Source organism: Ruditapes philippinarum, unplaced genomic scaffold (assembly GCF_026571515.1).
Source record: "Ruditapes philippinarum isolate M1 unplaced genomic scaffold, ASM2657151v2 ctg745_1_1_1_1, whole genome shotgun sequence".
In the NCBI taxonomy this organism is placed as follows: domain Eukaryota; kingdom Metazoa; phylum Mollusca; class Bivalvia; order Venerida; family Veneridae; genus Ruditapes; species Ruditapes philippinarum.
The window spans coordinates 150,999-223,087 of NW_026852306.1; the positions used below are offsets into that span (position 1 = coordinate 150,999).

A 72,089-nucleotide genomic window follows, 5' to 3' on the forward strand; every position below is an offset into this window, starting at 1 on the left:
ACATTTAAAAGAGAATATTTAATTGCTTTGAATCTTGAAAAAATATTTAAGTGCCCAAGATACTAACTGCAATCAAAAGTTTATAGCGTTGTTTAGAAACTGACAACACAGCCCATGTTTTGCCGTGAACGATGTTGATAGGTTGTGACGCAATGCATGTTTCCTCTTTTCCGTGCCGTCTCCTACAACATTTACATAATGACTAAAAAGAATTGGTTTATAGAAAAACAGAGAGACACGAAATAGCAGATATAATATTTGCATAGATGTAACAGTTTTCTTAAGAATAAACGTCTTGCATAACTAGCAGATTTTGTAAAGAATAAAAAGAACATGTTGAAAAATAATATGTCTTCTTGAAGAAAATTCTAGAAGATTAGACCATGATTGCACATCATCTCAAATACGGGCATCTTCCCATATTAATTATATGGCAATACTCGTACATAGACTAGTAATTTGTTCTTGACGTTATGTCCACAACAAGAAACAAGAAAATCAATAGTACTAGATGCGACGAAGGAAGCAGATCTTAAAGTATATATATATAATGAAATAATAAACCGTAAATTAATTTCAGTTATATTCAATTGAAGGTTGCATTCTAGTGTAAAACAGTTTCAAATATGCTTCACAAGTGATGCGTTTGGTAATTATTACAATTAGTAAATGGATGCTGGGTTTGGTCTTATAATACAGAAAGGGCTACAAGACAAAGCTTCAGAAAACAAGATATGTTTGTAAAACATGTATGCCCCCTATCGACAGCCAATTAGTCATGTGATCAGTTTATTATTACTGACTTTTGACCTAGTGACAAAAAAAATAATAAGGGTTAATTACTGGTCATGACAAGTCACTTGGTAATCGTGACCGCAAAGGTTGTGTGCTGTAATTTTATGACAAATTTATTTCAATGTTACCAAATAAAATATGCATAAATTTTATTAATTATGTAGGCCTAATTAATGACAGCCAAGTTGTTATATTACATAAGACCTTGGAATGTGTATATCAAAAGGAATTTTAGTTTAATAAAAAATATCAACCAAGGCATCTTGAGCTGTTAAGTTAGTGGTCAGAAACAGTCTTTACATACAAGGTCAATTTATCATTGACCTTTGACCCTAAATCAATAGGGGTTATCTACTGCCCAAGACCAATGCACTTGTAAAGTTTGAAGGTAAAGGGCCCATGTGTTGGGATATTAACCAGAAAGCGTGGTTACCTATAAGGTCAATGTGATCTTGACCTTTGACCCCTTAACGCCAAGAAATCCATTGAGGTCATCTTCTGACCAAAAGCAATGCATCTGTAAAGCTTGAAGGTCAATGGTCCATGGGTTGTCCAGTTATTGACAGAAAACCATCTTGAAATACAAGGTCAATGCAACCTTGACCTTTGTTTCCCTGACCTCAAAATCATAAGGGGTCATCTACAGGCCAAGACCAATGCACCTTCAAAATTTGAGGGCGAAAAGCCTATAGCTTGTCAAGTTATTGATAGGAAACTTTTTTTACTTCAAGGTCATTGCAACCTTCATCTTTGACCCCTTGACCCCAAAATCGAAAGGGGTCATCTACTGGTCAAGTCCAATGCACCTGCCAATTTTGAGGGCCAACAGCCCATGGGTTGTCAAGTTATTGATCGGAATCCGTTTTTACCTACTAGGTCAATGTGACCTTGACCTTTGACCCCTTGACCCCAAAATCTATAGTGGTCATCAGCTGGTCATTAACAATCATCATACCAAGTTTGAAATTCCTAGGCCTAAGTATGCTTTTGTTATTGATCCGAAACCGTTTTAATCGACAAGGTTAATGTGACCTTGACATTAACTCTGACCACAAAATCAATAGGGGTCATCTGCTGGTCATGAACATTCATCATACCAAGTTTGAAGTTCCTAGGCCTAAGCGTTCTTTAGTTATTGATCGGACACCGTTTTTACCTACAAGGTAAATGTGACTTTGACCTTTGACCCCTTAACCCCAAAATCAATAGGGCTTATCTGCTGGTCATGAACAATCACCAAACCAAGTTTGAAGTTCCTAGGCCTAAGCGTTCTTTAGTTATTGATCGGAAACCTTTTCTACCAACAAGGTAAATGTAACCTTGACCTTTAACCCCTTGACCCCAAAGTCAATAGGGGTCATCTGCTGGTCATGAACAATCATCAATCTAAGTTTGAAGTTCCTAGGCCTAAGTGTTCTTTAATTATTAATCGGAAACGGCTTTTACCAACAAGGTCCATGTGACCTTGACCTTTGACCATTAACCCCAAAATCAATAGGGGTCATCTGCTGGTCAGGAACAATCATCATACCACGTTTGAAGATTCTAGGCCTAAGGGTTCTTTAGTTATTTATCGGAAACCGTTTTTACCAAAAGGTCCATGTGACCTTGACATTTGACCATTGACCCCAAAATCAATAGGGGTCATTTGCTAGTCATGAACAATCATCATACCAAGTTTGAAGTTCCTAGGCCTAAGCGTTCTTCAGTTATCACTCGGAAACCGTTTTTACCTACAAGGTCAATGTGACCTTGACCTTTGACCCTTTGACTCCAAAATCAATAGGGATCATCTACTGGTCATGAACAATCATCATTCTAAGTTTGAAGTTCCTAGGTCTAAGCGTTCTTTAGTTAACACTCGGAAACCATTTGGTATACGGACCGACGGAACGACGGACCGACAGACAAATTCAAAGCAATATACCCCAACTTCTTTGAAGGGGGCATAATTACCTGAAAATGTCAGACAAGCTAGTGATCCAGACCTACATCAATAAGTGCACAAATTTCTGATCCCGTCATCTCAAAAACTTGATGGATTTCTTAAAAACAGTTTTTGCCTCAACATTGAGGTTTCGGATATGCTTGCCATAAAGTATTATTCGCCTATTCTCATACTCTACCTGTTTCCCTTAAAACAAATTATCTATAAGTTGCGAATAAATATAGGAAATTGTTTACACAAATTATCACTTCTTTAATGATTAATTCATCACTTCGTGCTAGTAAGGCAGGCTGATAAATCAAGAACTTCGGAGAGAACACATTTGTTTGCCATAAGATACAGAAGATAACATTAATTCAAAATACTTCATACAACTAACAACATGTTTATGTTTTAAAATTGTACTTTAAATTAATAACATTTGTTTTTACTGATAAATATAAATTCAACAGTGTAACCACACCTATATTCAAGTACATTTAATAGCAAAATATTCTTGCATTTAATCATTTGTATATGTAGTATCGTTTGGTTGATATCGTTTGTATTTTCATGCATTGATTGTCTTAGACAATAGTACTAACTTATCTGAAAGCAATTTATCATACAATACCACAGTTGATTTGTATTACATTGTGACATATTTTGAATGATTAATATACATTTCTTCTTATCAGCGTGTGATTGTAGGAGTTTGTAACTGATTGCATATATAACGCTTATGTCTGTTACAAGCTGTTGATTAATTGTGGTTAGGAACGATTAAATTTAGTAAAAAATGAATAGTATTAAGATTTACTTAAATGTCACTTTAGGTGTCGAGAACCGCTCAATCCAGTGCTCGGGGCGCGAGAGATTTTTACCCTTTGATATTAATACTACAAATTGGCACCGAAATCTGGAATAATTAACTTAAAAGTACCAGTAAAGTGCAATATCCTCGCTACTAAGCTTTTTATCCATATATCAAATTTAGATGTTGATTTAAAAAAATAGCACGGTGAATAATACTGTCTCATGTTTTTCTTTGAAATTAACAAACCCAGATTATTCCGTATGCGCTTAAATGAAATATATGCACTACAAGTTATTCATGTATGGTAAAAATATCTCAAGATTAGTTGTGTCTCATTCAGCTGCGATGCATCATCCATCACAAAAGTATTTTGAGCTTTATGAATTTGATTTGAATTTCATTAATACGCCTACGTATCTCTTAGACAAAAGTTCATTGGCGACGAAATGTGGTATTTAGCTTTACCATGCGTTAAAATATTTTTTTTTCGTCTTGCAAATTGATTATTATTGTGTAAATTGAAAGATTTACAAGTATTCATGCCTGTCAGGAAAGTTTTCATTAATACAAATTCAACATGCCAATTGAAAACAGTAACCTTCGCAATGGCATTAATTTATGCATCTTGCTTTTTTCCTTTGCGAGATATGATGGCTACGAGAGATAATGGCTCTTACTTTGTTTAGCCTATCTGATCTTGTGGGCATACACAACGGAATACTCATTAAATTTTGATGACTTGGGGGAGTGGAAGGGAGTTTGATTAAGATTATTTGGTTGTCGTAAAAAGCATATATGTTGAGTCACAGATTAAGAAGCCAAGGTTTTGAAAAGTTTCAAACACTGAAAAATGGTACGTAAACATACACAGAAACACCCGAAGATATGATCAATGAATATTCCCTATTTCTCATGTACCTCACTATTAAAAGATGTCCAATATATGTTTCATTTTTCTACTATATGACAAATTAATCTAATACAATATCAATCACGACTCTTCTACGCTTAATCAGTTGACAAATAATTGAACTTTGTGTTCGTGATTGTCAGACTAATTGATCAATTCAGGATGTGAAGAATATATACATTTTGCAAAATGAGACAGGAATGAATGGCTCGATTCAGAATGTAATAAACAACGACTTGATATTTAAATACCTCTACCCGATGCTTTGATGTTTAAATACAAATTATAGGATCTTACTAGAATGTGGAAAATAGCTTTAACATCAAATGTCTATTAGCTAAAAGAAAACAATAACAGATAATAGCTATTAATATAAGGATTCCCTTTTTGCTCTTGAAAACCATCAATAAATACCAAAATATAATAAACCTTTTTCGGAGGTTATCTTATTGAGGTAGGATTATAATTTAATACACGTGATAAATTATGTAATTACCTATGTAGTCTATGGTGGCTATTAAGGGGTGTAGCAGGGTTTGGTATATGTAGCTAATTAATTTCATACATGTATAAGCAGGCAATTTCTGTACCTTGCTTGAGGTTAGTTTTGTCCCAATATTTTACAACCTTTGTATTATTTGATGACTGTAAAGATATGTTTCAGGGTCAGTAAATGTAAATTATTACTAACATATAACAAGTAGAGATTTTGATGCTAAAGCATCAAGTCGCCGGATAGAAATATGATTGTATTATCATAAATAAAAGAAAATATCAGTTTAATGGTTCGAGTATACACTAAATCCCTAAACATGTTTTCATGTACTTGCCACAATCATATCTTTCTTGCTATAAACTTTGTAAAAGAGTTATATGCAATAAATTTATGTTATGTTATAATCAAATATTTAATATTTGAAGCAAACTTGCTTAGCAAATTTGTCAAGAAACTGTTGTCATTATTAAATAAGCAAGTATTGTTTTGCAATATTTACCCGAGACTCAATAATTTTGGGGAGCTGTTTCGTTAGCTTACATAACTTATTATGATTAATGTTAACGATTTTATTGTAAGTATAATTACATGTATAATTATATCAATTAATACTGCTCGATGACCTAGTGGTAAGTATGACGAAGTTGTAGCCTGCATGTAGTAGGCGCAAGTTCGAATCTTGGATAAATCCTGTGTGTAGTTTTCATAAATTGATTTTTATTATATCTTTTAACTTTATGAAACTTAAGTTGATAAATCGTGTGTTTCATTTCCAGCACTTTTTTTATTTCATAATTTTGATAAATGGTCAAGTTTTGCAAAATACAAAAAGTATTATATAAAAGCAGGTACGTATATTAACGTACCTGATAAAAGAAAACATAAAAAAAACACTTTATCGAACCTACAGTCTTCAATTTTCAAAACTAACTTAACACCTTGTCATTGAGGCTTGTAAAGCAAGTGATATGATTACATGTATAATTCTACTTGTAATTCTACTTTATACATAAACCGTTGTACCATACATTTGAACTCCGTATGGTTTTTTACTGGTTTACTTCAGAATTCGATAATTACCGACAAATTATTACCGATCATCGAATATTTGCAAAGTGACTATGAAAATATATATGCTTAATTATTGCATAAAACAATGCAATTCTGCTGTAAAAGTGGTGTCTGCATAAAAAAATTATTCTTATGCACTATCGAAAAAATATATTATTTAGCTGAAATCAATATTCCTGTCGTTACATACGATATAGTTAACGTTTAATTGCCTTTCAGTGCAATAAACTATCAAATTAGTTTCCTCTGTGTACTCAATACGATTCCGGCCCCTACTGTCATACCGAGATTTTTCATACAAAATTACTTTGATTTGCACTTTATCAGCTGCCAACCATTCACAAGTTACCTGTATGTCTGTCTTATCAGCCATTTGTTACTATTAATAGATTTTATAACAGTGTAGTCACGTGATTCTGGGAGAAACTGTTTATAATAAATAAGATAAAAAAAAATAGAATAGGTCTCATAAGATATAAACAACCAGATAATTTAAAAGTGTCATTTCAAATATCATGCATGATTTATTCATCATAAAATAGCAACGCTTGACACTTTGAAAAAAGTAAAAACATCCCTAAATTCAATTACTTATCCATAGGGATACGTCATTAATTCATTTTATAAAAATGGTAATGTTGCTTTTTACGATGTCAATATTTGAATATTTCAATTCATTTAGCAACATTATTGTATGTTTGAATTTTTGAGATTACTGAAAACAATTGCAGTCTTTAATTGTTCAGTAATTGATATTCTATTATTTACAGAAATTAATGCCTTCTCCTACCATTAGGTATAATATTAAACTGTTACAAATATAGTCGCCGGTTTCTACCGGCGACTTATAAAGCAATCTATGTACATTGCTTGAGGATGTTTTGTCATATTTTATGAAACATTGCAAATTGAATTTTCTTCGCTTACTGATAGGGAGACTGACATTATTTATTGCGCCTTTTAAACCTTGTTTATCTTATAAAGAATCTCATCTCATGGTTAATGTGGCAATATCAATAAAAATGAACTTTATATTATTTTACAATCTAATTACATGACTTGAGATTTTTGCCAGATTTCATTTTGTGGTTAATGCAAATCGAAATTTTCTTTGGCCTTCAGAGAGAAGTACTAAAATCCAAATGGTAAAAGTAGGTTATCAAGAATATACTGCTCTTTCACAACAGATCAAAATATTGGTTACCTTTACTAAACTTTCATATTTGAATGAAACATATGTAAATATTATATATCATGATACTCATTAATGCATTCCTTTTCTATGACAGTATCACACCTTTAAGGGCCTAAAATCTCGTTTTACTTTATTTCCAAATATTATAACAAATTGAGCAGAAGGCAATATTTGTTACCTAGTAGGTAATATGTTTAATCATATCTTGAACATGGTATTAGCACAACTAAAATTGAAAAGATCACCGTTAAACCTTTCATGATGAATGTTAAAAGTAAATGATCATGGCATTTCAAATGGTGAAAGTGTTGGTGTTGATGATTATGATGATGATGATGACGATGATGATTATGCCTTTGAAATTTGAAGGTGAATAAAGAATATAGTTGGTCGTTGCCCTTTTGGACAGGAAGTTAACGCCTATCAATTGACAAGGTATGTATAGGTAGATGCTCCATTCTGTTAGGCCTTTACAGGCAATGTTAGTAATAAAATGATCACATCTGGCTGTTACAATAATCAGATCTGTCGCCGTTGAAGCACGGCGACAATCAATAAGACTTTGTATTTTGTAAATAGATATAAAATTTGTATTTGATAGTTTCTGTTGGTTATTAATTAAAAGCCTTATAACATTAACCGTTAGGATTCGATTTCCACGCGAGCTACATTACACCACGTGTCACACACTCTTTGCATGCTTATGAAATAATTATTATTTACTTGAGACTTCGAGTTATGTTTATTTATTTCTTGTTTTACCTTGAGTTTTAATATTTTATATCAGGTGATTACATTTAAAAAAAAAATCTTCTAAAACAAAAAAGGCCACACAACAAAACATCAAGATTATCATACACTACCTTTACCATTACTCTTCTGTCACGCAATATTTTTGATTTATGAACGTTTTCATTTTTTTATTCCATAATTCAGCCCACATGTTTTATTTTGATGCCATAAGCGACAGAAGAATTCACTCAGCGTTAAGTTGCTTCGGAAAGTATTTATGAATTAATTTCAGGTTATATTCATTAATTTTTAAATTTATTATCCTAGAAAATGCAGACTTAATTAGAAGATTAAATTTGTTCACGCCATAGTAGCGTGCTAGACACAAAATGTAGAATGTCTTAATTAAATAAATGTTGTTTTTGTGTCGTGTTAATCTTGTGATAACTTTTTGGCAAACCTTTTTTAGCCAACTGTGTTATTATTATGATACTGTTTTAGCGATAAAATGCTTATTTATTCAATTGAAAAACAAACACGTAAACAATTTTTTATGTTAACGTTGCTTTATTTTACACATATTTTATATGAGGGAGATTCTACCGGTAAGGTAGAAAAAAGTTTTTGATATATCAGTGTTTCTAACAGATGTCTTTTTCTCATCGTCATTAAAATCAAACCAACATATTAGTTTCCTTAAGTCCGTAACTTTGTGATATTGAATGTCGTTATAATGTGTATATTGAATTTCAGATGATATCTGTTTCATTTTTTTCATAGGACACATTTCCCTCTAATGTTTACAAAGTAAGCATATCTCCTACTTCTATTGACAATGCGACGTGTCCTTGGAATATTCTCTTCAATCGTTTCCCCAAGGACGATAAAACACGTTGAAAGCACCGATATTATTACATTAAAATGACAACATATTTAGGTTGTATAAACACATTTTCTTGAAATGTGTTTTGTTTCCAGTTCAAGATGATTTCTACAGTAAGATTGGTGTTTAAAACGTTTGTCTTGTTTCACATACATGTAGTTCACAGCATTTTCGGTTTTCTGTAAACTTGGTGGTAGAATATTTCCAACACTTTATTACTAATGGCAAGTTTTAAAATTCCATTTTATTTAGTTCCGCCCATTTTTTTCTCGTTTAGGGCACACGCATTTTTTTACTTGGGGATCATATGCCGCTTTTCATGGAATGGCACTAACGTGTCACATTGAAGGTTCCATGATAACCGCCATATGAATACATCTGCGGATGTTTCAAATTTCCAAATTGTACCAGTTCATAGTAAATGTTGAATTCTGCTTAAGCCGGTGCTAGGGGGCGTGGACGGTAGTTTGCACTTAACAGTACCGTCCATGAACAGGCTCAATCGAACCGAGCCTGCAACATTTTCAATTATGCCGTGTTTGGCTTTTTTTAGGGATTCTTATTTTCTCTATTCCGCAATGACGATATTCACAACTGATAAAATCTAAGCTTCTTGTTCGTAATATACTGAATAATCATAGTTTTGAAGAATATTTCCTCCTCATATAAGAAAGATCAATGTAAATTAAAATCGCTCTGCTATTAAGATTAAAACTTCTATTCGAAACGTTGCTTTTATGATTTAGGCTATTAATCTGGTCTGTTTTTCTTTGTTATCAATTTGACCGACATTTTCTGTAACAAATAAGTCATTTATTATTCCGTGCCCGCAGATTGTTTTGAAAATTAGTTTTCCAGTTTGAGGTTGCATTAATTTTTTTTACGAAACTATTCATTCTTTTGCATATAATGATTGATATCTCATTTGATGACATCCTTAAAAACCGGAGACATGAAACAGCACGTCTATTTATTGTAAGTGTTTGGTTGTAAATCTAGAGCAATCTCTTTAGGGGAAATGATAAAAAGTATAATTATTTTACTCAATAGTTTTGGGTTAATTAAATACCCAGGAAATGGTTCTTAATCAGAAACTTTGTAACTTTGTAAAAACTTCAGATAATGCAATGTAATATAATAAACAATCATTCATTCGTTGTTGCTACTTTTGTTGATCTTACAACATAAGTGTATAATAACGTTCATGCACCAAAATCCGAGTGCATTATAATTGATTGTTTTCAGAAGTTAGGGTGATTTACGTGCACTGTTCTAATTCCGTCTGAATGCCATACTGTTTCCATTTAAAATCAATATGTCAAGTGTATTGAATTGATAGATTAACTGGAACAACTATGAATAAGCCTGAGAAATTATGAAACATTAAATACTTACCATTCAATGGAACGCAGTCAGAAGTCAGTAAATTAATGATCGGTTTGATTGCATTAGAGTTTTAAGTGGCACGCATAATACATTGGATTAATAGCTTAACAGCACAGCTTCGGAAGTTAATTTACGAATTATTCTAGTGCAAAAAGTTAAGTTCTGAAAGTAAAAAAACAACTCTATTTGCGGCTCTATTCGATATCCTAGCAACACAGTGGAATTCAAAACAATTTATCCATATTTGCTTGTATGAAACACCAGTAAACTTGCTAAATACGTTTTGGCAGAAATACATTAAACAAAACAAATTTTGAATCATAAAGACCTTATTTTGTAGAAAATGAGACAAAAAATGTCAAACCGTCTCGGCAAAAAGTTACATTTGTTCCAAAGGCGCTTAGTAATTGCAGTCTCAAAGATAGTTTGTTGCTTGGAATTGTGACAATATGTAGCTCAATATTATGAAATATTTACGAATCTATGTGTTATTTACAATTCCGTAACAAATTCATTTTTGATATTTCGAGAACATTGATGTTTGTCTGTAAAGCAGATATTGATCTTGAGTATAAAAGATAAGTAACTATATACAAAATGTATAATGCAATTGTTATCACTTTCAAAAAATCTTAAAACTTGACAGAGCTTTTGACTGGGTATGACAAATGCAACAGTTTTTGAATCCCGTTGCACCTGCTTAAGCACTAATAATCTTCGAACAATTAAACAATCAAAGAATTGATCCCGGAGAATCAGAAAAAAATACTGCAATTCTGATGTTGAAGTTGGTGGTATCAGTGTCGTGCTATATTATAAAAGGATAATGGATTCGTGGCAATATAAAATTCATATTGTAAAACATATGGAAACCATTTTCGTTGCTTGTACAAATTGTCCGCACCATCACGATTGTTGACTGTTTAAACTATTAACAGAATATCGTCTAGAAAATATTGTATTTAATATAAGACGAAGAAAAATCGCAATTCATTCTTTGCATAATTCTACAGTATTTGATAATAATTGTTTGATAAATGTTCCCTTGAAATATTAATGCATCCTACATAATCTAAAAGACTTTTGTTTCTATTTTGTTTAGGAATTACCACATCAAAGTAAATACTTGAATTAATATTCCAGTACTAAAATAACGTCTTTCAATTATTTCACATAATAACATTTCTAGAAACATATGTCAATTGTCAATAATTGCATTGACAAACGTTTCTCCCAGTTAACAAATTAAACATTTATTAATCATTTTCCTGCAGATGTTATTGATGGTTTTATCCTCAAGGACACGGTTACAGTTAACACTATGTTTGTAACTATATTTGGACTGTAACATGATTATCAATGCCTTTATAAATCTCAAGAAACAAGAATCTTTGATAAGCAAATGGAATACAAATTTTATGGTTTATGTCTTTTTAGAATACTTGATGAGATCTGTAACTAAGCATCTTGGCGTTTATTTGAACATTGTATGATAAGGTAAATGACAAAATATCTCGAATTACAGGAGCTAATTATAGTTGTTGTATTTCAAGTTATTTATTCCGGTACTTCAAGAATGGCGGGTTTTTGGGGGGGATTTTCTTTCTGTTGTTGTTTTTAATTTGGAAGATTGTTATTTTTTAAAAACAGAGACAAATACTTTCTCTTGTAAAGAACAAATTCCTTAGGGGAAAACAGATCAGCTTGAAATAAAACATCATTCTGACCAAAATATTAAAGGGAATATGTCAAACTACACTACTGTAATAATCAGTGGAATAAATTGCTCATAATTACTGGCTAGAAAAAGGATTTGTGCGCGCGTTGAAATAAACATAATTTGCACCAGTCCTTGAACAAGGCATGCATTGAATATTGTAATTTTAAATCTTTATTTCATTCAGTTATTTCATTTTATAACTGGTTGCGTTCTGCTCACATGCGTCAAATATGTATTTGTCAGCATTGTTATTAAATTCAGTACAAATGAATGGAAAAGATTATCGTTTGATCTGATTAAGTTGTCAACAAAGCCAATAGAAACAGTTTGATTGAATCGGATGTGCAGAAATGTAATAAACTTTTCCAATCCCTCATAGCATCTTTTAACTACGAAAAGTAGCTTTATCAAAATAAGATTATATTGCGTGAATTCAAAAAGATACCTCCAGTGGTATATTTTGCAGAATTGTGCAGAATTTGCTGTAATCCACCTTGTACCATTTTCAGATTAATTTACAATTTGCAAAACATGTCTTTTTACTATGTCACCAACATTACAATATCAAATTGAATGTGCAAAATGCAAACTGACAATGTTATTGATATATATAGAAGATGCGCAAATATTATCAAATTATCTGAATGCAATTGAATTTGCTCGAAAGTTGATTGAAAATTTCTGTCATAACTGTTAGATATTAGTTTGAAGCGAGGCAACGAGAAACGTTTGTCCTATATTGAACGTTCTTAATATGTTTTATTGCGGTTCCCAATATGTGTGTTTTGGCTCGAGGTGAAAACAGGACCTTTTTGTTAGAAAAAAATAACATATTATATTAAGTTATTAACATATAACAAATATAAATATTGCCAAATGAAAAGCAAATTTTCTCGTTACAGCTAAATAATCGTTTGCTTTATGTCTATGAAAAAGGTTTTGAAAATTAAGTATTTTGCATTGAATATAAAGCCCCTTTGGTTAAAGTGTTGCTTCTTTATGATTATGTATTTTTAACATTCAGGGCCGTTTGCATCACATGATAAGCATGTTTTGAGTACACACAGAGTATATATTTTACGTTACATACATACTCCATACATTATAGGTAAATACAGTATAATACATACTGTCATTAAAAACTGCCAGTTTTTTTTTAAAAAGAAATTACCAACTTATCTTGACCCGTAGAAGGAAATGCAGCTTCCCATACACAGTTTGTGCATTTCCTTATTCAAATGAGATATATAAAGTAAGAATATTCTAGATTTTAACAGATTTCTGCAAAAGAAATATTTTACTAAATGATGAGCATAGTACATCTTTAAATTCTAAGACTAGCTTGCCTTGTGTGAATAAAGATTTTGTTTCATATTTGGAATAAATCTGAAAATCCTGTTTTTATATAAGACTGAGGTATCTTCAAAACACGTGTTTCTTTATTGTTACATCCTCACACTAGACAATTGTGTTTAAAACGATTTAAATATTTGATTTTTTAAGTAAAGTTAAACAAATTAAAGACTGTCAAGCTCTTTAAAACATAAAAAATATGTAAATATATGAAAGTATATTTCAGCTACTTGCATTCACAAAAAAAGGTTTCTGCAAAGGATTTTAATTCAGAAGTACAGAACAAGCTCTGTAAACTTAAAAAGTTATGAGACTCTATGTAATATCTTTAACAACAGAAAATTATATTATTTTTTTTAGGAATATTAAAAAACCTTTTTTGTTTTTTATATACATGTACGAGAAATAAATAACATAGATGATACACTGTTTCCTTATACACTGTATATAATAATATTATAATAGTTATTAACAACAGTAAACTTTATCTTGGAAAAAAATGTAAATAATATTGTTAAAATTGCAAAATCTTTTTCTCATTGTGCGTGTTTTGAAAAGATTTCTTTATACTTTTATAATGTTTTGCAACTTTTTCCGGTACCATTTAGGGAAATTCAATGTTTCCGGCTTTTGATAATAACAAATAACACTTTGACTCGCTTTGCCACTTCGTAGTTATTGACTTAAAGCTATTACTGTTAAGTTCTTAGTAAAAACAATAGACAATAGAATAGACAAATTTTTCACATTGTTTTTTATGTCTATGTTTTTCTTTTGTCTCAAATTTCAAAGTTTTGATAATTATATAGAAATGGTCAGTTGCTATGGATTCACAGTTATTATATTTATTTTAACGAGTATGAAATAAAGACTTAGTTTGCTTTGAAATATTATATGGTTAATAAATAAATAGGGTCTGCATATATATGAATGTAAATGTTTTAGGCATAAACAATAAGGTTTTGTCGTCTATGTGTTGGTCTACTTCGAATACTTTTAAAGTTTCTTTACTTTTGTTATTGTTTGCCTATAGTTTGAGTAAGGAGGACTCTTTGACTCTTTGTTATCATGGCATATTTCTTTCGATATCACGCCACGTATCTTTTTTAATATTCCAGCATGCTTTTATTTCTATAATTTTACACGAATAAACTGCGTTTAGATTTAAGAAACGTAATAAAATTATTCTTTTTATCTATTTCACTTATGTTTGTTTCTACTCTATCTAAGTACTAAGCCCTTCTTGCCATTATATTAAACGGCAATAAGCAAACATTATGTCTTCTGATATAACTCTAAAGAAATGAATTATTGCCTAGAATCTTGCTTTGCCTGGCTCTAATAATAATCAAATACTTCACACAACATGATTATTCCCATTACAGCTTCCTGCTATTTCAAAAATCGATCGTTTACAATAAACTATAAATTCTGCATTATTCATATTGACCTTGTTTTGTAGCAGAAATATTTTCTGTAATATCACCTAAACCATTTGATAATTGGTGCGAATGTGAGCATATGGTACTGTGTAAAATATATAGTGAATATCGTTAATTTTAATGAGGATAAATAAGAAGTGAACACAACTATGTCAAAAAAGGTAAAGGAATTTTAAACATGTTCATAATGGATTTGCTTTGGGAAAACCAGGATTGATTTGTCATAGAAAACATAGTTGGATGAAAACAATGACACAAAATACCACCTGGAGTACAAAAGGTCTGATGGTTTAGATTGTGTTTTATATTTTGTCTTTCGTTTGCAATTTGATTGTTTTTCTTTACTTTTCTTTTTTTTTTTTTGGGGGGGGGGTTGGGTTTTTGTGTGTGTTTTTTGTTGTCAATTTGTTGTTATTGTCGTTGTTTTTATTCGTGCTGTTGTTGTCTTTGTTGATTTTTTTGTTGTCGTTCTTTCTTTTTGTTGTTGTTGTTGTTGTTGTTGTTTTGTCGTTTTTTCGTCTTTCAATAATCATTTTTCATTTTTATTACGAAAATTTAATATATAAATAGATCTGCTAGTTTTGTCAAAAAGACATATTTATGTAAAACGTTCAACTGTTTTAACAGTAGCATTAATCTCTACCGTTCATGAAAAGGTTCAATCAAACCTAGCCTGTATTATTTTCAGTTTCGCTGTTTTCGATGTTCTTCGGACCCTAATTTTTTCCTCTAATTTAAAAAAGAAAAAAACATCATATATCAAGTCATATTACAAGCTCATTCATCAAGCTCATTTTACAAGTGAGGTAATGAATTATTCAAACAAGGATATAAGCTGTGTGAATAAATGTTGAGTTTTCTATTGATTGAGCTACTTAACGCATTTCCTGTCTTGTATGTGTATCAGCTTTTTAAAATACTGCACGATTTAACTTTTGGGAGTTAATGGGGGAGATTTTGTTAACTGTATAACATTTATTTACACCGCAACGATTTTTGCTGTGTTCCATCACTGATTTTATGTTAAGGGCAGATATCTCAAAAACAAGCTTAGTTATCCCTAGTGTTTTGCCCAAATGTTTCTATTTACTTACTGCATACGTTTGTCAATGACAAAGTGTCTATGATAAAACTGTAGAACACCTCTTTTAAAGATGATGGTAGCTCTATGCACTTTCTTGACAATAGACAAAAAACAAAGCAATTGATTTATGAACAGTGCACTAGGATATGTTTGTTATAGTTTAACTTCTTAACGAGGTTTTGACCTGAAACGATAATACTATTAATATTTGGCTGATGCATGTATTTCAACACAATACGTTGCATACAATATTAAATCAAATCAATACTTTAAGTGAATTTGTCTATAGTGGAAGGATTGTAATACCATAAAATTATGTTGATGTAGTATTTAATATCATATCTGACATCAGACCAGTGAAAGTATTATATATGGATGTAAACCGTAGTAAGTAAATGGAAGATACATGATCGGATGTTACATGTTTATAGGTGGCCGATAATAAAGTGTTCTAGAGTAAAATAATATTATTCGTCATATAAAAGTTCATACTAACTCACTTGAAAACCCTTTATCTTTCAAGAAACATTTTAAACGAATATCTAAATGATGCATTCCTAATGTTTTTTGTTCAATATTTGAAATATCTATTGAATGTGTGTACAATGTAGACCAGTCCACTTAAATCATTACAAAAGACAATGTCAAGTAACCAGAATAAAATGAAATCATCAAAAACAAAAACAATAATCAGAATTTCAACTACACTTAAGGATTCGTGATCATAGCAAATTTATGATTCTGGTAACAGTGTAATTTTACATAGTTAATACTGGGAGCATTAAAGTATTTATATGATATTGTCCGGAAATATTTGTGTGATATAACATTCAATCAATGTCTGGAGGCATCATTCCATGATGTCAAATTGTGTCTTGTTTATGGCGATAATATCCAAAGGCATTTAATGTCCATTTCTCCAGGAAACAATCACTCTTTCTGGTAAGACAAATATCCTACAATGTGATGAACAATAGCATGAATTAAACTGTTCTATTTTCAGTAGTTTATTATGAGGTTACAAAAAGAGTTCGTTTTAGGATTTATTTCAGTGAGTATATTAAAGATTAGTAATTTTTGTTTAAACTTTGAAAAGGAATAATTCCGCATCCCCATATGCAAAAAATATTGGTATACTTCGTTAAGAGCAAATGACGATTGTACGAAATCATTGCTAAGCGATTACTTAAAAATCAGCATTATATTTTGTTACGGAATATTTTATTTTATTAACGTGCATTATTCTTTATTAAATAACAACAACATTCTAGGTAACAACACTTTCGAGAATTTGCCTTAAGACTATGAAAACATTATCATTTTATCATTTATAAGATAAACCTTTTAACCCTTGAAGGTAAGGTAATTTGTATGTAAACACAGATATAGTTCCCGACATATATTTTATATTATGCGTGATATATGTACTTCTTGGTACTAATAAAAGGTAAAATATAAATATTGTGGAAGTAAGAGAACGAAACTGTGTTAATTTAATCAACTTTTGTTTGCGTAATCCGTTACCTACTTATTCTGTTTCAATAGATTTTATCGAAAATGTCAGTGGCATTTTGATAGTTAACAACTGGTAAACTAAATTTATCAAATGCACAATCGTTGAACGATATGACAGTAAATTATTAATGAATTGTTACATATGCAATATTTCAGTATATAATTGTTGTGTAAAATGAGTGTTACTAAAGACTGGTAATGAATTAATATCTGATGATAGTATGTGATTAGACATACTACATTTGTGTGGAAATCAGGAGCAAAGACATATTAGTTTTACACATAAATATAAATTGGGTGTTATAAATATGATAAAATATGGCATTTTTGACTCACACCAACAAGTGTTTAGAGCTTTTTAGCAGCTGTAAAAGGTTTACCCATACTTTGTTTTAGCGTAGTTATATTTTTCTGGTCAATCCAGAAAAATGATTCCTATACTTTAATTGTTAAAAATCAAATGCCGCTCATGGCGGTGTTTGGGGGCTTGCATTAGTTTTACAGTTCCCATATTCTCTCATTAGAACACCGAATCAAACCGAGCTTGCAACTTTCAAATTTTTGTTGTGTTATATCACTGAATCTACAATGTTTAGTTTTTTGTTGTTTTTTTTTAATTTTAATCCATTTCTGTGGATATCCTTTTACTGATTTTATTACAAAAAATAATTCCAGCTGTGTTCGATAATATAAATGTAGATACAACATTTATTTTGTTAGATGATTCAATAAATTGCATGCTGAATATTGAGAAGAAATCATCTGCCTTATATCATATAACAATTTGCTCTATCATTCTTTGAGGGTGAACAGAATAATATCTAATCGAATACATGTAGCTCATAATTGTAATTTCTAATTTTCTTTTCATAGTAGATCACTGATGAGAAAGTAAATGAGTGTTATATAATGATATGCATGATACTCTGAGTACGTAAACAAATAATAAAATCAACTCAAAATTTATTTTGAAAAAAAAAAAAACATGACTTTGCAGCTTAATTCGCAAATGTTTCTTTACATCCTTTGCCCATTACAGTAATATTGTCAGGTTTATCATAAGCTTGACACCGAAATCAGATGAATCAGTCAGTCAGGCAATCAATAAGTCATCAGTCAATAAGTCAATCATTCGATCATTCAATCCACAGTCAATCAAAGCATACGACTTCTAATTATGACGTCACAGACTCGAATTCCAAAATGGAATTTGGCTACGATTTCCTACAATCTCTTTTTCGGCTCTAGAATTTATAATCATCAAGAAAGCAAGAAAGTAGTTATTTATAATAGTTTATATTAATAGAAAGCGCATTCTCTAAACCGAGGGGACATTAAGTTTGAACAAAAAGTAGGTTTATCGGTGCATAGGGAGGTATTTAGGCCTTATAAGTGCAAAACATCTTGGTAGCTTTTCGGGCTCACTCGGAAATTTAAATTTAAAGACAGATTTTGTTCAATGTTTCTCACCAATTGATTTTTTTTCGAAAGCTAAAATTTTCCCTTTTATTTAAACGGTAAAATCCAGATTTAACTCACTATGGAAAAAAACAAAGAAAAAGTGTGCTTAAATTTTTGCCATATTTGGGAAAATTTATTTTTTTGTTTTTTGGGAAATGTGGGACAGACCGTTTTTATATTCACTAACATGTTGGTGTTGTTTTAAGCAGCTGCTCTTTACCATTGAAAATATAATCGAAGGTTTCTGTCACAAAAAAATAAAAAGTTGAAATAAAAATTTTTGTTTGAGAAAATAATAATTTTGCTGTTAAAAAAGCAAAGGTCACATTTTCTGCAGCAATAAAAATATCGATTAGAATTGCAGACAACCGATTTTAGATTTTCTATTAAACCACAAATATAGCAGGAATAAATATCAGGGGGAAAGGTAGTGATAATTAATGTTATGAAATAGCAAAGAAATAAATCAGAGTAATTGCAGCTAGAAACATAATATATTTCCTGTGTATTTTTATATATTCCGTCACAAGTAAGCTTAAATGTGAAATAATGTAATGTAGTCTTTGAGAAAAGGTGTACGGCTAGACCAGACACATACCTCTTGTTTGATTTTGTTTGATGATAATTTTTCAATCATTACATGAATCCTCATTCACAAGAAATAGTTTCCATCGAACGGGATTCATTAAAGTACAGTAGCCCGAAAGATAATACATGAAGTTTAAACTAAAACCGACACAATAAGGGATTTAAACTTACGATCGCTGGCTAAACAACAGCACAACTAAACATACCATTCTTAACAACAGAGGTAAAGAATCGATTATCTGACACATTTGTAGCATGATATATTTACAGTTATCGAGGAAGGATTGAACTCAAAGTTTCTAGAGTCCGCTAACACATCTTGCTTCTGAGACAATTGTTCTTTCTAGAGTTTGCCGAGCACATCTGCCACACTTCTAAACTGTGATGAGTGCGCACCCGCAATGTCGCATTTGTCAAAATCTCTACAATTCTTGTATTAGGCTCAGAGTAAATCCGAATCAGCAGTCCTTTTTGCAATATTTATTTTTATCTCCTATATTCAAGTTTTGTTAATTATATAGAAAGGTTGACTGCTTTGGAATTGCTTTTATTATATATGAGTACGAAATTATGTGTTCTTCGTAATGTTATTTCTTATTAATTAATTATTATGGAAGCATCCATTTTCCTAAAGCATTCTGTAGGAAAAACAGTAAGGTTTATGGCCAATACAAACAGATAATATCATTTGAGATGTATTATAGATAGTATCAGCAATATCCAACATTTTGAGCTTTAGAAAAGTATTACTAACTCACACAACTTGAACTAGAACAATACATCATATATCAAAACTTATTACAAGACTGATTCATCAAACATGTCTACCTAAATACTGCTGTGCAAGTGAACTAATGAATTATTCAAACAAGGATATCTGCAGTGTGAACAACCGTTCATTTTTCTATTGATTGAGTTACTTAACGTTTTTTACTCCTATATCAGCTTTTCAAAAGACTGCATGATTTAACTATGAATGCAAAGGAAGAGATCTTTGTAATCTTTACATCTTTTTTATTACAAATGCTGATCATTTGAATGAGCATACCACAGTGTCATGTAGACATATAGGCAGAATAAAAATTGTGTGATAAAATTCATCTTAACTTTGCATATCCTTAGCTTATGATTACATAAATATTATAATAAAATAAATAAAGAGTCACTGAGATCTGATTTGAATGATATGCCCTTAATTTTGAAAGTTTTGTTTATTTCAAGGGCAGATAATTCACAATCAAAGTAAACAAAGCCTTATTTTGTCCTGCTGAGCTGTGTAGCTGACTTCTTTTAGAGTATTTAGATAAACGTTATAAATTGATGAAAGAGATTAGTTTGTGTGTTGCATTTTCTTCATAAGGTTTTTTTTGTGCAATGCATATTGGATACATAATCGTTACTGATCTATTATGATGAAGACAAGATGAAATAAACACAAAAGACAATTTCCCGAACAGCCTATTAATTAATATTTAATTCGGCTTCAATACCCGTAGCATGTTTAAGTAAGCAACTTTTATTTGTCAATTCATGCTCCAGGTAGCAATGTAGTTTTACAGAATTAAAATTGGGAGCATTTAAGTGATGATATGGCCCGAAAATATGTGTGTGATATAACATTCGATCAATATTTGGAGGCATGGTTTCATGATTTCAGTTTGTATCTTGTTTATTGAGATAATATCCAATGACATTTAATGTCCATTACTCTAGGAAACGATCACTCGTTCTATAAAGACAAATATCCAACAATGTGTTGAACAAAAGCACTTACAAAACTGTTCTTATACTTGTAAATACCATTTGCTTTAAAATGGACTTTACAGATAATATCATTAGTATATTGATTTTGTACAATTGTTTTGAATGTCATAGACATTATTTCTAGTGCAAGTCATGAATCATTTAAATGTCAAATTATCAAAAATATTTTTCCTCTCATAAACTTAAAAACAAAATCTCAAACTGGGGATTAAAGCCACGGCGTGAAGATTGTAGTGCAAGACTTTCAGACGATTCCAATTTGCATATTCATTAGGTCTGTAGACAGCAAAATAAAATTTAATGTTTTGAAATTGTTTTTTTATATATATTACCATAAAAGCAGTGATGCACAATACTATTGAGGACTTACTATACTAACTAATGTGGTGTAATCGCCATATTTGACAAAACCGTGGGTTGGTCCAATAATAAAGATTCCGAAAAACTACAAATTGTGGTTCAACCAGCATATTTGATAAAATTAAGTGCAATCGTGGGTTGGTTCAATCTTATTTCTTTGACAATCTAGAAATAGTGGTTTAATCACCATGTTTGATAAAACTTAGTGCAACCGTGGGCTATCCAATTATAAAGTTTTTGAAAATCAAGAATTGTGGTTGAACAAACATATTTGATAAGTACTTTTACTAGTATAAAGAACTGTAATTGAAACTGACGTATAAATGTTTCAAAGGGAGATCTAATTGTGTTGCTCGTTCCATATTGTAGAGTTTTCTTTATTTAGATGTTAAAGTTTTGAAATAGTTTAACTTTACTAAAACATTTAAAAAATGAAAATGTAATGCCCTATATATTGATTATTTAGGTATTATTAAAACATGTTTTAGATGCAAAAAATGGTTGGGTCATACTTTGATCAGCACTTTTAAAAGAACAATAGACTCCAATCGACATTTTTACTTAGTTGAAGATTTGGCAGAAAAAGAAGCTAGAAATAAGAATTGATATATTGTATATGACTCGTAAAGCCATATAAAATAACAATTTTTATGATTTTCAGAGCCTATGTTGTTTTTGACATTTATGTATCAAGTAATAGATACTTGTCGTTTGTTATCGTATATATTATATTAAATGGGCAGTATGTCCATAAAAAAGAGAGCTTTTTCAATGGATTTCAACTTTTGACTCCAGCACCGAAGTGTTAAAACAGAAAGCAAAATGTAAAGAATTGACAAAGCGTTTGAGTGCAATAAATTGTCGCGACCAAAATACAGCAATGTTTGCGACCATATATGACTTTTGTCTTTTTATACATGAATACAATTTTTATATGGCCAGAAACTTCACAAGTTTTGTCAATTTCTCTTTTATTTTCCATACTTCTTTCAATTGCATTTCCTTCAATAGAAAACTTTACATACATTACTTAGTACTGGTTAGTTTCAGAAACAGATTCGAGAGTGTTTCCATAATTATATAGCTTCCAACACAATCGAACTAAAATGAATTCGTATAAACTAAACTAGTTGTAATTGTTTTTTATTGCTAAACAGACAAAAAGGGTGATATTTACGGTTTATCTCTGTTATTTAAACTATTTTTATTGCGAGTTATCTTTCTTACGTTGGGTATCTGTAAGTGATTGGTTTTAGTTGCTGACTTCAAATTACTAGTGGGTTCGAATCCCGTCAGAGTCTTTGAGGTGAATAAGCTGTCTAGCTGTTAACTCGGGCGGCCGTTCGTGCTTGAAACTATGCAAGAAGTAGTAGTATCGGAGATCTTCCACCTCCAGTAAAGATGGATAGTCGCCATATGATACAGAATATGTGCGACTTAAAACCCAATACATAAAAGTTCATTTGAAAACAAACTTTACACTAATTTTATATTTTATTTTCTATTGATCTAGTGAGTTTCATATAGAAAGATCCTGATTTAACTAACTTTATTTTACTAAATCTAATAGAAACTTTTGTCGGTAGTTGCGCATAGTTGAAATAGCTGTTAAGTTGGATATCTCCTTTTCTTATTCAATATCCGTTAATTAGGTTCGAATTTTATTGAGAGAGTGAAAACTATTAGCTAGATCTTTAGACTAGACAATAATTACACGTATAAAGGAAATTATGGAAGTAACTAATTAATTTCACCAGAGCCTTGGCAAAAAACATCGTAATCACGCAAAGTAACGCAGCTGACATTTTCTAACGTGCTAATGAATTGAATGATGAGGTTAACATTTTAAAAGAAATTTTGTACAAAGACATTTTGTACAAAGTACAACGCCATATAAGCTATAGATACTTAGTACTAATCAATAGTAATATTTCAGGAAAAGCAGTTTAAAATCTCAATTTCTTTTCTGTTCCATCTATAAGATAACTAGTAATTTAAAAGCAAAAGTAGTTTATTTGACATTTCGGTAAGATGTTATATGCCGGTTTGAAGTAAATGCATGAAGTATATATCATGCAATACGCATAACCATTGCAAAAACATGATGTAAAGATATGCAATTTATACAAACATAATTTTATAACGCATATATGACACGCCAAATTTAATTGTTTCATGTATTCACAGCGCCTTTTGTCTTTTCACTTTTTTCAGTGCAGGCTTTTCAACCGCTGGTGTTTTCGCCGGTTCATGGCCGCTGGTATTTTCGCTGCCGGCTTCATGGCCGGTGGTATTTTCGCTGCCGGCTTCATGGCCGGTGGTATTTTCGCTCCCTGCTTCATGGCCGCTGGTATTTTCGCTGCCGTCTTCACGGCCGTTGGTGCTTTCGCTGCTGGCTTCTTTGGCATTTGTATTTTTTGCTGGCGGCTTCATTGACGTTGGTGCTTTCTCTCAATACTTCTTGGCCGCTGCTGTTTCGATGCCAGCTTCTAGGGCGCTGGTATTTTCGCTGCCGGCTTCTTTGGCGCTTGAATTTTTGCTTACAGCTTCCTTGACGTTTTTACTGCAAGCGTCTTGGCCGCTGCCGTTTTCGCTGCCAGCTTCTAGGTCGCTGGCGTTTTTGCTGTAGGCTTCTTGGCCGCTTGTGTTGGGCTTACTGGTTCCTAACCGCTGGTGATTACGTTTTCGTTTTCCTTTTAGCCAGTTTCTTACCTTGGGTTGCAGTCTCACGGTTTGTTTTGGTAATTCCACTTTCGACACTTTGACGACGCAGCTCTGGCTTCTTAGCTTCATTACGCCTCACTATCAAATTGATAGAAGCGATTCAATTTACAAAAGGCACAAAGTGCATAAATTGCCTTTTTACTGCTTTTCATGGTCGTTAAACGAAGCAGCAGTTCGTTAAGCAAGCAAGTAATCGAATTTAATAATGATTGCCTAGTACGTATGTCGCAATTTGTTGCACTAATTTGAAACGTTTCTTATGCATCATTATAGAAATTGCCTAACACCTATGTTTTCGGTACATTGTGTTTCTGACTTTTCATGATTTTCTCGTGGTAGGTTATAATTGAAACATGCATTGATAGGGCCATTATAAAGTTTTATACGATTATTGCAATGATTATATGACTTATATATAGCTTTTATTTTATTATATCGTTTGTTTGTTTGTTTGTTTGTTTGTTTGTTTGTTTGTTTAGTCATATAATACAGGGATACAGGTGAGTTGTGCTTCAAAGTCTGTTTAAAATCTCTTATAAATAATAAACACTATGTAGTATGTTTAATTATATCGGCATATCATAACATAAGCATACACTGTATAAGGGAAAGTTAAATGTCGGTCGCAAATTTGCAATGCGAGCAGGAGACTGAACGGCGCCATGGTAGTCTTGTTAGTTTTTCTTTTTAGAGTTTTATTCAGTTTGATGATTTTCTGAAAAATGCATACAGTCTTTTGCCACAGGAATATTTCTCGTTCATCCTATTTTTGTTATTCACGTTCTCAAACAGATAAGTGTAATGAAAACATTTTTGTAACCTTCATGAGAAATGAATGTTTCTAATATGATATACCGTGCAACTTGATATACCTATTTTCAGAAATAACAAACTGATATATAAATAGCCAGGAGAGCTGCGTTAATTCGGCTTCAAATCATTTTTTGTGCAAATGTTTATTTTAAAGAAAATGTGAAGTTTCTAAATATATCAAACTATTTATGTATACAATAGGAAGATCTTAAATTGATATCCGCCAAATGAATTGCTTACTAAAGACTAAAATGCACAATAAACCAGACGCCTCATTTCATATGAAAAGAAATCTGTTCTTGAAATATATCGTCATTTTATCACTGCTTTGCTGACTGGCTGTATTGGTTTCTTTGTGACAAAATAGCTAATTTAAAAAGCTAAAAATATTTATTGGAGCTCGATTTTAAAAACTACTGCAACTTATATTGACAACTTTTTTGTCAGCTTCCTTATCCTTATGATACCTATGTCATATAAAGGAGCATCGTCGGGAGGAGTGTAGGGCTCGAACATTCATTGGAATGGCATGTACCTTAACCATTAAAGGATTTATGGTTGAAAGTAGAGCGTTTAAAATGTGTCGGCATGAGTAATGATCATGCACGTGATTTGTCAACAGATAATACGAGAAAATTATGATGAACCCAAAACGTTCTTTCTCTTTTTTTCATTCAAATTAATTTGAAATAATTGCGAAAAAAGGAGATAAAAACATTTTAATTTGACAATTATCTAAAAAAAAACTCTCAAGTTTAATATCCAGTGGTTGACAACATTGTCCGATGAGACATTTTCCAGTTCTCGCCATCGATAAAATTACCAGAAAAATATTCGCAAGCTGTTCCCACATCAATTAATCGTACCAGGAAGTTGGAAGCGATGTGAAGTTTTAAAGAGGTTACTCCGCGGATGGATATCATCTTTGTTGTTGTTGTTGTTGCTGTGAGTTTTCTCCCAATATTTCAATGGATAGTGCAATGGAATATACATGTAAATGTAAGTTAGTTTTCTTTTCAATGTTCAAGAATGTTTTGTATTGACTGTATACTGGTAAACATTTAAAATGAATTCTTTGAGTTATAGTTTTTTCCAAGATTCAAAATTTACTTTTGATTGTCTTACTAGAACGCTTTGTCGGTATTTTGAGTACTTTTTGGACAGGTGTTGTTTCCTTTTGTATTTATTTATTTATTGTTTGAAAAATAAAACCAATTTTGGTTTTATTGAATTTCTTCATTATATGCGCTAATTGATATATCAACAGTTCGATTTTTTAATAAAAAGTTACACGTTTAACGATTACATCTAAAACTATACCTTAAACGTCTTTTAACACAGAAAGTCGGTCACATAACGCTGTTTTAATTGTTTTATCGTTTGTTTTGGCCTGCAGTGCAGCTGTGTTCAAAAATCGATTTCAGTAACTTCTGGTTAAGTTTAAAACGAATTTAATTACAAAAGGAGTGCTGGAAAAAATTGTTGTCCACAAATGTTTTCAGTGCTGGAATTAAATTTGAAATTCGATTATAACGTGTCGGGACAGCTTAAACGGGAATCAAGTGGATAAAAAATGGACAATTTAAACAGGGATTAAGTGAATAAAACAAACATGTTTATCTGGATATAGAGGAGGAGGATTGATTTTGTCCGGTTTTCGGTAATGAAAATTAAATTTCATTATTATAATATTGTGCATAAAGCAACTTACTTAAGATAAAAATGCACGCTTGAAATGAGAATAATCTGTGTAATACTATGCATATTGTACGATTTTTCATGGTATTTTAGGGTGTGTGGGCATTCATATATGTAGTGACATAATAAGCACATTGAAGGCTGAAGGCCTGGGAAAGTCATTACAAAACATATTATTAACAAGACAAGTGATGCAGTAACAAATTTATCTTTTTTCATCATCTTGCTCCTATAAGAAAAAGTAAAAGGAAATATAGTGTTCTTTATTCCAAGGAGGAAAAATTGTGTTCATTGTCATTTGCTTTAATGACGTCATGTATGACATCATATGACGTGTCGAAGTTATCAACAGCAGCTTTCTTTACCAAATAATTTTGTAACTGCTTACTAATAAACACTTACATATACATAATGGTAAAGTATGACTTTTAAATACATGTTTTACAGGTAGCAGATAAAAAGAAACCACCTGTTTGTAAATTAAAACACTTTATCGATCTTTTTACCTTTTTCATTTAAATTGAAATTAAAATTACATTAAGTATGAATCCGTTAAACCGTAAAATAATTTCTTCCAGAAGATAAGGATTTTAAACTATCTTACGCGTCATTTCCCACAACAGCTTGCTCTTAAAATAAACTATCATCCTGGCGTATTTGTTTTATGGCAATATTTTATCTGGTTGACATAACAATTTTTAATGAAGTGGGTGACGCCACCATTCTCGTGATAATTTTAGAAATTGCGTCAAAAATAATTTCTGGTAACGTGATGGGACTGGAAGTAATTTTTCGGGGTTGATGTTTCATTCGATGTAGGTCTAGACCAATAACTTTGGCGCAAACATGCATGTCATTCGCTCACTCAGTTTTTTCAAGAATAATTATTCTAATGTGAAAAAAATGACCCAAAATAGAAAAGCATTGTTGAGATTTAAATGCCGCTCAGGCCGGTGCTTAGGGGCTTGCAATACGTTGTACTTTCCATTTTCTTCCATGAACACAATTTAACCGAGCTTGCGGCTTTAATAACTTTTTTTATAAATCACCGATTTTTCGATTTTTAACTATTTGTTTTTATTTCCATACCTTTCTATGGATATCATCTTTTCTGATTTTATTACGAACAGGAATAATTCCAGCTGTGTTAGATAATATAGATTTAGATACAACATTTATTTTGATAAATGATTCAATAAATTTTATGCTGAAAATTCATATTGAGAGAAAATCATCTGCCTCGTATCATACAACACATTGCTCTATTAAGCAATAAAGTGTTCTGTGAGGGTTTACAGAATAATATCAAATCGAATATCTGTTAATTCTATGTTTTGTAATTTTCTTTTCTTTTCATTCACGAGAAAGAAAAAAATTGTTACGGGACCATTATCTGACACACAATTGTATCATGTGATATTTATACTGATCGTGGAAGGATTGCACTCAAAATTACTAGAGTCTGCGTAACACATCTTGCTTTTTAGACGGGTGAGATTCAATCGCTCTTTCTAGAGTTTGCCGAGCACATGTGTCACACTTCTAAACTGTGATGAGTGCGCATTCCCACGGTCGCATTTGTCAAAATCCATTCACTTCTTGTATAAGGTTCTGAGTAAATGCGAATCAGCAATCTTTGTACAATACATGGTATATATTTTTATCCTATATGAAAGTTTTGTAAATTATATACAAAGTTTGACTGCTTTGGAATTACCGTTATTTTAACATAAGTTTGAATATAGAAATCAACTCCAGTTTCAATTTAAAAATGTAATTATTTTATTTGAAAAATATACAACGTTTCGACTCAAAAGTCTTCATCAGGTATACTTTATTATAACAGGAATTTTAAGTTTCTTTAACGAATATAAGATAATAGCTGTGTGTGCTTCGTAGTTTTTGTTTTTTTATTAATCAGTTATAATGGAAGCATCTATTTACGTAAAGCATTTTTTTGACAAAACAGTAAGGTTTATGGCCAGTACAGACAGATAATATATGAGTTGAGATGTAATATAGATAGTATCTGCAATATCCAACATTTTGAGCTCTAGAAAAGTATTACTAGCTCACATAACTTGAACTATAACAATACATTATATATCAAAACTTATTACAAGACTGATTCATCAAACATGTCTACCTAAATACTGCTGTGCAAGTGAACTAATGAATTATTCTAACAAGGATATCTGCAGTGTGAAAAACCATTCATTTTTCTATTGATTGAGTTACTTAACGTTTTTTACGCTTTTCAAAAGACTGCTTGATTTACCTATGAATGCAAAGAAAGAGATCTTTGTAATCTTTACATCTTTTTTATTACAAATGCTGATCATTTGAAGGCGCATACCACAGTGTCATGTAGAAATATAGGCAAAATAAAAATTGTGTGATAAAATTCATCTTAACTTTGCACACCCTTAGCTTATAATAACAGAAATATTATAATAAAATAAATAAAGAGTCACTGAGATTGGATTTGAATGATATGTCCTTAATTTTGAAAGTTTTGTTGATTTCAAGGGCAGATAATTCACAATCAAAGTAAACAATGCCTTATTTTGTCCTGCTGAGCTGTGTAGCTGACTTCTTTTAGAGTATTTAGATAAACGTTATAAATTGATGAAAGAGATTAGTTTGTGTGTTGCTTTTTCTTCATTAGGTTTTTTGTGCAATGCATATTGGATACATAATCGTTACTGATCTATAATGATGAAGACAAGATGAAATAAACACAAAAGACAATTTCCCGAACAGCCTATTAATTAATGTTTTAATTCGGCGTCAATACCCGTAGCATGTTTAAGTAAGCAACTTTTATTTGTCAATTCATGCTCCAGGTAGCAATGTAGTTTTACAGAATTAAAATTGGGAGCATTTAAGTGATGATATTGCCCGAAAATATGTCTGTGATATAACATTCGATCAATATTTGGAGGCATCGTTTCATGATTTCAGTTTGTATCTTGTTTATTGAGATAATTTTCAATAACAATTAATGTCCAAACAATCACTCGTTCTATAAAGACACATATCCAACAATGTGTTGAACAATAGTACGTACAAAACTGTTCATATATATGTAAATATCATTTGCTTTAAAATGGACTTTACAGATAATATCATTAGTACATTAATACTGTACAATTGTTTTGAATGTAATAGAAATTATTTCTAGTACAAGTCATGAATCATTCAAATGTCAAATTATCAAAAACGTTTTAGGTAACAAACTTAAAAACAAACTCACAAATTAAAGATTAAAGCCATGGCGTTAAAATTATAGTTCAAAACTTTCAGACAAAACCAATTTGAATATTCATTAGGTATGTAGACAGCAAAGTAAAATTTAATGTTTTGAAATTGCTTTTTTTTTTTTTTTTTTCTAAGTGGCAAATATGTCATGATAAACTTAAATGATAGGAAACCCTCAGATTTACAAGATAAAGATGTTATGACATTTGTTCTATGCCTACAGCAAAATTTTTGCACAAACAGAGTGAGTCAAATTGATGTCAATTATATTACCATAAAAGCAGTGATGACGCAATATTTTTGAGGACTAAGTATACTAACTACATTTAAGATTAGAAGGGTCCAGTTATAAAGTTTGTGAAAATCTTGAATTTGTGGTCTATTCACCATATTTGATAAATCTTAGTGCAAACGTGGGTTGGTCCAATTATCAAGTTTTTGAAAATCTAGAAATTGTGGTTTGAAAAATAAAACTTAGTAGAATCATGGGATTCTCCTGTTTTAAAGTTTGTGAACATCTTGCAATTGTGGCTTTATAACCATATTTGACAAAAACTTAGTGCAACCGTGGGTTGGTCCAATAATAAAGATTCCGAAAAACTACAAATTGTGGTTCAACCAGCATATTTGATAAAATTAAGTGCAATCGTGGGTTGGTTCAATCTTATTTCTTTGACAATCTAGAAATAGTGGTTTAATCACCATGTTTGATAAAACTTAGTGCAACCGTCGGCTATCCAATTATAAAGTTTTTGAAAATCAAGAATTGTGGTTGAACAAACATATTTGATAAGCACTTTCACTAGTATAAAGAACTGTTATTGAAACTGATGTATAAATGTTTCATAAGAAGATCTAAATTGTTTGCCCGTTCCATATTGTAGATGTTCCTTTATTTAGTTGTTAAAGTTTTAAATTGTTCAACTTTACTAAAACAATTGATAAATGGAATGTAATGCCATATACATAGATAATTAAGGTATTATTAAAACATGTTTTAGATTCAAAAAATGGGCGGGTAATATTTTTATCAGCACTTTTAAAAGAACTATCGTATCCAATCGACATTTACTAAGTTGAAGATTTGGCAGCACAGGAAGCTAGAAATAAGAATTTGATATATTGTATATGACTCGAAAAGCCATATAAGATAACAATTTTTATTATGATTTTCAGAGTCTATGTCGTTATGACACTTATGTTTCAAGTAATAGATATTTGATTTTTGTTATCGTATATATTAAATAGGCAGTATGTCCATCAAAAGAGAGCTTTTTCAATGGATTTCAAATTTTGACTCCAGCACATAAGTGTTAAAAAGAGAAGACAAAATTTAAAGAATTGACAAAGCGTTTGTGTGCAATAAATGGTCGCGACCAAAATACAGCAATGTTTCTCAATGGTTTAAGTTGCTGACTTCAAATTCCTAGTGGGTTCGAATCCCGTAAGAGTCTTTTGATGTTTTTTTATGTGAATAAGCTGTCTAGCTAGCATACGAAGGTTAACTCAACTCGGGTATCCGTTCGTGTTTGAAACTATGCACGATGTAGTAGTATGGGGGGGGGGGGGTTCCACCTCCAGTAAAGATGGATAGTCGCCATATGATACAGAAAAGGTGCGACTTAAAACCCAATACATAAAAGTTCATTTGAAAACAAACTTTACACTAATCTTTTAAGTTATTTTCTATTGATCTAGTGAGTTTCATATAAAAAGACCCTGACTGAACTAACTTGAGTTTATCAAATCTAATAGAAACTTTGGTCGTAAGTTGCACATATTTGAAATATTTGTAAAGTTGGATATCTCCTTTTCTTATTCAATATCCATTAATTATGTTTGATATTTATTGAGAGAGAAAATTATTAACTAGATCTTTAAACTAGACAATAATTACACGTATAAAGGAAATTATGGAAGTAATGAATTAATTTCATCAAAGCTTTGAGAAAAGAAAGCATTGTAATCACGCAAAGTAATGCAGCGGACATCTTCTAACGTGCTAATGAATTGAATGATGAAGTTTATATTTAACAGTACAAAGTAAAACGACACATAATCTATACATACTTAGTACAAATCAATGATAACATTAATTTACAAGCACCGCGCCAAAGTTTCCCTTTCTATTCAAAGTATACAGTAATATCAATAGTAATGCAAAAGTAGTATTTGTCATTTAAACTCATTTTGTTAAGTTATAAATTATATGCGAAATTTGGAGAAAATGCAAAAACAATTTGATATATTTCATGTTATTTTTATAACCATTGCAAAAACATGATGTAAGATATGCAACTTATATATAAAACATAATTATATATCGCAAATTACAAGTTCAAAGTTAGGTGTTTCTTATACTTACAGCGTATTTTATCTTTTGATTTTTGGTCGCTGATATTTTCGTTTCTGGCTTCATGGCTGTTGATATTTTCACTGCCGCTTCTTGACCGCTGCTGTTTTCGCTGTAGGCTTTCTCGACTTTGGTGCTTTTGCTGAAAGTTTTTAGGCCGCTGCTGTTTTCGCTGCCAGCTTCTAGGCTGCTGGCGTTATTGCTGTAGGCTTCTTGGCCGCTGGTGTTTGGCTTACTGGTTCTTGCAATTGGCCACTGGTGTTTTCGTCATCGTTTCACTTCTAGGCGGTTTCTCACCTTAGGCTGCAGTTTCACGTTTAGCTTCGACAACACAACTTCCGGCACGTTAACGACACAGCTCTTGCTTCTTAGCTGCATTACGCCTAATTATCAAATTGATTGAGGCGATTCATTTAATTAACACAAGACACGACGCAGAGTGCATAAAGTGCTTTTTACTGCTTTTCAATGGTCGTTTAATGAAACAGACGTGCGTTAAGCAAACAAGTTGGATATAATAATGATTGTCTAGTACGTATGTCGCAATTTGTTGCACTAATTTGAACGTTTCTCATGCATCATTATAGAAATTGCCTAACACCTATGTTTTTGGTACATAGTGTTTCTGACTTTTCATGATTTTAACTAGAGGGCCATTATAATATTTTATACGATTAATGCTTAAAAATATTCCTATTATTTTATGATATCATTTTTTAATCATATAATACAGGGATACAGGTGACTTGTGCTTCAAAGGTTGTTTGAATTCTCTTATAAATAAAAAACACTATGTAGTATGTTTAATTATATCAGCATATCATAACATTTGTTTATGACGTATGTTTAATTATATCGGCATATCATTACATTAGGAAAGTTAAATGTCGGTCGTAAATTTGAAATGCGAGCAGGAGACTTAACTTTGCCATGATTGTCTTGTAAGTTTCTCTTTTTAGAGTTTTATTCAATTTGATGATTTTCTGAATAATGCATACAGTCTTTTGCCACTGGAATATTTCTCGTTCATCCTATTTTTGTCATTCAAGTTCTCAAACAGATAGGTGTTACCAAATGATTTTTTTGTAACATTTATGAGAAACAAATGTTTCTTAATGATATGCCGTGCTACTTGTTATACCTATTTTCAGAAATAACAAACTGGTATATACATAGCCAGGACAGCTGCGTTTATCCGGCGTCAAATCATTTTTTTTTCTACAAATGATTATTTTAAAGGAAAATATGAAGTTTCTAAATATATCAAACTATTTATGCATACAATAAGAAGACGCATAGAAATATCTTAAACTGGTATCCGTAAAAATTGCTTATTCAAGATTAAATTGCTAAATAAATCAGACACCTCATTTCATATTTTGAAAAAAAAACTTGTTCATGAAATATATCGCAATTTTATCATTGCTTTGCTGACTGGCTATGTATGTTTTTGGTGACAGTATAGCTAATTTAAAAGCTAAAATATCTATTGAAGCTCGATTTTAAAAACAACCTTCCTGCAACCTATATTGATTAATACGAGAAAATTAAGAAAAACCTAAAACGTCTCTCTCTTTTTTTTTCATTCAAATTAATTTATAATAATTGGGAGAGAAAAAAAGGAGATAAAAACATCCTAACTTGACAATTATCTAAAAAAAAATCTCTCAAGTTCAATATCCGGTAGTTGACAACATTGTCCAATGAGACATTTTCCAGTTCTCGCCATCGATAAAATTACCAGAAAAAAATGCGCAAGTTGTTCCCACATCAATTAATAATACCAGGAAGTTGGAATCAATGTGACGTTTTGAAGATATTACTCCGCAAATGGATATATCGCCCGTGACATTTGTGTTATATTTGAGCGTTTGTTGTTTACGATCATTAAATTGTTGTTGTTGTAGTTTTTGTGTTGGTTTTTTCCTAATATTTTGAGGGAAAGTTCGATAGAATATACATGCAAATGTAAGTTGGTTTTCTTTTCATGGTTCAAGAATGTTTTGTATTGACTGTACACTGGTAAACATTTAAAGTTGTGTTTGAAGAAATTGCCATGCAATGAAATTCGTAAAAAGTGGTTTTATTGTCGGACAAATTGTAACGATTTCGGTCCTGAAAATGTTACAGTATTATTAAATGAAATTCTTTGATTTATAGCTTTTTTCAATATTTGATTGTCTTACTAGAACGCTTTGTCGGTATTTTGAGTACATTTTGGACAGGTGTTGTTACATTTGTATTTATTTATTTATTTATTTATTTATTAGGATTATTTTATTTACTTAAAATATAAAACTATACAATAAACGTCTATAAACACAGAAAGTCGGTCACATAATGTTGTTTTAATTGTTTCATCGTTTGTTTTGTCATGCAGTGCAGCTGTGTTCAAAAATCGATTCAAGTTACTTTTGGTTAAGTTTTAAACGAATTCAATTACAAAAGGTGTGTTGGAAGAAATCGTTAACCACAAATGTTTTCAGTGCTGGAATTAAATTTGAAATTAGATTATAAGGTGAAGAGACAGTTTAAACAGAGATTAAGTGAATTAAACAAACATGTTGATCTGGAAATAGAGGAGGAGGATTGATTTTGTCCGGTTTTCGGTAAGGAAAATTAAATTTCATTATTATAATATTGTGCATAAAACAACTTACTTAAGATAAAAAAGCACGCTTGAAATGAGAATAGTCTGTGTATGCATTTTTGTACGATATTTCATGGTATTTAAGGGTGTGTGGGCATCCATATATGTAGTGACATAATAAGCACACTGAAGGCTGAAGGCCCCGGGAAAGTCATTACAAAACATATTATTGACAAGTGATGCAGTAACAAATATGTTTTATTCATCATGCTTCTAAATATAAAAGGAAAGGATATTCCAAAGAGGAAACAAAATATGCTCATGATCATTTGAGCCGTGTCATGACAAAACCAACATAATGGGTTTGCGACCAGCATGGATCCAGACCAGCCTGCGCATCCGCGCAGTCTGATCAGGATCCATGCTGTTCGCTTACCAACTCTTTTACAAGTAGAGAAACAGATAGCGAACAGCATGGATCCTGATCAGACTGCGCGGATGCGCAGGCTGGTCTGGATCCATGCTGGTCGCAAACCCATTATGTTGGTTTTGTCGTGACGCGGCTCATTTGCTTTTAATCACGCAATTATGACATCATACGGCGTGTCGACATTTTACGTATGGAGAAAAAGAATGGTAGTTTATGTTTAATTAGTTTAAAGTATGATAAGTATGATAATGGTAAAGAATAAACTTTAAGTCAATGTTTTATAGGTAACAAACTATTCGTTTAAACAACCTGTTTGTACATTTCAACAGAATATCGATCTTTTTACATGTATTTAGATTGAAATAAAAATAGCGTTAATTTCAATCCTTGAAACCGTAAAGCCGTAAAATAATTTCTTATTGTCAACCATCTCATGTGTCATTTTCCACAACAGCTTGCTCTTAAAATAAACTATCATCCTGTTGATTTGTTTTATGGCAATATTTTATCTGGTTGACGTGACAATTCTTAATGAAGTGGATGACGCCATCATTCTCGTGATAATTTGGGAAAATGCGTTAGAAATAATTTCTGGTAAAACTGATGGAACTGGAAATAATTTTCGAGATTAATGTTTTATTTGATGGAGGTCTAGACCAATAACTTGTCCGCAAACTTTCAGGTCATTTGCTCACTCCGTTTTTCAAGAATAATTATTCTAATATGAAAAAAGACCCAAAATGGAAAAGCATTGCAACTTTCTCTGGTTACAAATAGCACAAAAGTACGATTTTCAAATTATTTTCCGAGTTGTATTTCTTTGTTATCTTTTTCATATTTTCCTGTTTATAGTGTACCAGTTTGCTATGTTAACATTTCTAATTCATTGTTTTAAGTATTTTCAACCCTCTGTATAGTTATGTTATATATTACAAAATAAAACCATTTATTATGTACCTACTCGTATAAATGAAATATTGGGGAATATTGATGAAATAAAATGCATATTTTCATTTTCCGTATTTTCACTGTAAAACAATATTTTTCACTGCAGTGAAACATTTTTCCGTATTTTCACTGATGTCTTGCCGGACTACTTTATTCTAAATTCAGCCAATACACAGAAGTTAAGGGAAAGTATTGTCTTAATTAAATTGTAATGTCAAAAAAGAGAAAATTGTATATAATAAACGGAAAATTTATTTTTTCTTTTAAAACAGGATTTGTTTTTATTTTGTGGTATTAAAATTATCATATTTCACTTGTGGCAACGCAACTCATGATTTTTTTCTTCATACCACTCGATATGAAACTAAAACCTGTATTTTATAGAAAAAAATGAATATCCTCTTTTTTTGTAAATCAGAATATTCCTGAAAATGCACGTGAATGACATAAACATCAAGAGTTGGACCGACGTATGTACCATAACTTTAAACCTTTCCTTTTGAAGTTAAGTTTTAAAAATGAAGATAATAATCATAAGCTAACTGAATCATGCAAAAGAAACTGTAGCCATAAAAGGTTTGTTACAAATTAAACAAATTAAACACCTGAACACATATGTGAAGGGCTCGTTTCAACAAACAATAAAAATTTAATCATAGTTACAAAAACAGAGAATGCCTGCAAACATTGGTTAAATTAACCAATGGACAGCTTATCCACAAGTTAAAACCTTCTCCAGCGGCAATCTTTCAATTGGATGAAATTACATTGCTCGACAGCTGGATAGTGCTGTGGCTACTTGATGTGTAAAAAAATGTTTTTCTTTCTTCTTATCTTCCTATCATTTTCTTCTTTTTTATCAATACTGTTGCTGGCTTATGGTCTTTTTGATTCATCTTATTTATTTATTTATTTATTTATTTATTTATTTATCTATTTATTTATTTATTTATTTATTCATTCATTCATTCATTCATTCATTCATTCATTTATTTTGTTGTTTTTGTTGTTGTTGTTGTTGTTGTTGTTGTTGTTGTTGTTGTGTTTGTGCGGGAGTGGGTACATTGGGGCAGTGTAACGCAGCATACGGTTAACAAGATGGGAATTTTCCACGCGACATTGAAACTGTTCATAAAAGTTGTTAAAGCTATTAAGAGTAGATAAATTTGTTAATTTTGTTAAATTGTACGAAGCTCGAAACCAGTATGTACGCTCTTAAAGTACGAAATCATTAGCTCTATTGTTCAGGAAGGAGTCTATCACGAAAAAAAATAAATAAAATTTAAAATGACAACAACATTCTATTACCCGGCTGAACGGCGATTCTTAGCATTTTTTTTTTTTTTTTTTTTTTTTTTTTTTTTTTTTTTTTTTTTTTTTTTTTTTTTTTGGAAATGCTTAAAGTCTGAAATAATGTTATCTTGATAAATAACTATAAAATCACAAACTGAACATCTTTTGCTTGCACGAAAGAGAATTTTCCAATACTCGCCACGGTTAATTTCTAGATGAAGACAAAAGAGGAGAAGATGTTATCGCAGCATGGCGTAATTAATCTGATGTGGGAACTTGAAGAAATGTGACAGGAAAGAGGATTTCAGAACAAGCGGGAAAAATCTCTCGCGACATCCATGCTGGATGTATCTGTTTTGGTTTAAGTTTCTGTTTTTCTGTTGTTGATGTTTCTTCCTTTACTGATGTGCATGACAAGCAGAATTTAGATAGTGTTATTGGACTATAAATAAGGAATTTTTTCTGTAAAAAAATGTTTAAATTGATTGATTGATTGATTGATTGATTGATTGATTGGTTGATTGGTGATAATATAAGGATTTTCACTGTTATAACAAGACGATGTAAAAATAAATTTGCTTATAAATGTGTAAACATAACAGTTTAAGTTCTGGAACAAAAACACAAGTTAACAAAATAGAGAATTTGTAGCGATTGAAAGTGACAAAACTCCTATAACCGTCAACGTGTGAATTGTGAAAGTGGTGATTTTATTAATTCTTTTAAATGATACTTGTTCAAGGAGGAGGAACTATTTGTGTTTATTTTATTTTTATTTATTTATTTCAAAATATGCTCTGAAACATTTGGAACGATTTGTGTTTAGTTTGTTTTAGTTCTGAAATAATTGGATAGCAGGTAAAGGATTTCAGAGCTATACATACTTTGTTTTTGTTCATTTTATTTTATTTTATTTTATTTATTAATTTTATCTATTTTATCTATTTTATTTATTTATTTTTATTTTTTTTTTATTTATTTTCTTATCTTTATCATCGTCGTCGGCGTCGTCATCATTATCGTTATCATCATTATTATCATTGTTATCATCATAATCATCATCATCTTTTTCTACATTATATTCATTGTCATTTTCTCCATCATTCATTATAACATACCATACCATAGCATCATCTTTTCCGTCATCATCATCATCATCATCATCATCATTACTGTCGCTGTGGTCGTTGCCATCATCATTATCGCTTACAATTATGATTTCTTTATTTTATTACCGTTGTCCCTCACTGAGTGATGGGCTTAACAAAAAAATGGTTCGTTAAAACCAGCTTTTGGGTAAATGACAAATGAATGCCTCGTTAACATACCATTCTCAAGCTTTGATATAATATGATATCTGATAAGATATGATCAATGATATGATATATGAAGTGATATATGATATGATCAATGGTATTTGATATGATATATGATATGATATATGATATGATCAATGGTATTTGATATGATATATTATATGATATGATATAAATCATTTATTTTTTTGTTGTCTTACACTATATGTCACTACTCGGTGTTCTTTGCTTGAATATATAACAAAAGGACGCTGTAATGTTCTATATAATGTTTCTCTGCATACAAGCTGAATTACCGTTTGCGTCGTAACCAATTTTCTTATCATTCATACATCTACCAATCCCTTGATAAATCTTTCTTTCTTTTCTGCATTTTACGTCGATTAAATTACATATCTCGGAAAGAATATAATTTACCATCTTACAGCTGAGTTTCACTGGTAACTTAGACCGCAAAAAAGAACGTAGGCGTATGTAAATTGGAAATATGATCTCATTTATGATGTATGATTTATATAAAAAGAACATCTCTAGATTATCAGAGAGCTGCGACAATATGATGATTTAGATCGTCTATGGAAATATTAGAGTCTTTATTTTCCTACAAACTGTTTGCGCCTTGTTTTAGTAGGTAACATAAAAAATTATTCATTTCAATCCCCTTATTATTATATATGTATTTAGAACAATACAGATATAATATGAAAGTTTAAACAATGTATGTGCATAGTTAACAATGCTATAGATTGGATTGGACGAATAGTTCTTCACTTTATGCCCATTTTTTCCACCCACTGCCCCCGTTTTTTTGTTTCGTTTTTTTTTTTGTTTTTTTTTTTTAATGAATACTCAAATATTTATGACCTTGGGAACATTTTAATCCTAATTATAATGCAGAAGCAAATATTTTACAAAGAAAATACGTTTTTTATTCTGTAATTATCAGTATTTGACATAGTAAACATAATGGGTCTAAATGATTGATATATGTACCTAGTTAGAAATACAGGTTAAATTGTTCATATACGTATATTGTATTTCAACCATCAATAAATTCAAAGAAAGAAACATTATTTGTGATTTGTTTACGTAACATACATTTCTAAGAAAAATACAGTATATTACATATTAATATTATGTTAATAGTATAACAAATAAACGTTCAGGTTAATCACAAGGGCACTGTGACAATGATAATTATAATATCAACAGTTTTGAGAAAGATTGTGATATAAAATCTGTTTGCAGCTGCAACAATATGTTAACATATGATAACATCAGTTGAGCTGATTTACTACACTCAATCAGATTCTCTTGCGCCAGATGTTTTAATGTTTATTTTCCTATTTCAGTTACCACTTAAAGAAAGGACAGCGTTCTAAGCAAACACACATGCTGTTATGAATATAACAAACATATTCCGAGTAAGTTATTATGACTTCCGGGCATAGAATTAATTGCATGTCGGATATCACCTAATTGAGAGTGGAATTTATGTTTGTTTACGTAATTAATCGAACATGTTGTTGACAAAATAATGAATACCTCAAGGGATGTAAAAGCAGCAAAATAACAAATTGTTTTCTGGCCTTTAATACCAGTTTATAAGGAAGATATGTCGTGTTCTCAGTGTGACAAATGCAGACTGGCTATCTGCGATCCAGGACGATATGGAATAAATTGTAACGAAACTTGTAACCCCAACTGTCGTGCGGTTCCCTGCTCATCTTGCGCATGCGCAGTGTGTGACAAACTTTCCGGAAACTGTACTAACGGATGTGATTCGGGATGGTTCGGTGCTAAATGTGAGACAATATGTCCAGAGAGTTGTGTTGATACCGGCGGACTTGCGGATGTGTGTGCTCGCGGGACAGGAAACTGTTTATTCGGATGTAAGAAAGGTTACTATGGTGATATGTGTAATACCACGTGCCCTGTAGAATGCACGGATTTATTGTGTGAGAAACCAAACGGGACTTGTATCAATGGATGTATTGACGGCTACAGTGGCGACATTTGCGGCGCTCCGTGTAAGTGTTCAAAATTTTAAAGACACATAAAGCCGCATATACGAATAAATTTCTGCTTCCTTAGAAAGTGCAAGAATGAGTTTTAGAACGTTTAATTTATACTTTTAGGGCATTTTATATGCTTGTTACTTGAATGGAGTACCGCTAAATGTGAAAATAGTTTTGCCATAAAAGTGGCAAAATGTAAACAAAGTAGTATTTTTACTTCCATACAAAATACTAAATCATTTTCACTGTACTAATTGACAAAATAACATTCGAAAAAAACGATGTTTAAGGTTTTTGAAAAATAAATAACTTTTTGAAATCTATAAAAGTACATCAAAGATAAAAAAAAATCTTTTGAAAAATTAAATAAAAGAATTTCTTGGGCATGATATGTGCCTTTAAATGCATAATCATATTATTTTCGATACCTTCAAACTATATAATACAATAACGTAGAATCATATTTTTTTTTTTAAAAAAATCAAACATATTTCAGCAAATATAGTAATCATTTCATAATTATTATTTTTAAAGGTACATTATGCCTCAATAAGGAATTTAGAGTTCTTTTATGAAGGGCAAATGTTGTATTTGTTACTGTAAAATACGGTTTAAATACTTGTTAGATTCTTATTACCTGAAGAAAGTAGTGCTGAATGTGAAAATACAAGCAAAATGTAAACAAAGTAGTACATGTATTTTCCATACAAAATACTTAATCGGTATGCTTGTTCTAATTGCCAAAAAAGCAACAGATGCAAACGTTAATTCAAGTAATTGGCCAGGGAGTAACTTTGTTTTTGAAACAAAAATGGGACGTCAGGAATAAAATACTTTTGAGAAATAAAAATAAATGCATAATGGGCCTTTAATTGAAAGGGTTGGGCAACATGTAATACTTACATCAGAGTGTTAGCCAATCCAATTATTTACAGTAAAATTTTACTAAATGAGCCTTTTTTTAGGGACGGGGGTATTTGAATGTAAAAAATCATTATAATGAGGTGTATAAAGCACGACAAAGAAAATAATTCCTAATATGTGCTGCCACTAGACAAAAGATTGATATAGTCCATGTCCGTCGGTCCCTCCCTCTGTTCGTAGTGCAACCTGTCAATCTGGAAATTGTAAAAGAAAAAGTGTTGTTTTTTTAAGAAAATGCTAGTTCTTCTTTCCCGAAATCAATGGTTTTCTCTCGCAAAAAACAACAAAACAACAACAAACAAGTAAGTGGTCATTTAAACCGTTTGACAAGTAGTTATATTGCTAATTATATAACTCTTATTATATTACTCTATTTTATTAATGTTTCTATAATACAATGTATAATGTAAATTCATTTTTCATTGATACGCTTTGTCCCTTTAAATACTGTCTATAAAGAAAGCGGGTTGAACCGTCGTTTGCACACTTCAAAAAATCATAACAGTACTGTGTGAATAAAAAAATGTAAAAATTTATTGACCGTCAAAAAGATGAAAAAAATCTATTTATTCCCATTTCGTTTATTTCTAGTACTTTCAGGATGTTATTCCAGTACTTTTAGTAGTTATTCTAGTACTTTCAGTAGTAATTCTACTATTTTCAGTAGTTATTCTAGTACTTTCGGTAGTTATTCTAGTATTTTGGTAGTTATTCTAGGACTTTCGGTAGTTATTCTAGCACTTTCGGTAGCTATTCTAGTACTTTCGGTAGTTATTCTAGTACTTTCAGTAGTTATTCTAGTACTTTCAGTAGTTATTCTAGTACTTTCAGTAGTTATTCTAGTACTTTCAGTAGTTATTCTAGTACTTTCAGTAGTTATTCTAGTACTTTCAGTAGTTATTCTAGTACTTTCAGTAGTTATTCTAGTACTTTCAGTAGTTATTCTAGTATTTTCGGTAGTTATTCTAGTACTTTCGGTAGTTATTCTAGTATTTTCGGTAGTTATTCTAGGACTTTCGGTAGCTATTCTAGTACTTTCGGTATCTATTCTAGTACTTTTGGTACTTATTCTAGTACCAGTATTTTCGGTAGTTATTCTAGTCATTTCAGTGATTATTCTAGAACTTTCGGTGCTTATTCTTGTACTTTTAGTAGTTATTCTAGTACTTTCGGTAGTTATTCTGGTACTTTCGGTAATTATGAGACTAGAATTTTCAGTAGTTATTCTAGTACTTTAAGTGATTCTTCTAGTACTTTCGGTAGCTATTCCAGTACTTTCAGTGGTTATTCTATTACTTTCGGTAGTTATTCTAGTACTTTTGGTAGATATTCTAGTACTTTCCGTGATTATTCTAGTACTTTCGGTAGTTATTCCAGTACTTTCAGTGATTATTCTAGTACTTTCAGTAGTTATTCTAGTACTTTTGGTAGTTATTCCAGTACTTTCAGTGATTATTCTAGTACTTTCAGTAGTTTTTATTGTGCTGTCCGTAGTAATTCTAGTACTTTCAGTGATTATTTTCTAGTATTTTCGGTAGCTATTCCAGTACTTTCAATGGTTAATCTAGTACTTATGGTAGTTATTCTAGTACTTTTGGTAGTTATTTTAGTAATAGTACTTTCAGTGATTATTCTAGCACTTTCGGTAGCTATTCTAGTACTTTTGGTAGCAATTCTAGTACTTCCTGTGATTATTCTAGTAGTTTCGGTAGTTATTCTAGTACTTTCAATAGTTATTCTAGTACTTTCAGTAGTTATTCTAGTACTTTCAGTGATTATTCTATTGTATTTTCTTTTCGTTTATTTCTAGTACTTTCAGTGATTTAATTATAATTTCAGCAACAGTTAAAACTGGTCTGGACAACGATGAGATTGCCGGTGCTGTTGGCGGTGCATTTGTCGTCATCTTGTGGGCAGCCGTGGTCATTATACTTATATTTGTAATCTGGAGGTACGTTTTACACACTAGAAGCCGTTTGACCTTTTGTTCCTTTAATAGATAGAGAGCAAAGTACACACTTGAAGCCTTTTGACCTTTTTTCCCCCTTTGATAAATGAAGAGCAAAGTCAGTTTATTCTATAGAACGCCGCATTAGTGTTGTATAAACAATTAAATTACCGCTGTAATAATAAAATGTTATTAGATTAATTGATCTGGAGTGTTTACGGACTACAGCCAGTTTTCGTGAACACACCAAGGCTAATCAACATACCAAAAATCGTTATTAAAATGCCATTCCATTCCAACATTATATTTAAGCAAAAAAATGTTTGTAAAAGTGATCGAAGGCATGATATTCGGTTTTATTAACACCGCCCACATTGCTATTATGCTAATTTAATTATAATGTTCCTAGATATGTTAATTAGACACTGTTTCTGAAATTGAAAACATATTTCTCTGGTTCTCGAATATGCAAGCCAGAAATAACTTTAAAGCAGCACTCCTTCAGAGTTTAGTTGATATTCACGAAATCTTAAAAAAAATTCAAATGAGAAAAAATATGTTGTCAAGTGTACAATTTCATAAAATTTTACATGGCCTAAGGTAATTATTTTCAACAGATATTACCTAAAACTAGCAAAATGCAAACATGTCTCTGAATCCGTTACTGATAATCTTAGAATCGTAGTGAAAAACTATGTAAATTGATTTATTTTCTTTAAAATTTGATAGATGATGTAGAAAATCGATCGTTTTCTTCTTGAACATTTAATGTTTAGATATTACACATAATAAAGTCTATAACTGTGAAAAAATATACTTTTTCACAAGGAAAATAATTATTTAAAAAATCAAACACAGGTTTTATTTTCATGCAAAATGTTAATTATATTCCAGTTTATTATATACTTATAAATGAAATATTGAGAAATATTGATGAAATAAAATGCGTATTTTTATTTTCCGTATTTTCACTGTTAAAAATATTGTTCACTGCTGTGAGTCATGCTATCTGTCTTGCCGGACTTCTTCCTATTCATAAGTTTAAAAATAGAAAAAGTATTCAATGTATAATAAACAGAAAATTAAAGTTTTTTTCTATTAATACAGGATATATTTTCATGTTGTAGTATGAAAATTATTATATTTCACTCGAGACTATTTAAATATCCTCTATGTATAACATCTATGCGGAGAGCTCATTTCGATACGAGTGAAAATTCTCATTTTTTCGCAGTTCCCGCGAGATTTGATATCATTCAACCAAAAAAATATCATATATCAATGCTTTAATGTACATTCATATTTAAACTTTCAAATTATTTTGTTAAAAAAATTATCAATCTGATAAATAAAGTCTGCAGTTCGAAAGCCTTTAGAAGTAGTTCTAGAGATGAAATATGTTTGTATTGTGAAGTATAACTCTGTATAGGTTGCATTGTATTTACATTGGTTTTAATTTGGAACATGCCTCAGTATATCAAGACATGCAGATTCTTCAAAAATCCACTTGAAAATAATAATTTAATCATGTTTAGACATTTCAAGATGTTTTGCGTTAACTATCATACATTTCCATCTTCTTCAATTCAATTAACTAAGTTCAAACAGTGTAGGAAGCTATAAACGGCTTCCGGTTTAATGCCTCCTTATATTGAAGATGAAAGCATAGTTCCATGTTATATTTCTAAAGGCTATAAAATATACACTCATTCTTCTGTTGCCAAAAGAAAAAATCTGATTTGTTTTTGGAGAATTGGAATGATAAGGCTTCTTTTAAAATAACAGGCTTTTAAACTTGCTTTTTATGTCTGAAATAACGTGTTAACGTGTTAAATATACTTCTCTCAACTAAATGATATAATGGAATGCCCGATCCATCTGCCGACTCAAAATGAAAAACTGCTTTTTGAAATGGATTGGTCTACAATGTGCACATTTTTTCAAAAAAATATTTTAAATATTGATAAAAATAATAGAAAATTATCATTTGGATATTCTTACGAACAAAAAATGTTTATATAGGTCTAGATTATTTAATATGAATTTATATCATGAATTACTAATATTTTCTTCCAGAACATTTTTATTATCAACATCCTCATATAACCTGTTCATGTTTTTGTTACCCCACATGATACTTAATACTAAAAACATAAATATGTATTGTATTTCATACTTTCTTCCATCATACACCAATTTTCGTTAAATGTCCTTTTTGGTTGCAATAAAATTGTAAAAAAAAAACAAAGAAAAACAAAACAATGATCAAACAAACAAACATTATTTGAAGTATAGTAGCAACTAAGCTACATTTAGGTGCATATAATTCTCAATTTTAAGTATATTGCTTTTCGTTCTTTTCAAATTTATTAATCAGACTAGTCTCACTGTGCTTGCCCCTCACCACAGTGATTTCGGATCCCGCCAGGGATGAAGGCTTCTTTCATGTGAGGAAGCTATCGAGTTACCTTACGTAACGTCGGTCCTTCTACTCAGGTTCCCGTTGGTGCACCTCCTACAGTAAAGTTGAATTGGTGTGACGTTTAATGTCTGAAAACTAAGTAGGACTTTACATGTCCTAATTAGAAGTTTTAAAAGCTTATTAGGAGAAACAAAATTCTTATTTGTTCTTTATATAAAATCTTAATAAGAAGTTTCATAGTTCAAATAAGGCTGCTTATTTTATATTTTGACTTTTGAAGCGCCTCTTTAGGACTGAGAAAGTCCTAATTTAGATTCCATTTCTTAACTCTTCATAATATTTTTTTTTATTTCTCCGTATTTGGTTTTTATTAACAAAGTTGTAAATTAGGTTTCTGAGTTAAACTTTCTAATTAGTTGTAACTGGAAGAAACAAAGTTATATCAATGTCCTAATTAGTCTTTTGTAACTCCTATTTCTTATAGAAGAAGTCCTTATTAGGCTATTAAAATTCGTAACTAGAAGTAACAAAGTCCTAATTAGGCTTTTAAAACTCCTAATTACTAGTTAATTAATTTTTAAGAACATTAACATATTAATAATTTTTCACGAGACGGTTGCGTATCAAAACGCTTTTGAAAACGTTGACATTATATTAGAAGTTTTCGACCATGCGACCACATACATGCATCGAGGACATGTTGTTAGGAAAGTGACCGTGCCATCACAATATTCCCCTTATCTTGCGAAAAGGAGACAAAGAGTTGTCCGCCCTTTTATCAAGGGCAGACTTGAAAATCATGCCATTTCCTTATTATTATTATTGACAAGGAGGCTATTTTTCACAGTTATGTCTTGAATTGGTTTATATACTACATTAATAACGCAAACCAAGCGGGTGAACAGTGAACGTCCTTTTAAGTTCGCTTTGAGATTTTCAAAAGATCATATATCATTTCTTGAAAAATAATGACTTTGCATTTTTTTCCACTTTTCATTCTGTGTATATTAAAGAATTACTTTATTTTTGCAAAACATGAACGTATCAAAAACGTTTTATATGCATTGCATATGGGAGATATATTTTACATTTTGTTTGCAAATATTAACCTGGGGGCATTTTTGCCAAAGTAAGCATTTAATAATTTCTTTACTCGACTTATCCTACTTGTAATATAAAAGGTAATGTGATGGGCTGCAAGAAAAAAAGTAGATTAAACTGGAGCAGCCGACAATTCTGACGCTGAAGAAGTGCTGAATTTGTAAAATGCGCCTTTCAAGCTTCAATTTTTTTTTAGAAAGTCAATCAATCTTGGGATATCAAGATATAATTTCTAGTCGGTCAGTCATAAGTTACAGTGCATCACTGTTCATGTCCCTGCACGGATTTGCAGCACTAGACATGAATTGCATATCTCATTAAAATCTGTTTCAAATTCATTTTTCGGTTAGTTCCAGTCATTGGACATTAATTTGCACTGCAGATCATTCAATAGTTATTAAGCATTCTTTATAACAGTTTTTTCATACGTTTTAATGTCTATGTTAACATTATGTTAGCATTAAGCATATACGCCTTCTAATACTAGTCAATTATTGTTTTATTATCTATAGATGGAAAAATTACAAAGCGAAGAAACATTTTTTAATGAAACAAAGTCAACGTTATTTGAAATCAAACGAAGTGCATCAAGCAAATGCCATTTCACATTACATGAAAATATGAGGAATAACCTACGTCTGTGAACTAAACAGTGAGTGGCATAACTTTGAAAGACCGGTGGGGACATTTCAACATCATAAATTCATGTTTAGAACTTTACGATTTATGAATTTATTTAGCATTTCTTTTCTGACATAAATATCTCGATCCTTCGGTATATACTCTCGATCCGATCACATTTGCATTGACGTTTTTTTTCTTATTTTAATATGTGATATACGCTAATAATTTTTTTTTATAATATTCAAGTAAAATCATGTTTACCAAAAACAGAGGGAGCAAATTTTTACCATACCATTTCGATAACTTAGCATTAAAAAGAAAGAAAAAACTAGGTCAGCTTTCTCAAAAATTAAATGTTTACATTTAATTACATAGTTAACATCAATAGAACAGTTCCAATAGCCTTAATGTGTCTGAAAGCCGAAGCCAATCCAATGTATTCTCATTTACCACGTCGTTCATCACGTGTAAAAACGGAATGATTGATCGGTTTCGCCTGCAATTTGACTAAAAAGCGTCTTACGAAAGTACTGATTAACAATGATTGCTTTTTCCCCCACAAGTTATTTGCATAATACATGTCACTTTGTCGTTAATATATCACTCTTTTCCAAGACTTTTAATCAGCTTTCAGTGGTTCTGAGGAACTTATTCGTTTCATTTTTTCTCTTGATCGGTGCTTCATAGGTCAGACTCATTTATACACAGTGTTTAGGCTATCGCCCTGAAGTTCAGCAATGTGTGCATGTGCAATATAAGCAATTTTATATTATGTGCCCTCGGGTATTTTGCACGCGCATCCTTGGCAACAAGTGCACGTGCATTTTGTCAATAATGTACATGTAATATGTTCACGCGCAATATTTGTGACATGTTCCCGACACGGACAGTATTTGCACCACGTGTGCAGGCACTTATAGTATTTGCAGAATGAGAATACAGACAGTATACATCTGCAGAAATTGCAGTCTGTGCACACGCATTATTGGCAATAACTGTGCAAATAATATTTGCAATATGTGTACCGCTACACACCTCATTATTGGCAAAAAGTGCACGCACGTAGTATTCACAGTATGAGATACGCATTATTGAAATATTTGCGAGCCAGTATTGGCAATAGTTGCACAAATGACATTTCTTGAATTGTCCCACTAAAAAATGTATTTACAGTAGTTTCGTGTTTGTGCTCCTTTACATCCCCTCCCCATCTCCTTCTCTTCTCTTGTCTCATTTTAAGGGCCATTTCCAATATGTTATATGCTTAAGATTTCTCAAAATTAAATTATCTACTTGTCCATGTCCGTAAGATGATTTAACCTTTTTGGTCTTGGTGCTACTTTAATGTTTTTGTTGTTGTTGTTTTGTTTTGTTTTGTTTTTTTTTCCCTCAAACACAAACAATCTGGCATTGCTTATCTTCATACGTTATCAATTACAAGTACACATATTGAATAATGACTCCGAAAATGGCTGCCACTTGTTGTCAAGGGAGCTAACTATTGTAGAACCAATATCGCTTATTGAGTTATAAGGTCTTTAAAACGTTTCTTTCTGTCTTAAATTAAGGAGACGTTTAAAAGACTATGAAGTATTCAATAGAAACACCAACTTCTCCAACGATTCAAACAGAAGTTCTAGCAGACGACGTTTACGGCGGCAAAGTAGCAGTTCGTCTGTCAGTGGAACAGCTAACCATGTATTAGCAGAAGAACAATTAAATGAAGGCCAGGTATTTACGAACATTGAATTTCTTATACTTTTTATTGTTGCTATGGTAACGGATTTCAGGTGTTTCCTTATAAAATATTTTACGTTTGCTGCTAAGATTTTTAGACGAAAATATCGTTTGGTATTCATTGAGGCGTCTGCTTCTATTTATAGGCGGTCTAATGCAGGAAACTCTTTGTAAGGTATGACCAAAATTTGAACTTCGCACCGGGTATGGCTTTTGATATCTTTTAAAAGAAGATGGCGTCTAAGAATAGTCAAATGATATATCTATTTATATATTCACGCCTGTTTGTAGATTATATGTTTACGACTGTGTCAAATACATGCATAGATTTAAAGGAACTCCACTGAGGTCAAAAAGCCGAAAACACAAATAACTTCTTAAATAGATTAGCTTGGACACTTAACAACATAACGATATGCAATAGATACTAAAGACATATACTCAGAAAAAAATGAAATCAAATTTTTGTGCCTTTCTCAGCCCGATTTGAGTGAAAACCTTTGAGTGAAAACCGTTGCAACGCTTTTAAAATTTGGATCTTTTTTCACAATTACATGTAGATTAACTTTTCAGGAAAATTTCTGAAATTTCATCACCATATAAATAACTACATTTTGTATTTTACAATCCATACGCAGAAAATACATAGCTTGCTTTATACACTATGATAAACGGGCAACAAATTTTGCCCTGAGCCTCACTAATCTGGTTAGTAAGTTGTTGTTTTTTCCGGTTATTGAACAACCAATATCAGCGTTTACATTGCAAAATTGACATTTTTTTAACCATTTTTACAAGGCAATTATTACAATATTGAGTTAGGTATTTGGAATCTGTTTACCAAACTCTGGAATGCGTTTCGTAAATATGAGAAATGTGTATGCTTATTTTAATAATTCAATGCACTGATCGAACTCGCTTACACAGTATGGTTCACAATTATAGATTTTAATAATGGAAACAAGCTCATCCGAGTTTGCACTGAACAGTTCATTTGTTGCTTTTTCTGTTTTTGTATCTGTATGTTTTCTGCATGAAAAGTTTGCTGTCATCTGGTACACATCCACAGTGCTAATTATGTAAATGCATTAAAAGATTAAAAGATTCGTTATGCCATACAGGGATAAAACAACACTAAGTTAATACTGATTACTGTCAGCAGATTCGAATGTTTCGTACTTTTTTTTAAAGTTATTTATTATTATTATTTATTCATTTATTTATTTTATTTTTCTTATTTATCTTATTATTTATTATTATTATTTATTTATTTTAGTTTTCTTATTATCAAATTATTGATTATTATTATTACTATTTATTTATTTATTTATCATTATTTTATTTATTTATTTATTCATTATTTATTTATATATATATATTTATTTATTTATTTTATTTTTCTTATTTATTTACGGTATTTATTTACGGTATTTATTTATTTACGGTATTTATTTATCTATTCATTTACGGTATTTATTTATTTATTTATGTACGGTATTTATTTATTTACGGTATTTATTTATTTATTTATTTATTTACGGTATTTATTTATTTATTTATTTAAAAGGTAATGAAAACTACTTAAATATCCTGTATGTTGTAATTCAGGTTGTTACCACAATTAAGTGAAATTTTATATATGTATATAATTATGTATCTAAAACAATATTCAAACATCGAAGAATATGTAAAATACATACTGCAAATATTTGCACATATTACACGTAATGTAATCATTAAAATATATGCATTCATTTCTTATTGAAAAATCTGACTAAGACTATAGAAAATTAATTTCTAATTACCTCCCTTTATTAAAATGAAATGTAAATTTCTTTACAAATAATGCATTTTCAAAACTTACAATATTTATAAATCTTTATTTGAGCATTATATTTATGATATAAAACCATAAAATATTGAGTTATAGGATCTTTAAACGTCTGAAAACCTTTGATACTACTATATTTTCTTCTTATATTTTTGTTGAATTCATAACGCACTTTGTACATATTTACCATTCATCAAATAGTTAAATATACATGTAAAACGAAACATAAGTAAGATTTGCTGGCACGAACAGCCCTTTTCAGGGCTACCCTTTCATATTGTCTCAGGTTACTGTACATTTAGGTTCTCATTGACCGCCGTACAGTGACTTATTTTTTGGCTCAAAATTAATATCTTTGGCTAATACTCCATGGAAATTGCATGGAGGTACCAATTGTGCTTTAAAATTAACTCTATAAGGGCTTGATTGGTGACATGTCCGGGGTCTGTCCTCGACAGCGAAAGCTGCATTTGTGCCTAAAAGGGCGGATGGACACTCATCAAGCATAAACTACATACATACACATATATACTTAAGTTAGAGGAGTATAAGATAATTTACCTCGTAAAGATTTCGTTTTCTGTCGTTGTTGTTGTTTTATTCGGGATATTGGTCCAGTCTTTTGGCTTGTTGTTGTTGTGTGTTTTGTTGTTTTTCTCCCCGATTTATCACATCACACATCCGGTCAAATTCTTCATAACAAATTTGAGAACACATTCCATTCCCCTACATTGGATCTAAAGAAAAGACAAACATGTTTCTAACCCTGTGTCATTTCATTTTCAGAGTCTGGTACCGTTGCATTACAACAGGCATAGACCACTGCACGGGAAACGGTCGGTGACCTTTGACACGGACTCGCCTGAACACTGCACGTGCACTTACGGTGGATCATCGCGCGACTTTTATGTGTGTCAAGGCGCGGATGCGGGTAATATAGACTACGAACAAGATTTACAAAATCATTTGCACGAGTTTCACGTGCATTTTACAAATGAGCACCAGGATAATTTACACCCAGCAAGGAGGGCTTCTTCGGAAGGGGATTTAAGTGAATTATCAGCGGTGTGGAAGCCTATACGATATTGATTAGCGTAACTTATAATGTTGTTTCCGTATTAACAAATATTTTTTTGTATGGAAAAAGTAACATTTTTATATACTGATAAGGACATATTTTTTGCTCAGATGTTTTTTGAATTCAAGGAGTCTTATAATTCATTCCGTGAATATAGATATTTTTCGTGTTTCTTGTATTGAGTGGGAATTAGATGGATATGATAGGTGTGTACCAAAGCTCCTGATGAGGCGATTAAGGGGTAAGCTGTAGAAGTTCACAATGAGGCAAAGAAGGGGTAATATTCAGAATTAAAAGGAGAGAAATCTATAAACCCATAGAGATATCCATCTTTAATTTGGATAAAACTAATTATTATTTGTCGGGGAAATTGGTAATCATTTACTTACTGAAAATCGAACAGTGCAGACCATGATTAGATAGGAAGGATGTACCGGCAGATCTTTGTGTGCACTGGTTGAATGAGTAGAAATTATTGCCGCTAGAACGATAAAGGCTAACATGGTCCAAATTTCCTTTATTTCAATCTGATTTGCATATTGAAGTATGTTATTCATTGTTCTCGAATGGTATGAATAAGGTATGTTGAAATAAAAATGAAAAATATAACAGCTTTTTTCAGTGTCTTTAGTTCATACATAAGAAATCTTTCGGTGCATAAGTACCGTAATAGTAATATTAATATTACTCTAGCCTCAATATAAGATACGACAATGACGTCAAAATACGTCATGTGAAATTGACATAGGCTGACACGTCACAAAACTATCAAATTGAACGTGACAACATTGAAAATATATGTACATGTATATAATAACATCAAAAACATATAATTTGTCACATAAACATCAGAATGGATGTGACAATGTTACGAAATATTACGTCACACAAACCTCAAAAATAAATGTTACATTGACATGTACAAGTTACATGAAAATAATTGTGACTCTTATGGAAACAGATGGCAATAGAACCAAAGTACTGGTGAAATACTTATTAACATGGCCGTGACCTGAGTAAGCCGCGAACCATTCATCCCAGGGCCGAGAGGCACTTACCTTAACCAATACTCAACTCTCGCCTTTAAACATGATGTCAAAGGCCAAAAGGCTTAAAAACATAAAATTTTAATATCTTACATAAATTAAGTGCAGCACGTACGAGGGGCATAATTATATTAATAAGTGGCAGCGCATTTTTATAAATAAGACTTACCTGTGAAAAAATGATTAGTAGAGTCCTTCATAATTTCCACCTTAGGACAGCTATACACTTTTCCAACCACATAATCCATTCCGAAAGAGCATTTTGAGTCGTTATTTGCGTATACTGTTTATACACTGGTAGAGACGGTCCTACGGGTTTCGAACCGGCGACCGCGAATGAATAATTTGTTGTATGGATTTAACAAAAAGTCACAAGGAGAGAGGTCAGGACTATAAGCAGGATGTAGCAAAACCTCCATTCTCTGCTCCTCTAAATTAACTTGAACAAAGGCTTGCCGGTGCGCATGTGCATTATCATGGTGTAATTTGATTATCCGCATCCCGATCTTTGGGTTCTTTGTAATGTAGTGATTTACTGTAGCAGTGAGAACATGGTCTCGGTAAAATGTTCCAGTGACACTCTCCTCCTTAGACACAGCGACACGGGCCACTATTCCATCACTGTCAAAAAAATAGAGCGTACATTACTCTTTCAACGCTCTTGCTACGTCGAGCAACAATCGCTGTTTTCACCTACCCACATTTTGTTACTGAGATTTTGTTGGGCTCAAAAAAATAAAGCCACGTTTCATCCTCTGACACAATGTCTTTCAGATGTCTAGGGTCTCACCCATGCAACTCAGCCGTGTTTACAACCAGTATAGAAAGCCACATGTATGTAAATGACCTGCTAAATTTGTATTGCACGTGCAAATCGTGCGAAAATAGACTGTTGGTTAGAAAAATCAATAATTTTTCCAACGGTATTTTATACAAGTACTTTCACGTGCAAATCATGGTTAAATTGGGTTGTTGCCACTAATTAAAATATGCCCCTCGTAAAATAGGTATATGTACATGAGATAATACAGAAATATAATCAGAATTAAATCAAATATCGATTTTTGTGAAATTCTTAGCCCAATTTGAGCGAAAACGCATTCTTTTTTTTCTTTTGGGGAGGGGGGGGGGCAGTATTGCACAATGAAAATGATTATTATTCTGGAATAACGCAAAGAAGATATTGGTCATGACCTACACCAAAATGTGTCTAAAATCATTAGAAATGCACGAGTGAAATATATTTCATATATTCTATAACCAAAAGAAAAGTTAAATACTAAAATTGTCTGGATAGACATAAAGAGGACAGTCAAAACTTCTTGGAAACTTCCGTTGTCAACTGGGATTCAGTTTTTTTTCGTACTGTCTGCTCAATAATTAGGGCAATACATTCATGGCTTAGCGTTGTATTTACATACATATTACAAATTAGTTATTCTGAGATCTCCTGGTACCATAACAAATTATTCGGACATTTCAGAAAGCCAGCTTTAATCGAAAGATTAAAATAATACTGAATAATATGACATCTATATTTAGAATTGTAAATGGGGAGCATTTTTTCTATCGTATTTTCAGAGACTTATACACGTATAAATATAGCTCTTATTTATCCCCTGTGCAAATCACGGACGCTATGCTGTCATGAATATGCTTATTAGTTCATTTTTCAATGTGGACTTTACCATTTATCATTCTTACACAAAAAAAAAATCAAAATAAGTATTGCTTGGCGGATATGTCTCGTAACGTCAGGAGGTAAAAATAATCTTATCAAGAACGTTATGGCCCTTTAAACTATCAAAATATCCATGTTTTGCAGTGACTGCATATAATCAATTTCATTTTTACCCGATTTCAATAGAGCTTTCGCAAAACATTTATATTTTTCAAAGATTCTTTTTACCGATCAATACGGAAGATTGAAACAATGATGGAACTATAGCCTAAATAAAGGCTGTTTAAGGTGTAATAATCTCGATCTCACATTTATAATTGTTTTGTAACAATGGTATAAGGCGTCATTGTCTAAGTGATTAGGTACATGTGGACAAGTGATTAAGGTACATGTAACTGACTTCAAATCTCTTGCCCTCCACCGCCGTTGCTCCGAGTATCGCCGGAGAGTGTGAGGACCCTGTCCAGCTTATAACTCCCAGAAAGTCGGTGCATGGTTGTACTCAGCTGCCCGTTCGTGTCTGAAATAAGGCACGGAGCGGCACCAGTCTCCCCTCACCAATTCCACTGGAAAGTCGTCATTTGACTTTTACACTAGAAGTGTGGCTTAAAATCCAACAAAACAAACAGAAATGGACACACAGGACGTAGGTGATTCATTAACGAAGCTAAAGAGACTGGCACGGAACAGCAATAAAATTGATATGGGGTTAGGATAGGCAGCAAATAGCACGTGTATTGTTTGAAACGGTGTCACGGGAATCAAATACAAGAGCCAAGACTCGAAACGTTCCAAGGGAGGTAAAAAGAATAACATTTCGGAACGTCAGGGGAGATAACAATAATATTTTGGGCCTTAGTATTATTTAAAAATGGTATTTTAGGTCCCAGATAGAGTAAACATGTATTTAGTATTAAAAAAAATCTGGGACTTAGAATAAGATAAAATAACACGCACTAACACAATTTAAAGATATAAAGTTTTATTATTAAAATAGTTCTTTTATAAATATGAATATGCTAAAACAATAATTAAGGCATGATGAAGAATAATGTCACAATTAGACCAATTATTCAAATATATGATTATTACGTCATGCTTTCATTATTCATTCTATTATTCATCAAAAGTAGAACATAATTATTACAGTTGTTATGAAAATATCAATTACTCAATTCTCTTGCGTCATTGGAAAAAAGGCTACAATCAGATATTAAATTCAGTCATTCATTCCACATGGTCTCAGATCAGTTATTAAAGTTCATTATGCATTGTAAATCATTCATGTAGTGAAAAATTCAATTATTTAATTCTAAAATTCAGTGAATAAATGTCTCAGCTCAATTATTCCATTGAACATAATTCTCAAATCAATTATTCTATTTTATTTCTTATTAGACCATAAGGGAACATCCGTTGCTAATGTTGACAACCTTTTTGCCAAGTTATGTCAGTGTATTATAACTGTCTTTACATGTATGTACATTTTCCTTTTTTGTGATAAAACATGTTTCAATAATAGCAATTGGACATAAGTCTCAGATGCATTATTTAATTATTCATTGGTCAAAAATATCATATCATCAATTGTATTCTTTTATTCACTACACAAAAGGCTTGAATCAACTGGTCAATTTGATTATTCATAGGAAGAAATGGAACTCAAAACAATTATTCAATTCATTTATTCACGTGACACGTTCAATGCTCAGATTTATTGCTCCAGGTTGAGTTTCATAGAAAGTCCAAAGTCTGAAATCAGTCTTAGGACCGAACCTAAGACAATTTAAAATCAGTCATAAGACCAAAACTAAAATAATTTAAAACAAAGACAATGTTTTGTTTCAAACAGAATGTCCCAACTTATAACCCCCATTTTATGTATTGCTGATTAAAAGCAGGAGTAATTGTACTTCTTCACTTTTCTAGGGAAAAATCAAATTTATTAAAGGAACTCCACTGAGGTTCAAAAGCTGAAAATATTGAATTTAAATTTTTGACATAGAGCAGCTATGGCACCTAAAACATATTTTTTTGCAAAAATAATTAAGAAATATACCCAGAAATAAAAAGAGAAATTGTATTTTTGTGCTCCTACTAGTCTGATTTGAGTGAAAAGTGTTGCAACTGTCATTTTCCTCAATTAGAATAATTATTCTGGAAAAACAGGGTAAGCAAATGTTCTGAAATTAAGCACATAAGTTAATGGTCTAGACCTAAATTAAATCACGGATTTATGTAATGTAAATCCGTGATTAAATGGAACATTAATCTTGAAAAAAAAATTCCTGTCCCATCATGTCAAAAAAGCCTCAGTGGAGTCCCTTTAAAGCCTAATGTCATTGACCTGATGAAAATGTTTCTTGAAACAGCATTAACATAATCCTAAGTTCTAGGACTTAAGATACACTTGGGACAATCTATGAAACACAGTTCTGATATTTTCATTACAAAAAAAAGTCTAAATTAGTAAAGCATGGCTCAGTAATTCAACTTCTTACTGCCCCTCCAAGTAACTGTTTACGCAATTTTATTATTTGTTCATCAGCATATAGTACAAGTACGTAACAAAACATCTTCATTTTGCAAAGCATCTGTCAATGCACATAACCTATAATGTACATACATTACATTCAACTCCAAATATCACACTTCTAAAATGAAATAAAATGAGATTTCAAAAGCAAAATATCATATAGATCTACTCGTATAAAATCAAAATGAAGCTAAATAAATATAAGTGTAAAATAAAAATATTCTCAATGCATTTCTTTACGATTTTCCTGCTTGTACATTATAACAGAAACAGAATTCGCTAAACTCTTTAAAGCTGCATGCCTCCAGATTTGTGCTTATTTTCATGAAAAATGTTATATCTTTTTTTTTTTGAAACTAAGATATTGTGATACGAGCAAAGAAAGTAATTTATACATTGCAGCCGACAGTTATTAACCACATAAACTACTGAAAAAAGGCCAAATATGCAGATATAGCTCTTATTGCCTTACTCGTGCAGTAGAAATATGGTACTAAATACTGCAAAACCAGTCATTAATTTATCACACAGATCATGTCAATTATTACTTGAATCTTAAATCTTTCTGTTTCCTTAAAATCATAAATATATCAGTATATGTACTACAAAGACTAGTGTATGGAAGAGAATTTAAAGTATACTATGTAATAGATGCTGACAATGTCTCTCTCGTGATTGCCAGCCTAATACAAACACGAAGTATTTCTTATTATTATATATTTGAATGTAGAATCTCTCAAAAAGTAAATAACTTGTAAATTAAATATATAATCAATGGTAACCATTAATAATGAAAGAAAAGAAATACTTGCAGTCACGTCATCTTGCTATGTAATTAGTTATTTACTTATGCATACATGTAATTGTATATATCATGAATGCTTGTACATGACTCTTTTGGGAGTTAATTTGCAAAATAAAGATTCTTCTTCTTCTTAAAATTATAGTTTTTGGTGTTTTTGAAGTTGGATTTTCTGGACATTTTTTTTTTCGGGTGGGGGGGGGGGGGGGCGTCATCTGGAGGCATGTTGCTCTTTAACAGTAAGAAATCATCACAATCAAATCATAAATGAGATAGTTCAGGTTTTTCAAAGTAAAATTTGCCAGTTACAGCTTTCTTCCATGATCTTTTTACAGTATGTGGAAAATGATGAGATATAGATAATATTTCACTAGAAGATATAAATGATATCTCACTCGAAACAGGGACTCTTTGTGTTAAAAATCTTATAAGAAACAACCACCCAAGTTTAAAAGAACAATTTTACAATTTACAGTTTTTATAAAGTTTACAATATATTGCCATTTATTTCTTTTCACCATTTAAAACAAGAGCTGTCATCGCTCGTGATCCCCACTATTCTCAGTGTTTGATAGTAAAAAAAGAGCCTGGATAATATTTTTTTAAGAGCCGGATAATGAAGAATTTTCTAAATTCAAAATGGGCCATAATTCTGTCAGAATCTATGTTATAGTTTGGGCTTTGGACAATTACCCATTTTTATGCTCTAAAGTAAGTGTGTAAAGTTTCAATCCATTCTTTTCAGTAGTTTTTCAAATACCAACTTGTTCGCAAAAAGTTACCCATATTGGGACGCTGATGTTGACGCCAGGGTGGAACAATAGCTCTCCCCATTCTCCGAAAAATGAAGCTAAAAATTACTTTACTAATTAATATAAGCACGTCTTGCAAATAAAATCATAACATATAAAAAAAAATGGGCAGGTTATTTTATAACGATTTAAAACATATTAAACGGGATGTTCAAATAAATTTTTAAATGTGTAATAATTTTTTTCGTTACAACACTTTAAAACATACAAAAAACAAAAGTTTTGTTAAACAAATTTTCCCCGCTCCGATTTTTGCCCCAAGCAATTTTTTCAAAAAATTTTTCCCAAAATTAACTCAGTTGTGGCAAAAACCCATTCCCAAAAAATTGAAAAAAAAAGTTATATAGTTTTGACAAGTCAGGGCTTTTTTAAATTTTTTAAAAAATTAAATGCCAAGTCTTTTGTTTATGACTTTTTGAATATAAATATTAAACCCTTTTTTAAAATTAATAAATTAAAAAAATCTATATTTGGGCCACCCTTCCCTTGACCACTGAATCCCTTTTGATCAAACTGACCCCTAACTCCATCCAAAGGAAGAATACCATGCAAGTTATCTTCCAACCAAATATGAAATAAATCTGTCAATAAATAAAGGCTGTATGGGCAAAAGTGTAAAAATCCTTTTAGCACTTGTGACCTTGACCCAACTGACCCCTAACTCCATCCAAAGTTAGAATAACATGCAAGTTATCTTCCTACCAAATAAGAAATATACCTGCCAATAAATAAAGGCTGTATGGGCAAAAGTGTAAAAATCTATTTTTAGCACTAGTGACCTTGACACACTGATCCCTACCCAAATCAAAAGGATACATACCATGCAAGTTATCTTCCTACCAAATATGAAAATATATCTGTCAATAAATAAAAGGCTGTATGAGCAAAAGTGTAAAAATCTATTTTTAGCACTGGTGACCTTGACCCAACTGACCACTAACTCCATCAAATTTTATGTTCCTATCAATTATAAATGACATCTGTCTATAGAATATGATTAATAACACCTGTAAAAAGGTAAAAATCTATTTTTAACATTGGTGACCTTGACATTGGTGACATTAACCTTGACCCAAATGACCTCTTACATATACCTAAAGAAGGAGGACCTCCCTTGCATGTTTGTATTAAACATGAAAGACATCAACCAAAAAATAAAGGCTGTATGAGCAAAAAATGTTTAAATTAATTTTCTAAACCAGTGACCTTGACCCTCAGAAGCCACTTACTCCACAAAAATTGAGGACATTTAAAGTATCACCTACTAAATATTGCAATATTCATTAAATAAATTAAGATTATTAAATAAATTTACCACAAATCCAACTATGCCGCAAAGGTTAAACCAGGCCAAGGGCCCCTATTTTCAAGTGAAAAAGGAAATAACAGGAAAATAATGGATGACCATTATTAATATAAAACTTTCGCCAATATTCATGTTAATTTGTTTTGATAAGTGTTTGAAAATTATGAAAGCCATTAGTATGATTAGGAATTAAAGATATTTCCAAAATTGCCGTTTTAGGTTAACCATTAAGTTCATTTCTAAGGCGAAAAGGGCAATAACCTGGTAAAATGGAAGCCATAGTTATGTAACTTGACCCAGATTCATTTACTTTGTAATTGATTATTAAGTGTCGTAAACTTAAAAGCCTTTGGTAACGGTAGAATTTAAGAAAAACCCAAACTTGCCATTCAAAGGTTAAACCCTCTGGGGACAGAGGAAAACCCGGAGGGAGGGTTTTCAATTCCCTATATCCCCGGGGCAAAAAAAATAGTTTTTTGGAATGTTAAAAAAAATTTCCAATTCTACAAAAAAACTTTCTTTAAAACAGGTATGCTTAATCATCTAAGTTATTACATATTTGCATATACAAATAAAGAATGGAATCAGCAAGTAAACAAAACAATTTGCAAGTAAACAAAACAATAAGCAAGTAAACAATATAATTAGCAAGTTAATAAATACAATCAGCAAGTAAACACATACAATCAGCAAGTAACCAAAACAATAAACAAGTTAACAAATACAATTAGAATGTAAACAAATACAATCAGCAAGTAAACAAATATAATCAGCAAGTAAACAAAACAATCAGCAAGTAAACAATATAATCAGCAAGTAAACAAGACAACCAGCAAGCAAAAAATACAATTAGCAAGTAAACAAATATAATCAGCAAGTTAACAATACAATTAGCAAAATAAATGAATGTTAAAGAGAGACATTCAAAAATAACATATATACAAAGGAAATATTCTGCATTTTTTCCAATCAAACTATTATTCTGTGTTTCATAAGCTGGAAGTAATGTATTCAGAAAATCCAATAATACTAATTTAAGATAAAACATTGACAATCCGAAATCAATTTGAGATAAAAAATATTGGCCAGCTCATAAAGCTATTCTAGATCTGTCATGATAATTGTCTTTTCCTCATAAAAAAAAAGAAAAACTTGATTACCAACAAAGTCCTAGCGAAAAAATTGATATTTCCAATACCTCATAGTGAATTCAGACACTTGTAAATCACATAAAACACTTGTCAATGTCAATTTTCTTATTGTCATTTAGTGAATATAGTCATGTCCATTTTATCTTGTAGGTAGCTGCGTCCTATAAAATTTGGTCCTTGTTGTTTACATTTTTCTGGTCCTTTGGAATAATTGAAAATTGATTCCAGCAGTTTTAAGCGCTGAAAATTGAGTATAACTCAAGCTGAAGCTGAGGGGTAATAAGGGACATTACACATTTTCATTATCACTCATGTAAAGACTCATCAAATCGAGTCAGCAGTTTTCATATAATTTTGCTGATTTCAATGCTTCCAAGGGATCATATTTTTTCAGATATTTACAACTTTTGTGTATCATATCTATATTGAATTTTAACACCAGTGGTTTTGCTAAATGATGATTTCATAGAGTACAGTGCATAAAAATGTTACAAAAAATGACATTTTACTTGGAAAATTATGAAAAATATCTGTTTACTGTAACAGTAAATTATAAATGACATTTTCCCTTAAAAAAAAATTATGACATCATTTTGCTGACATCACTTCCCAACTCTATGAGATGCAGAATATGGATAATGCACACATCTATATACATGTATAAAGTTTTGTTCTTTACTCGCTAAATTAATCAATTTGAGATTATATAAAGATCACTTCAGAATAAAAATCATCAAACGAAAACAGACAAAAACATATTACTATTAATCAAGCTAACTTTTTTTATAAATCAAAATTAATAATAAAAACAGAAAGAAAAATATTCCAATTAATTAAACTATCTTTTCTATATATCAATATTGATGAAAAGAAAAAAAGGAAATAAAAACTTCTATATCTGATAAGTAAGACAAGTTTCAATCAAATTTTGTATTTTCTTTTGTTCTAGAAATTGCTTTTTGATATATCATACTACAAATAAAATACAGTATAAGAAATAATATCAAGATCTAAGAAGTGTAAATATTGCCAAACATTGAAATGTAAAAACAATAACAATGCATGTGGTGATAACGCTCGTCTGTTAAAAATTCTAAGGTATAAAGGGGCATAACTGTCCAAAAATATTGCTGTCAGAATTATGCCCCTTGTCTTACAACTGCACCTTGATGTGATAAGTAAGTATTCCAAGTTGCATGTTGATAACTTTTAAAATTCTTGAATAATGGGCTTCATTTAAGGATTTTGCACAACACCAACGATACCAACGCCCCTGGGATTTTATGGTTCAACTTATTTCTCCGAAACAGACGACCTAAAAATATATCAATAAAGTCAGATCTATGGGCAGATTCTTTTTCTTTGATACTCTAAGCTGTCACCTAAAATCACATTAACAAATTTTCAAAACATCGAAATGAAACAAAAATATATTGTTGAAAAAAAAGAAAAAGATCTAAACACTGTGAAAACAAAATTTTCATGCAGATCTAATATCAAAAAATAAAAACAGTCACATAAACAATGTCAAACTATATATAAAAATAAATATTACATAGAAAATGAGATTTTTAAAGAATGAAACAAAACAAAACACACACACACAAAATAACAACAAAAAACACTGAGAGTTGAAAATATATGAAAAATTCTTTGTTTTCCTTTAAACTTAATTACTGATTATTCATTTCAAATAGAAACAAGGAGTGATTAATCAAGCAAGCTTGCTTTCATCTTTTTAATACCAGTGCTATTTCTTCCTTGCATGCTTAGAAGTAATTTTAGACAATAATTTCAACAGTGTCCAAGTTTTTAAAAAAGTTTACATTCAAGAAAAATACAGTTTGTAATAAACTATAGTATTGATGAGTAATATGTACTGACTTTGTCTTTTACAAACACTTTATAAACCAGATTAGTTTCTACAAATACTTAAAGCTCCTGAGCCCTGATTTTGTAGTCAACTAGGCTTGATCCTTTGGTATTATTCAATTCCAATACTCATAGTTTTAAAGATTGGTTACTTTGGTGATTACTGTGTAAGTGGTTAAGTTAGCAAGGCACAGAAATATTGGCAAATTTCATGATTTGACGAAAATCGCTAAAACTTCCTGAACTGTAAATACCAACCAACCTGTCATTAAATTCTACCCTTGCATGACTTGCTAATATTGCCTCACATGAAATGTCTGGAATTTTAAATTCACTTACTGTTCGACTAGCGTAAAATATCCACTTGTACAGTATTTGTGGAGTTGAAGATATTGCACATTGGATTACTTCCCATGAATTGATATTAGAAAAACAAAATCTGTTATGTTCTACTACTTTTTTTTTAAGTTTTCATTGCTTTTGAGAGATTTCTACTTTCCACAATTCTTATCATTAAACTGATGTATCCAACATGGGTGAGTTTCATTATTTCAAAATGACTAAGTCTATGTTAGATCGCAAGTTTTTGCTATTCAGACCTAATTCCTAAATTTTCATTCAAATAAATATAGATATGGAGGCCAATAAAGGGACAATTTCACACTGCAAAGCTAAGTCTATAATAGGGATATCAAATGAATGGTCCCTGAATTACCACTTACACCCACATAATCATACCTTATAATAAATCATGTCCAAAAGCATAAAAGATAATAATGAGGTGATGTTGTTAGGTGTATCTGTAACATGCATGTCAATGTGAGATAAGGTCAAATGAACATATATATATATATATATATATATATATATATATTGATCTGTGCATCTCAGATGAGATAAAATAAAAATCTAAAATATTTTATTTTTTATGATCTGTGCATCTCAGATTCTGGTTCAATGAAACTTAATTATGATTCCGATTTAAAATGATCCATCTATCTCAGATATACGAGTATGAAACATGACCTGTGTATCTCAGATGAGCAAAAATAAACATTTCACATGATCAGTCATCTAAGATAGGGTAAAAATCTACATTTAACATGATCAGTCATCTAAGATAGGGTAAAAAAAGACATTTTCTATATCTGTGTATCTCAGATGCAATAAACTAAACATTTAACATTATCTGTATATCTCAGATGAGGTAAAATGACCATTTAACATGATCTGTGTATCTCAGATGAGATAAACTAAACATTTAACATTATCTGCATACCTCAGATGAGGTAAAATGACCATTTATCATGATCTGTGTACCTCAGATGAGATAAACTAAACATTTAACATTATCTGTATATCTCAGATGAGGTAAAATGACCATTTATCATGATCTGTGTATCTCAGATGAGATAAACTAAACATTTAACATTATCTGTATATCTCAGATGAGGTACAATGAACATTTAACATGATCTGTGCATCTCAGATGCAGTCAAATGAATAGAGTATAATTATGCATGTAGAACAAAGTTGGAAGCTGATTACAAAATGTACATAAACATTATTCAGGATGGCATAGGATGAAAAGTGTCTGCAATTTATCTGGATCTAAAAATCTGGATTCTACAAAACTGATCACATGTGAGTAAAGCACTTTGGTTTCATGGCTTCATATCTGGGAATAGGATGATTCTGTTTTACAACCTCTGCAGGTAAAAGTTATTCCATCCTGAAAATAAATATAACCTCAATATATATGACCGGAATATGTTATGATAGTAATATATTACAATGGTATTATAACCAGAATATACAATAACTGTATGACCGGAATATGTTATGATAGTAATATATTATAATGGTATTATAACCAGAATATACAATAACTGGAATATATAGTAAGTATGATATATCATAATGGTAATACACTATACTGGTTATATATTATAACTCAAATATATTAAAACCCGACTGTATTATAACCAGAAAATATTAAATCATCTTGGTAATAGCAATGGTTCCAAATAAACGGGTAGGTCATCCAGACTGGATTTGACCCTCTATATGACCTTGCACGATAACTGGTGATTTTTATTGTTTTTTTTTTATAATCCCATTGACACTGTATTAATAGCCATATGGTAACTTTCCATCCATTAATTCAGGCACAAGGTTACCTGGATAGCGGGAAAACTTTCACACATGAAAGAATTCAAAGTCTTTAACTGGATTCTTAACCACAAAAGTGAGAAGCAAATTATTTGAAGTGCACATCTTTGTTAGTGTATATGAAATTTCACACATAGCCCTAACAATTGAGACAAAGTGGTTTAAGGAAAACTGTAAGAAGTGTTTGGAATCCAACCAAGGGTGCGAGTCTAGTTTCGACTTTGACAAGCCATACAGGTGCAATAATAGATTACCCCTCCACGGTAGCAGTCATTTGGTACAAGACAAACTTGATGTGCAATATTAATTGAACCATTGTTTTTTTTTCTTTCTCATAATAGATATGCTTATATAAACATGAACAATTTACTATATACAAAGCATTACAAATATTCTTTCAAAGCAGGATTAAAATGAAAGAAAGATTCTTGTAAAATTCTTATCAAAATGCGCAATATTTAGTTCCAAAAATGGGATATGACATAACTTGGAAGAGAAACTGCTATGACATCATCAAGGGAAGTAATAAAGTCTGGCAAAATTTCCAATAGTTGAGCTTCAAGTTATAAAACAACCTCAATATGTTATGGATTAGCTCTCCTTAGAATTTGGACCAGTGCATTCAAATTTAAAAGAATATGAATATAAAATATAACAAGAGCTGTCAGGCAAACATGATGAATGCCCCCAAACAATGTTTTGTAAGTAGTGCAGAAAGGTGTTATGAAAAGAAAAGAGAATAAAAGTAACAAATTGCTATAACTATTTTCTTGTGAAATGATGTGCTATTTATAGCAAACTTACAACCTTGACCTTGGAGGCAGAAACATGGGTTTTAGGCAAGACACATCTTTTTGATGTGGTAGACATAAATGCCAAGTTATTTAAAAAATCCTTCAATGCATAACAAAGTTACAGTCCAGACACAAATGTGTACCTTCAACCTTTTCTTGTAAGAATGAATACCTTCAAATTACAAGTGTGACCTTGACCTTGGAGGTAGGGACATTATCTTGCACGCAGACACATCATCTCATATATGCTATTTTTTTTTAAAATCCTTCCATGCAGGACAGTAACAGTCCAGACACAAATGTGAGTACCTTTAAACTTTTGCGAAAATGTGAACTTTCAAACTGTAAGTGTGACCTTGACCTTTTAGGTAGTGACATAAAGGGCCTAAGACTCTGGGTGTGGTGGACATTTGTGCTACGTTATTTTAAAAATAAAATGCATGACAGACGGACAGACAGACAATGAAATTTTAATATTCAGCCCTTCAGGGGCATAAAAAAAATTGAAAGAACCTGGTCAGATTACATGGACTTTCAGACTAACTTTCCTTTATACTTGTTGCAAACCTCTTTTGAGTTAAGCATATTAAATGTACAGCAAACTTACCTTGATATAACCAGGCAATGAGGACCAGAAGTCGTAATTTGGTACCATCTCCGTGCCTTGTGCTCCTCGGGCAAATTTCAGAAATAACATACCACCAATAAAATAGATTCCCAAAAACACAAAGAATCTGAAATAGTAAAGTTAAAGTAAACTATTATACAGGGTTTATGAATATAGGTAACCATAACCTTAAGTATTTATGTTTTACAGCATTTTGACAAACATTTGGCGATTAAGGTTACAAGCAATCAAAGAAAAATGGAATACTCCAATTGAAAAATTGTAATGTTGCACTATTTAAACAGTAATCATTATAAAAACGAAATATTTCACTTATAAAGAGACTTTCCAAAATGGAAACTACTTCATGCATAAACATACATACAAAATGAGGTTCCATTGAGAATGAATCATAGATCATATTTACTTACAGAATTGTTTTATGTTCATTAAAAACTAGAGCTGTCAATGATAGAGATGATATTGATGTATTGTTGATTTTTTTCTGTCGATTCAATAATCGATAAACATTTGAAAAAATTGACAGTTATGATTCATTATTTAAATGTCTATGAATTATGAAAATTCACCCAAAATATATACAAAAGCTGGTGGCCATGTCTTACACTAAGCTGTTGTTACATATTGCAGTGATGACAAAAATTTGTTAGCAAACAAAATTAATAAACAGGCACAACATAGATGTATGAATAGAACATATGTTTTACTAAAATCATTTTGTTTTGTTTGTTTTTTGTTTTGTTTCATTTTACGCCTTTTTTCAACAGTATTTCAGTCATATAGGCGGGTAGTTTCCTAACCATCGTTCCTGGAGAGTTACACCAGTACTAGACTACCTTCCTCCGCGCTAAACTACCAAAGCATCTCCCGGGGATCGAACCCACGCCAGAGAGGTAACTGGATTAGAAGTCATTGACTCTAGCCCCTCGACCACGGAGGCGGTTCTAAAATCATTTAAACAGGTATGAAAGAGAATTATATACATAGGAGTATATATCGATATATCGGTGTATCGCTGATATTTGTTATCAGATATCGATGTATAGTTGATATGCTTTGCACAGGATCAATGACAGCTCTATAAACAAGAGCTGTCCGTAAGACAGCGCGCTCGACTTTTTTATTGCTTGCCAATAAAAAAAGTTTTTGCAGTAAAAGGCAATACAAGAATCTCTGTATTTTTAAAGTGAACAATGGCCATGAGCATTAAGATATTTAGTGAAGAATTATTTTACTGAATTGTGTGATACCCTTGAACACTGCAGCAAAGTTTGAAATGTTTAAGTCAAAAGAGGGCTGGTAAGAAAGAAAAAAAAACTGAGTTGAGCCTTAAATAAATTTAATAGTATTAAACCCACTTTGAGAGAATAAGGTATGTGAAATATGCATATACTACTGATTTTAATTTCAAGTACAAAAAGAGAAAAATAACTAGTTGTTTGATACCCTTGAATATTACAGCAATGTTTATATGACATAATTTATGGTAAAGTGAACAAGTGGATAGGAATGAATTTTTTTAGATTTTTTAAGTTTTTTAGTGCTTGCCTATAATACAAAACATTGACAGTTAAGGGCCATAATTCAAATAAAATCTTTGACAGAATTACCTTCTCCTGGACATGTTTGGGAATCATGATTGTAAACAAGTATTCCAACTTTCAAATTAATATCTCAAACAGTTCAGTCAAAAAGTGGACTGGTACTAAAAACTTAACCAAGATTCTAAGTCGATAAAAGGCCTTAATTTTTAAAACAAATCCTTGACAGAGTTACCTTCTCTTGCGTACAGATGGGGTAATGATGTGAAATAGCATTAAAAGTTTCAAAGCAATATCTCAAAGGGTTAAGGCAATAAGTGGATTTTACCCATATTCAATGTATTTTCTAAGTCAAAAAGGGGCATAATTCTGTCAAAAACCTTGACAGAGTTATGTCCTCTTGTCTGTTGATGAAGGTCGTGATGGTAAACAAGTATGGTCAGTTTCAAAGCAATACCTCCAATGGTTTTGAAATAAAGTGAGGTGGTACAAAAAACTTAACCAAGCTCAATACACTTTCTAAGTCAAAAAAGGGCCATAATTCTGTCAAAAACCTTGACAGAGTTATGTACTCTTGTCTGTAGATGGAGGTTATGATGGTGAACAAGTATGGTAAGTTTCAAAGCCATACTTGTAATACTTCTGAAATAAAGTGGGGTGGTACGAAAAACTTAACCAAGGTGTGACGCCAACGCCGACGCCGACGCCGACGCCGGGGCGAGTAGGATAGCTCCCCTTTTCATAGAAAAGTCGAGCTAAAAACTGCATGATAAATGTATGTTTTTTTCAATTATGCATTCAAGGGACTCCACTGACATTTTTTTTGACGTCATGGGACTGAAAATATTTTTCCGAGATTTGTGGACATATTGATAAAGGTCTGCACAAATAACTTGCATGCAAATTTTCAAGTCATTACTTAACCTGTTTTCCCGAATAATCATTTTATTGTGCAAATTAACACAAAAATGAAATGCTTTTCACTCAAATCAGGCTAATAATTGCACTAAAAATCAATTTTTTCAATAAATTCTGAATATATTTCTGTGTTATCATTTATAAAGTGTACCATTTTAAGTGCTTCACTTGATATTTTTGAGATTTTCAAATATGTTTTAGGCCTTTAGACCTCAGTGGAGTTCCTTTAATGTATTTTACAGAATAAAGTAAAATGCCCTCAACCTTACACAATTTATTTAGACAATATGATAATGTTAGATGACACAATATTTGCCACTGAACACAAGTACCTTTATATTACAGTGGCATCATGCCTAACCATGTATAAATTGTAGTACACATGTTCATGTCTAAAAACTTTACATTTTGCCACAAATGTGTTCAATTTTAAAATATAAAGAAAATAATTTTTTTTTTTTAAAAAGAGTGGGCCGTCTTTTTATAATTTAGCAAGTTTTATATTTTATCCTAAACAATTTTCATGATCAATTAATTATTGTTCAATCACCATTATAATAATCAATCTCTCGAAATATATAACTAATTCAACTCATTTTGACAGTGAAACAAGAGGGCAATGATGGCCCTGAAATCGCTCACCTGTATATAGGCCACCCGGGGGCGGGGCCAATTTTAACCCAGGGGCTTTTATTTGAACAAACTTGGTAGACACCCATTTGAAGATGTTTCATGATAAATATCTAAGCTGTAGCTCTAAGAAGATTTTTTAAGTTTTTACTATACACATATAGGGAAAAACAATGACACCCCCCTCTGGGCGTGGCCACTATTGTCCCCAGGGCTTTTATTTGAACAAACTTGATAGACACTCACTAGTAGATAATTCACGCTTAATATCTAAACTCTAGCTATTTGGGTATTTTAACAGAAGATTTTTTAAGATTTTACTATATACATATAAGGAAAATCAATGATCTCCGGGGCGGGGCCAATTATTACCCCCAGGGCCCTTATTTGAACAAAAATGGTAGACATTCATTAGAAAATGTAAGATGTTTCATACTAAATATCTTAGCTTTAACTCTAAAGGTTTTTTTAAAGAAGATTTTTTAAGTTTTACTTTATACATAAAGGGAAAAACAATGACCCTCTCGGGCTCTAGCTCTTACAGTTCTCTAAAAGAAGATATTTTAAGTTGTTTTTTTTCGGTTGCCATGGCAACAAGAGTTCTGCTTGGAATTAAATTCTTTGAACAAATTTTAAAGTTCACTACCAAAGGAGCATTCCTGTGAAGTTTGGATGAAATTGGCGGTTTATGAGGAGATGTCGTTTTAAGTAAAAGTTTACGGACGGACGGACGCTGGACGAAAAGCGATCACAAAAGCTCACCATGTCACTTTGTGACAGTTGAGCTAAAAATGAGCATAATGTCAATTTAAAGAATGATTTAAACTCTTACAAAATAAGTAATACAGATCCAGTGCTAATCTTCTTACTGGGTGTGCCACCTCCTCCCGAGCTGCCAAAACATGCATACTGTGTGTGTAGCTCAAAATTCTGTAGATATATAATATAGCACAGATATATTAAGCTCTGTTGATATAAATAATTCCTGCTTTTCACAATATTTACCTCCCTTGCCAAAAAATGCAACCATTTTGGGTTGGTCAATATTCTATATCATACAATGGACAAAATATGAAAAACAAGAACGTGTTTGTTAAACACAAATGCCCCCCGCTCAGATTCTTGTCAGTAACAATATTTAAAACAAGAGGGCCATGATGGCCCTGAAGTCGCTCACCTGTATATAGGCCCCCGGAGCGGGGCCAGTTTAAATCCCAGGGCTTTTATTTGAACAAACTTGGTAGACACCCATTAGAAGATGTTTCATGCTAAACATCTAAGGTCTAGCTGGTCAAGTTTTTTCTTTACACATATAGTTAAAAACAATGACACACCTGGGGCAGGGCCAGTTTTGACCCAAGGGCTTTTATTTGAACAATCTTTGTAGACACTTACTAGAAAATGTTTCATGCTTAATATCTAAACTCTAGCTATTCGGATTTTTTCAAAGAAGATTTTTAAGTTTTTGCTACACACATATAAGGAAAATAAATGTCCCCCGGGCCGGGCCAATTTTGACCCCAGGGCTTTTATAAGAACAAACTTGGTAGACACTCACTAGAAGATGTTTCATGCTTAGTATCTAAACTCTA

General features: G+C 31.3%; 2 protein-coding genes across 4 annotated transcripts in view; one reads left to right on the forward strand and one right to left on the reverse strand.

The window, feature by feature from the left end:
* Positions 1-25,952: 25,952 nt before the first annotated feature.
* LOC132756088 (uncharacterized) lies at positions 25,953-53,217 on the forward strand. 3 transcript variants are annotated; one of them, XM_060747088.1, is made up of 5 exons: positions 25,953-26,035; positions 40,278-40,955; positions 43,707-43,818; positions 49,531-49,693; positions 52,317-53,217. In XM_060747088.1, the coding sequence occupies exons 2-5, from the start codon at positions 40,541-40,543 to the stop codon at positions 52,617-52,619; spliced, it is 993 nt and encodes a 330-aa protein (XP_060603071.1). In that variant the 5' UTR covers positions 25,953-26,035; positions 40,278-40,540; the 3' UTR covers positions 52,620-53,217. The 3 variants fall into 3 exon arrangements, with proteins under 3 accessions (XP_060603071.1, XP_060603063.1, XP_060603076.1); XM_060747080.1 differs by lacking the exon at positions 25,953-26,035 and adding an exon at positions 34,807-34,957; XM_060747093.1 differs by lacking the exon at positions 25,953-26,035 and adding an exon at positions 37,945-37,968.
* Positions 53,218-65,234: 12,017 nt separating this feature from the next.
* LOC132756110 (cation-dependent mannose-6-phosphate receptor-like) overlaps positions 65,235-72,089 on the reverse strand; it is an 11,711-nt gene continuing 4,856 nt past the window's right edge. The window contains exons 5-7 of the mRNA XM_060747102.1: positions 71,330-71,427; positions 67,388-67,514; positions 65,235-65,546 (exon numbers count right to left, since the gene is read on the reverse strand). Coding sequence (XP_060603085.1) covers positions 65,487-65,546; positions 67,388-67,514; positions 71,330-71,427 — 285 coding nt within the window. The 3' untranslated portion in view covers positions 65,235-65,486. The remainder of the gene's footprint in view (positions 65,547-67,387; positions 67,515-71,329; positions 71,428-72,089) is intronic.

Excerpts from the sequence above, each read along its gene's own strand:
- LOC132756088 (XM_060747088.1), top strand. The coding sequence starts at position 40,541 with ATGTCGTGTTCTCAGTGTGACAAATGCAGACTGGCTATCTGCGATCCA. Across the intron at positions 40,956-43,706 it reads CGACATTTGCGGCGCTCCGT|CAACAGTTAAAACTGGTCTG; the intron begins GTAAGTGTTCAA and ends TTATAATTTCAG. Across the intron at positions 49,694-52,316 it reads AACAATTAAATGAAGGCCAG|AGTCTGGTACCGTTGCATTA; the intron begins GTATTTACGAAC and ends TTTCATTTTCAG.